At 48.1% G+C, this 68,414-nt stretch overlaps 4 protein-coding genes across 5 annotated transcripts in view; 3 read left to right on the forward strand and 1 right to left on the reverse strand.

Annotated features, from left to right (window-relative positions):
• The first annotated feature begins 381 nt into the window (after positions 1–381).
• Positions 382–22,366, forward strand: HSPA4 (heat shock protein family A (Hsp70) member 4). Its single transcript, XM_064161666.1, has 19 exons — positions 382–609; positions 4,918–4,975; positions 6,563–6,703; positions 7,977–8,099; positions 8,514–8,613; positions 9,002–9,135; positions 11,264–11,508; positions 12,543–12,619; positions 12,880–13,031; positions 13,937–14,043; positions 14,484–14,617; positions 15,000–15,181; positions 15,509–15,598; positions 16,540–16,692; positions 17,180–17,305; positions 19,455–19,562; positions 19,870–19,989; positions 20,297–20,458; positions 21,189–22,366. The coding sequence occupies exons 1-19, from the start codon at positions 503–505 to the stop codon at positions 21,393–21,395; spliced, it is 2,526 nt and encodes an 841-aa protein (XP_064017736.1). The 5' UTR covers positions 382–502; the 3' UTR covers positions 21,396–22,366.
• A 403-nt stretch (positions 22,367–22,769) lies between these two features.
• RNF14 (ring finger protein 14) lies at positions 22,770–32,315 on the forward strand. 2 transcript variants are annotated; one of them, XM_064161667.1, is made up of 9 exons: positions 22,770–22,878; positions 23,379–23,562; positions 24,181–24,343; positions 25,643–25,794; positions 26,557–27,078; positions 27,678–27,906; positions 28,599–28,771; positions 29,836–29,966; positions 30,790–32,315. In XM_064161667.1, the coding sequence occupies exons 3-9, from the start codon at positions 24,190–24,192 to the stop codon at positions 30,848–30,850; spliced, it is 1,422 nt and encodes a 473-aa protein (XP_064017737.1). In that variant the 5' UTR covers positions 22,770–22,878; positions 23,379–23,562; positions 24,181–24,189; the 3' UTR covers positions 30,851–32,315. The 2 variants fall into 2 exon arrangements, with proteins under 2 accessions (XP_064017737.1, XP_064017739.1); XM_064161669.1 differs by having other exon boundaries at positions 22,789–22,871.
• Positions 32,316–33,645: 1,330 nt separating this feature from the next.
• On the reverse strand, positions 33,646–39,076 carry GNPDA1 (glucosamine-6-phosphate deaminase 1). The gene is made up of 6 exons (XM_064161670.1): positions 38,741–39,076; positions 38,572–38,673; positions 37,259–37,441; positions 36,491–36,675; positions 35,738–35,912; positions 33,646–35,228 (listed from the first exon to the last, which is right to left on the reverse strand). The coding sequence occupies exons 1-6, from the start codon at positions 38,862–38,864 to the stop codon at positions 35,131–35,133; spliced, it is 867 nt and encodes a 288-aa protein (XP_064017740.1). The 5' UTR covers positions 38,865–39,076; the 3' UTR covers positions 33,646–35,130.
• Positions 39,077–48,308: 9,232 nt separating this feature from the next.
• The window catches only part of NDFIP1 (Nedd4 family interacting protein 1), a 25,773-nt gene continuing 5,667 nt past the window's right edge, over positions 48,309–68,414 (forward strand). Inside the window, exons 1-6 of the mRNA XM_064161671.1 lie at positions 48,309–48,393; positions 61,457–61,544; positions 63,663–63,793; positions 65,221–65,308; positions 65,614–65,738; positions 68,019–68,085. Coding sequence (XP_064017741.1) covers positions 48,349–48,393; positions 61,457–61,544; positions 63,663–63,793; positions 65,221–65,308; positions 65,614–65,738; positions 68,019–68,085 — 544 coding nt within the window. The 5' untranslated portion in view covers positions 48,309–48,348. The remainder of the gene's footprint in view (positions 48,394–61,456; positions 61,545–63,662; positions 63,794–65,220; positions 65,309–65,613; positions 65,739–68,018; positions 68,086–68,414) is intronic.

The following is a 68,414-nucleotide window of genomic DNA, read 5'->3' on the forward strand; positions in this document are numbered from 1 at the left end:
CATGAACCACGAACATTTCTTCATGGCAAGAGCTGCCTGCCCCTAGCCCAGGCTGCCCCCCGTCCCTGGGGCGGTTTCAAACAGCCAGAGATGTGGCGCTGCAGGCTACATTTTCCGGTGGTGGTGCCAGCCTCAGGTTAAGGGTTGGACGGGATGCTCCCGGACTTCCACTCCTAGCCCCACCGCGCCTGCCCCAAGGGACAGAGGCGGGAGCGGCCGCCGGGCCGGGGCAGACGTAACCGCGCCCCGGATACAGCATCAGCCGGGGGCACGCCCCCGCCCCGCCGCTGCGGCCCCGGCTCTGCCTCCCGCGCCTGCGCCCTGCCGCCGCCCGAGCTCTCGCGGCACTTCCCCTCCCGCTCCGCGCTGCGCTCGGCCGCGGCCCGCCGGGATCTTTCGAGAAGTCCCCCCCGCCCCGCGGAGGCAGCGCCCGCCGCGCCGCGCTTTTAAACGGCCCCAGCGCCGCTCCTCAGGCGTCTCAGCTCGCCAGCCGCTCGCAGCCATGTCGGTAGTGGGCATCGACTTGGGGTTCCAGAGCTGTTATGTGGCCGTGGCCCGTGCCGGCGGCATCGAGACCATCGCGAACGAGTACAGCGACCGCAGCACGCCGTGAGTGAGGCGCGGGGCGGGCCGAGCCGGGCAGTAGAGATGGGGCTGGCGGCCTCCCCACCGAGGGAGCGGAGCCTGCCGGCCCCGATCCTGTTCACCCGGTGTGGCGAAGAGGGTAGCGAGCTGGGGACGGGGGTTGTGCTGCGCGTCCCAATGCGTCGGGTTGGGAGAAAGGGAGCTGGAAGAAAGAGTGGCGATCCAGCGGTGAGCGTAGAGAGGCCGGGTGACCCTCTGTGCTCCTCCGCTTGCAGTGCGGCGCGATCAGTTTGTCCTCCCTGAGGCAGGACTGTGCTGGTTAAAAGGATAGAGCCCGTGAATGTAAGGAAAAGCCACCGTATCGTCGACTGCCGAAAGTAACAAAGCCTGATTTCCTCCTTGTCTCCGCGCCGTACCTCTTCGTTCCCCTGCAGCTTGGGCCGGCTTTGCCTCAGCGCACCCGGAGCGCGGAGGTGAAGGCTGAACCGAGTTCGGCTTAGCTCTGTGGGAGCTCGTTGGCTTTCCCTTGGATAAAACCTTAGCAAAGCTGCTTAGCAGCCTTCCCTTTTCTCCTTCATTCCTTTGTTCAGCAAAGGGTTTCACGAAGCTTACACCTAGCTTTGAGTGTTTCAGTGTAGTGAGCACTAAATGAGAGTCTTTTAAACTGTGCCTTGAAATCAGCCATCAGAATGACAAGTTAAAGGGATAGGAGTTTGGAATGTCAGTAGACAGTAAGGGGCACGATGTCCCCTTTTCTGGGAAGGGGGCTAACAGCACAATTCGCTGGTTATTTTGGGCCCGAAGTACGTTACACTTCACGATATATACTGTGCCTTCTATCTCTAACTAAACGAATAGTTTTCCCACACGTCTCTCCAGAATAAAATGCATTGACTAGTTTTAGTAAGGAACCTGGTAAGAAGGACAGAGAGAACACTAAGGTAAGGAGAACTCTTCTAAGGATAGATTATAAAATAAAGATGGAAAGAAGCTTCCAGTGCATCAGAACTGGAGAGAAGCTGTTTGGAAACCTGCCTTAAAAGTGTTTCTGCATGTCCTTGTAGTGTACAGTTTTATTTTAAGGAGGTACTGAAGCAAATAGCTGTCTTGGTCAGACAATTGAATCATCTTAGTTTTGGGGTTTTTTTTACACATCTGTTTTGAAAAGACCAGAGGCATAAAGTGACCTTGCTTCTAATTAGACAATACCTCAGCCTGTTCATGTCTCAAAGCAATGAATAGATGGAGGAAGAAATCTTTAATTGGGTGCATGTGGTAGAACGAAGACTAGTCTCTTAAATGTTCTCAAGAATATGGAAGTGTAAAGTTTAGGTATGCTAGGGAAATACTTCATCTGAAGTATTTCACTGCAGTCTTCTAGTACCTCTAAGAATCTGCCCTCGGGGTTGAAGTTCTGCTTGTATTTATTTGAGATATGGGCACAAATCTCACCCACTGAAGGAGATGAGCTATATAAGCTGCAATGCATCTTCCAGGAAAGAATTGAGTTATGAAAAAACTGAAGTGAAATTGGGAAAGAATTAGCATATGAAAGAGCACGAGTTTAACAAGTCTTAATGTCTCAATCCTGTTCTGAAGGAACACAGGAAACTATAAGCAATCTTATCAATTAAAAGATGTTCTTAATGATTTCTAAGTGGTGAGTTTGGAAACAAAGTCTGCTTCAAAAAGTGCTTAGCATCTTTGCAGAGTTTACCCTGGGAAGGGGATGTGAGGTACTGTGACAGGTTTCCTCATGGATCCAGACATGGTCAGGGTTAAACATGGTTTATGATGACTTTGAAGTTCTAGGAAGGACTAGTAGATGTGGGTTAATTGCAGTCATTAGTATTAAATCATACTGAATACTTTATACATGGTTCAAGTGGCACAGACACTTTTACCAAATCTGCTTTCAGCTCTGTACTTGAATTCTTCCAGAGTCCTCCACAGTTTGAAAGTGTGTATCCAAAAGCAGTGCAAAGCATGCTTGTCTTTGAATATGATGGTCTTGAATTATAGAGAAAGCTAGTGAAAAGTGAGAGAGAGGGAAAAGAAGGCTCGTTATCCCTGTGAGGGTGAAGGGACTTGGATTAAGTCAAGTAGCTGTAACTGCTCTCATGAAGCTGGAGCCGCTTTGCTGTGTGAAGGAAACGTGAAGGGGACAGGGAGTGGCCTCCATGGATGTGACAAGTGTGAGGGTGAAGCAGAGCCTGCAGGTATATTAAGGAAGCTTAAAGCTCTGCTGAAGTTGCTTTCTTAGACCTCTGGTGGCATTGACCATGATGGTTATTCTAATAAGTGCTACGGTTCTTCAGTTTTCAGTGAACAGCTCGTTAACGTAATTAGTGTTTAGCAAGTTAACCCTGATTCCTGTGGGCAGCTGATTAAACCAGACAGTCTGAGAGTTCCCCCTTACCTTTGTGTGGGGTCTCTGTGTGACTCCATGAGACTCACTTGGGAGCCAGGGTTAACTGGGAGGGTTGGGATGGGAAGGAGTGGAGTCAAGTAGAACCATTCTGTATGTCCAGCTGCACTCCTTGGAGAAGTTTGTCTGTTTATAAAGTCAAGCAGGGGCTTGTTTAAGAGCATAGACACTTAGGAGTTTTATTCACTGTCCTTTGTTCACTGTGCTGGATCATTCTGTCAATACAACCCTCTACCTTGAAATGTTAGTCTGGCAGGTTTAAAGAGGTCTGTAATTGAAATCAGTCTGTAATTGAAATCAGTTAATTTGTGGTGCAAAGGGGCTGATGGCTTGTGAATTTAGAAGTGAAGTAGCTGGATATTTCTTTGGTTGAGGTGAAAAGCACCAGTTCAGGTCTTAACTCCTTTCTGGAGAGCAGAGTAAATTAATAACCAGGCTTCCTGCTCAGGGCTCATTAGAATTTTGGCTGTGTGCTCTGTAGTTCCTCTTCTCTTAGTATATGCTTTAGGGTCTGCATAGCACAGAATTTGCTCTCTTTTTGTTAACTAATCTCTTGAACAGTTGTTTCAAATAATAACAGATTCATTTAAAACCGTGGGTTCTGTTGCAACATCTGCTTTAGGGTGGGCCTTGCTTAATTTGATACTAATAAATTGGAAGAAAATATAAAGCCAACACAATTACATCACTGAAGTCTTCAGCTCTGGTCCTGATGGTTTCTGTTTGGAAGACTAATTCTCACCCTCAGGCTGATCTGGGATTTGTTTCTTGTGGCAGCCTACGGCATAACCCTGCTGTGAAGCAGATTCTTGACCTGCTGCGTAGAGAACAGCTTGTTTATGCTGTTAGTGTGTTATGTGTGTAGTAAAGGTCTGAATGAATAATAGCAAATTTCTCTCCTCAGTAAGTTTACCTCAATGGTATGAGGCAGCTGGATTTACCACTGAGTCACAGAATGAGCTGAGTTGGAGGGGACCTTAAAGACCGTCTGGTTCCAGCCCTGCTGCCATAGTCAGGGACAGCTTCCACTAGACCAGGTTGATTAGAGCACCATCCAGCCTGACCTTGGGTAGTTCCAAGCTTGGAGTGTCTACAAATACTTTGGGCAATCTGTTCCAGTGTCTCACCTCCCTCATGGGGAAGAATTTCCTCTTAATGTCAGATCTAAATCCAGTTTCTTCCAGTCTGAAGCCATCACTCCTCCTCTCATCACTACATCTCTTTGCAAACATTCAATATTTTCAAGACTCCTACAGTTTTATTAGATATGGAAATCAAGAGGCTTTGTAGAGGAGGAGTTCCAGGAAGGAGGATTGACTTGTAGTTTTTCTCCTTGATCTCTCAACTGTCAAAGTAGTTTGGAGTAAAGTGATGTTTATTTGTAATCCACAGTGATGGAACTTGAGCATCAGCCTTTCTCTAAGGCTTTTCCTTTCTCTTCTTGAAGGGCTTGCTATAACCCTGGGAAGCTTAGTTAGCATTTGGTACAGACTTGTAGGAAGGATTTTTTCTTTTCATATCTGATTTGCTTCATGTATTTTTTTTAATCTGGACAGTTGAATACTTCCTGTGTTGTTAGTGAACAACTTTATCTTTGAGTGGCTTAGATCCTTGCATTATTGCTGAGATAAGGTGCCCGCCCAACTAGCTGCTACTTACATGTAAAGCTTGAAGCGGCTTAGTGCTGTCCTGCAGTGAGGAGCTTTGCTGCTCTGGCTGGTTCAGAGTGCCTGGTTCTTTCCAGAATTCCCAGAGCATTCCATGGGTGTGTTGCAGTGAGTGACGAACTTCCTTTATGGACCAAACACCATTTAAAACACCTCTAGTCCATGATGACCACCACAGAAAGATCTGCAGTGCAGTTCTACTGATGACTCACTAACTGCAAATCTTTCTTCTTCCAGATCATGTATAGCCTTTGGACCCAAGAACCGCTCCATTGGTGCTGCAGCTAAAAGCCAGGTGAGCTCTAGTTTGGGGGGAAAGTAGCTTCAGCAGAAATCAGATGAGCAGGATGTGGGTTTTGCCTCTGAAGATGACAAATGTCTCAGAGCTGCTGTCCCAGTGTCTCCATAAGTACAAGGAACAGCTGAGCTTCATTCAGCTGTTCACTCTGTAATGCTCCTTTGCCATCTTGGGCAGAAATTGATAGTTGCACACAGTGAAATGTACAAAACAGTCTTTGCCTCTTAAATTCTGATAAAAGCTGATTTATTTCTTTTTAGGTTGCAGATGTAAATTCTAAAGCTAAGCAGTGGTGTTTCATCCTGCCTTAGCTCATTCCAGTTCATGTGCATTGTGATGGCTTTTAATTATCTGGCTGCATTCTACAGAATTCCATTAAGTGCATAGTTTAGCAGAAAGGGATGTGCTTGAGTGTAAATATATCTCAGCTTTCTTGACTCTCCAGTTGAATTACAACCTAATTAACTGTCTTAGGCCTTCTGGCTCATACTTTGAGTTTCTGTTGGTATAAGTAGTAAATACAATTTAAGGACTGGGAAGTGAGGGTGATTTGTCCTCATGATATTTGGGTCTTGCTGTATGGTACCTTGTGTTGTGGAACTTCTATGAACCATGATTTTTCTTTGAGGTCCTCTACAGGAAGTGACTATTCAAATGCTTGGGTTTTCTTAGCCTAAAATACTTAGAGATATGTGAAGATGTATTGTCTAGAACTCAAAAATTATTGGACTGCAGTGATGTTGTTCAAGAACAGAAGATTCTGTGCTAGAATCAAATATGGATACTCTTGTTTTTCTGGAATTGAGTGTCTGCTTAGCTTAAAGAAATTGATTGACACAAATCCAATAGAGGTGAGGTATGTCCTGCAAAAATGAAAGGTACAGCAGATCCAGCCCAGGTTACGTAGGAAATAAACACTTGAAACTGAACCACAGGTAAATGTTCCATGGTACAGTGCTTGTCTGCTTTGTCAGTCACTGTGGCGGTTTTGGTATGTCTCTTGTTCGGATGGCAGTGAAGAATTCAGCTTTCTTTGCACACCCTGAAAACAAGCTAGAATGATTTTTCACTTCTCCACTTGCACTGATCTTTGTTCTTAATGAAAGACAATCTATCTTTTCTCAACTCGCTATCATCTTGGGGCCCTCCTGACTTTAAAGCTTCCTGATAAGGGCCTTGAACTGTTCTGTCAGAATCTGTCAGATGCATGTGATGAACCTCAACTGGAGTTGAGATCAACCTGCTTTTTGTGTTTGTGATCTTGATGGCTGTGGTGGTAGGACACAGGGAAATGGGAAGAACACTTTGCCAGTGTGTCCTATACATACACTAAGAGAATTCAGTCCTAATTGAATCAAATTTTGGTGGACTCTTGGCTCAGTTTTCCAGCACACATTGTATTTCACATCTCATTCCTGTAGGTTATCTCGGCAGCTGGCGGGAGGTTGCCTCCTAGTAACTCTCTTGATACTAAGATACAAACAACAAAAGTACTCTCTGGTGAGAGAAGCATGAGAAGAAAACTTCTGTTTGAAATTCACATGTTCCCCTGACACGCTGTATTAAAGATTTCTTTTCCTCTAGGTTATTTCAAATGCAAAGAATACAGTACAAAGTTTTAAAAGATTTCATGGTCGTGCATTCTCAGATCCCTTTGTTCAAGCTGAAAAAGCAAGCCTTGCCTATGAACTTGTCCAGCTGCCAACAGGCTCAACTGGCATCAAGGTGAGTCTGCTGTGCTTGGAAAAGAGCCAGGGGAGGAAACTGATAAAGTTCCCCTTTTATCTTATTATTTGAATCTGCTTACTGTAGTTTCTGTTCTTTTGTGAATGGAAAGTCTTAAATGAAGATGAAAAAAAGGATGCAGATGCTCTCTCCAGGTGTTATTTGAGACTGGTTTTAGCTGTAGAATTTCTCTGCCTTGCAAAACTTACTTTGCTTCATGCTGAATTTGGAAGACAAGCTACTAGACCAGTGTACTTATCTAGCTGCTGTACACATGCTCCAAGGGTGGAAGGTGTCAGCTTAGCACTTCAGGTAAAGTTGAGGGCTCTGAACCTACTGAGCATAGAACCATAGAATCAACCAGGTTCGAAGAGACCCCCAAGATCATCCAGTCCAACCTAGCACCCAGCCCTATCCATTTGACCATGGCACTAAGTGCCTCATCCAGGCTTTTCTTGAACACCTCGAGGGATGGTGACTCCACCCTGGGCAGCCCATTTCAATGCCAATCACACTCTCTGGGAAGAGCGTCTCATGCTTGAAGTATCTATGAGGAGGAAAGGCTGAGAGACCTGAGGCAGCTGAGCAGGACATCTGCTCAATGCTCAGTAAGAGCTAAAGGATCTGTGCGGGGACAAGAGGATGGGGCCAATCCCTTGTTAGTGATACCCAGTGACAGGACAAGGGGCAGTGGGCACAAACTGGCACCCAGGAGGTTCCACCTGCAGATGACAAACTTGTTTAGTGAGAGTGCTGGAGCCCTAGAGTAGGATCCCCGGCAAGGTTGTGGAGTCTCTGGAGATCTTCAGATCCACCTGGCCACTTTAATCTTGTGCAAGGTGGCTGTGGGTGCCCCTGCTTTATCAGGGAGGCTGGACTGCATCCTTTTCAACCATGCTGGGATTCTACACAATGGTGATATTTGGTTTTTTTTAACAGGATGAGCTTGCAGTTTGGGTCTTAGTGCTAACTAATTAGCTTACTCTGGACCAGCAGGGAGGGAGGCATTTCCAGGCACTGGCTAGCAGTCAGGAGGTAAAAAAATGCTGAAGACTGAGCAGCTTTGGCCATGTCACTTCTTGAGTGTTCATTCTAGTGTTGATTTGTTACCTCCTTTCAGCTGTTCTGCACAGGTCAGGCTTGGAGAAGCCTCTCAAGCTGCCTTGCTGAAGTTTGATTTTAGTAAAGATTGCTTCCTGCATATGTTCCTTATGTATTCAATGTGTGTGTTTTATTGTGGTATAATGTTTGTGTACACAATTTTTATTTGAAGGCCATGTATATGGAAGAAGAAAGAAACTTTACTATTGAACAGGTGACAGGAATGCTCCTTACCAAGTTAAAAGAGACTGCTGAGAATGCTCTTAAGAAGCCTGTAGTTGACTGTGTTGTTTCTGTAAGTATAGGATACTAAAGTTATTTGGTCATCTTAAAATGCAGCGACTACAGCATTAAATTGTCCTTTTAACTGGAATATTTAGCTATTTTCTGTTTAAAATTGAATCTTAGGCTGCTTAATTAAGGATAAAATGTCCTTATTTGCTGCTAATTAGCAAATGTTATTTATGCTGCTACCTGCTTCTGGCTCTTTGCTTCTTCAGTGAGTGTCTTGAGATACAAAGACAAAGTTACTTTGTGAATCTTGTCTTTCTCCCTTCATTTTTATGTGCTTTGCTTTTTCTTTTGTGACTGAAACACTAATAAATGTGAAGGCTATATCAGCTGTGCTCTGTACTGACTCTACACACACTTGTAACTCTCTGCTAAAGTTATATCTTCTAAATGATAATGTTGTCTGATCTTCTTGCAGGTTCCTTCTTTCTACACAGATGCAGAAAGGAGATCTGTGATGGATGCTACACAGATTGCTGGTCTCAACTGTCTGAGACTAATAAATGAAACAACTGCAGGTAACATTTTCCTTTCTCCCTCACTTAATATTGAAGTTGATTAGATAAAAGGGCTTTTAATCTGCCATGCCCTCTAGTTTTTTTAACTTAAAATAGATAAGTTAGTGAAGTTTCTTAAGATGTGGTCTGGTAGTTTTTATTGCTTTATAGAGTCATGAGGATATTTCTTGATTATCTGTTTTAATGCAGCTGCCAAGAGGGGATAATTCTCTTTAATGTCTTTCCATGCTCTCTTGGCACTGGGAATTGTATTTAATAAGAGATAATTTCGTGTGGCTGTACAAGTAAGCCAAAATGCTAATGCTGTTGACTGCTGTACCACTTTTGTCTTAAGGAATTGCAAAAGGGAATGTGCTAACTGTACTTTGTGATTCTTCTTCCTTTGTAGTTGCCCTTGCCTATGGAATCTATAAACAAGACCTGCCTTCCTTGGAGGAGAAGCCACGGAATGTTGTTTTTGTAGATATGGGGCATTCTGCATATCAAGTTTCTGTTTGTGCATTCAACAAAGGCAAACTGAAAGTAAACAATCGGTTACATGTACAGTTTAATTGTGGGTAGAAGTACTCATTGAGTACAGACATGGCCTCTGATGGATGGGCTTGCCTGGCTTCACCTGGGAGCCTCCAGACAGCTCAATTTATCTTCAGATTGCACTTTGAGTTTGAAATAGGGTAGGAACTGGAGAGCTTGAGTGATTTGTGGAGGAAGCAAATGAGCTTTAAACAACAGACTTTGGCAAAGAGTGAGAAACCTGCAGAGATTCTCATACCTGACTGGATGCTGCTCACAAAAAAATACTCCAGCTCAGCCTTGCGTTCTGATATTGAAACAGGGATTTCTAGGGTGAGGCAAGTGACCAATATTGAACACTCACTGTGCTGCTCAGGGAAGAATTAAAAGCTGCAAAAGTTGTGCATGGAAGCTAAGCAAGTTACAGCACACTTCAGAGTGTAGGTGGCAAGAGTTCTGAAATGAGTTCTGTATCTCGTTTACCTCTTGAGAGGTAACTAACTTTATCTCTCAGATTTGTCTTTTAAACTTGGAAACCATGGAAGTGTTGGAGATGCTTTTGAGTTTAGAACAGAGCTGGACAGCAATGCAGTTACTGCTGTGGAGACCAGCTCTGGTCTGAAAGAGTATTGAGGATTCTGTCAGACTTCGCTGGTTACTGTTGCTGAAAAACAATGATCACAATATGTTGGCTGGGTATAATCAGCTGAGGTGGCTGGCCTACAGATGTTCTTTGTAGATGATTCTCTCATCAGAAGTGGGCACCTGTTTGCAAGAGTTAACAAAATCTATTCTCTTCATGTTTTATTTTTAGCTTGCTATGAGCATGTTCCACCCTTGTGAGGCATCAAATATTAAACTGGGATGTGATTCAAATGGACAATAGCTAAGCAGAATTTGGAAACTCTACTTACAGCAGAAGTTACTGAACAGATTGTGTTGCTAAGCCTTGCCTTGTCTTTGTAAACCTTCTTTAAAAGCTGTCACCTCATTACAGGAGGGCTGGGTGCCCAAGGCTGCTCTTTAGCATTGAGCTGACAGATGGTTTTCTTCTTTGTGCTGCAATTCTGTGAATGGTGACTCTCACAAGAGGTCTAATTGTTGTGGAGCTGCCAGAATTTCAGTGATAATGATGGTTGTTTCTCCAACAGCATTTTGAATGTATCGGCTCCAGAAGGCTTTGGGTAATCATGGTTTAGGCTAGGCAGGCTTTAAGAGTCATCTTGGGATGTGTACAGCCATTACTGCAGTTGCCATCCATAGACTGTCAAATGTTAGTGGTGCAATTGCTGCTTGCTTGCACTGTATAAAGGGTTCAGAAAAAGTGTGACCAGCAGGTGAAGGGAAGTTCTTCTCCTCTACTCTGCCCTAGGAAGAGAGGCCACAGCTGCAGTATTTGGTCCAGTTCAACAGAGACAGCAAACTAGTGGAGCAAATTCAGTAGAGGCTACAAAGATGCTGAGGAGCCTGGAGCATCTCTGAGAGATGTAAAGGCTAAGAGACCTGGGGCTGCTGACCCTGGAGGAAAGAGCAGCCCGAGAGGGGATCTTATCAATGCTTAACAAGAGTGGAAGGGTCGGGGCAAGAGGATGTGGACAGTCTCTTGTCAGTGGTGCCCAGGGGCAGCACATGGGGCAATGAGCACAAACAAACTCAAGAGGTTCCATTTGAGGAGAAACTTGTTTGGTACGCAGGTGCTGGAGCCCTGAAGCAGGCTACCTAGAGAGATGGTGGGACTCACCTCTGGAGAGCTTCCAAACCCACCTGACAATTATGGTCCTGTGCAAGGTGATGTGGATGCCCCTGTGTGAGCAGGGGGGGGTTGGACTTGGTCTCCCTGCAGGAGTAAGAATAGCTTATCTGTTCCCAGCAGTGTCTATGAAATATGAATGTGGGACAGCTTTACTCTTTGGGATAGGTTAGATGTAAGGACAAAAGTGATGAAGATAAATCCCTTTCTGGCAGTGATGGGGTAAAGAACTTGTCTACATTTTACCATTGTGGTTTCACCAGTACAACTCTTCCACAGCAGTGCTGTTATAGTTCATTTGCTGTAAAGTTGGGCTGTATTTGAAACAAAGAAGTGCTTTGACAATAACTGCTGATAGTCTTCACTGACTGGTTTATTTTTTCTAAGGTTCTTGCTACAGCCTTTGATACCACACTTGGAGGCAGGAAGTTTGATGAGGTGTTAGTTGAGTACTTCTGTGAAGAATTTGGGAAGAAATACAAACTAGACATCAAGTCCAAGATCCGTGCCTTGTTGAGGCTATACCAGGAGTGTGAGAAACTGAAGAAACTGATGAGTGCTAATGCCTCTGATCTCCCCATGAACATAGAGTGCTTCATGAATGACATTGATGTCTCTGGCACCATGAACAGGTACACATGCTTGCAAAGATAGGCTTTAGAATGTCCTTCAGCAAAGAACAACTGAGCCTAAAAAAAAAAGTTCTTAGTACTGGATGGAGAGGGGAAATGCAAGAAAAACATGAGCAGGGTTGCTGCTCAAAATGATAATATTTAGAGACTGCTCAGTGGCCTTGAGTTAAAAGGGAAGACAAAGTGTTGGAAGTGTGCCTAGATTCCTACAACCACACTGTCCTGAGAAGAGCTTGTTAGTGCTGATGGGTAAAAAGCTGGGTGTGAGCTGGCACTGTGTGCTGCCAGCCCAGAGCCAGCTGTGTCCTGGGCTGATTCCCAGCAATGTGGGCCACTGGTGGAATGAAGGGATTTTACCTCTCTGTTCCACTCTGCTGAGAACCTGTCTTCAGTAGTGGAGCCAGCTCTGGAGTCCTTAGTGCAGCAGAGGCATGGACCTGTTGGAGCAGGGCCAGAGGAGGCCACAGAAATGATGGGAGAGTTGGAAGCAGTCTGCTGCAAGGTCCAGCTGAGAGAGTTGGGGATGTGCAGCCTAGAGAGGAGAAGGCTTCAGGCAGACCTTCCAGTATTTGAAGGGGGCTCCAGAAGAGCTGGAGAGTGAGTTTGAGAGATGGAGTGGCAGGAGAGGGGTGATGGCTTCAGACTGTAAGAAGCTGGATGCAGATCTGACATTAGGAAGAAATTCTTCCCCATGAGAGTGATGAGGCACTGGAGCAGGTTGCCCAGAGAAGCTGTGGAGGCTCAGAGCCTGCCATTGTTCAGAACTGGGTTGGATGTGGCTTTAAGCAGTCTGCTCTAGCAGTTGGTGTCTCTTCCTATGGCAGGGAAGGTTGAACTAGATGATCTTTAAGATCCTTTCTGACCCAAACCTGTTTGTCTGGGGAATATACTGGGTAAGTTTACCTACTGTGGAGGTTTATCTCTGCACAATCCTAGGTTTAAACAGGCATTTGGTCCACCTTGGTATCCTGTTGTATTTACACTATTAATCTCCCGTGCAGTAATCCTGCTTTACTGATGGCTTCTTCCAACAGGAGCAAGTTCCTGGAGATGTGTGAAGGGCTCCTTGCAAGAGTGGAACCACCCCTTCGCAGTGTGCTGGAGCAAGCCAGTAAGTGTAAAGGCATCTTGCCTTCTGCACAGAACAGAGGTGTTCATACTGCAGCCTTCCTCTGTGTGTCAGAGAAACTTGGGCAGAGAGGTTTTAGCACAATAACAATTTCTTAGCTTTTGAGAATTTTTAGGAAGCCAAAAATTGAAATTCTAATGGCTTAGAAACTTGGATAGCAAGATTAGAATAGTGCTTGGTGTAGTAGAGCTTTTAGTTCATCAGTGTATTCATACAAAAATCAATGTCTGACTCATTTCTAGAGTTAAAGAAGGAGGATATTTATGCAGTGGAGATCGTTGGTGGCACCACAAGAATCCCTGCTGTGAAAGAGAAGATCAGTAAATTTTTTGGCAAGGAAGTCAGTACAACTTTGAATGCAGATGAGGCTGTTGCACGAGGTTGTGCACTGCAGGTAAAAAGTGCTGGTTTGTAGCTGTGAGGAGTTTCACAGGAATCCATAAACGTTTGAGCATGTTCATTCTGTGATACTCAGGAAGTATTTGAATATGCTTGAGGGAAAGGATGGAAGAATGCAAATAGCATGTTTGAGTGATTCCTTTGTGCTGTTTGTCTAAGTCATATTAGTGGGTCAGTGTCCCTTGAAGTGAAACATTCTCTGCTTCTGCTATGTCTGAAAGCTGGGGGGCCAGTAAAGCTCCTATGATAATGTTTCCTTCTTCAAGCTCCTTTAGGTGCTTAGGTTAAACAGGGAAAAAATATGCAGTGCTACTTGTGATACAGCAATTGGTTAATAAGATGGGTGGAAGTGAAAGCTGAAGTCCTTTCTGATGGAAGCCTGTCCCCTGAGCTGAAATTGGTCACTATGGAACATCTTAAGCAGCAGTACATTATTACCAGTGCTAGTATCTCCTGAGTGCACCTTAATTTTGCTCTGTTCGCCCCTCTTCCCTCTTCAGATACTTAACATGTGTTTCCTGGCTCTGGAATCTGCTTGGAAAGTGTCTTGTGTCATGGTAATGCAATAAGCTTGGTTCTGTGCTGCTCTAAAGTGACTTTACTGGAGGTTTTCTGATTTTTTTATGTTGGCATGAAAAACAATTTGGTGGCCAAACCACAGCAAGTCAAACCTGATGCCTTCAAAAAGTGTATTTCCCTTTTTAGGGTGAACAGATTGTGACAGCTACCTGAAAAGGGAGGATACCTATAAGCTTCCAGAGCTTGTTATGCAGGTCCCAAGTCCAGCAGTGTTAGTGTCCCTTAACCTAGAGTAAATCTACATATTAAGCAGAGTAAACAGCTACTTGGTGAATTAAATGATGTTTGAGTGTTTGTAATAGAGTTCTTGTGCTCTTGCAGTGTGCTATTTTATCCCCGGCTTTCAAAGTGAGAGAATTTTCCATCACAGATTTGATCCCCTATCCCATTTCTTTACGGTGGAACTCACCAGCAGAGGAAGGGTCAAGGTAAAATAGTGTTTCACTCTTCTTGTGTGATTACATGAGCTGTCAGTTTTAAGCTGTGAGTAAAGAATGCTTCTAAAACAATCTCCACTGAACAGCCTGAGCTTTCTTGGTTTCTGCAGTTCATTACAGTAGAATAAGCCAGAGCTGGGTGATAGCTTACTGCTGCCTATGTGGCTATTGGCCTCAAATTGCTCCAGGGGAGGTTTATGTTAGACATTTTTGTTCCCAGAGGGGTTGTCAAGCCCTGGCCCTCTCTTTGCAGGGCAGTGGTGGAGCTCCCATCTCTGGAGGGGTTTCAAAGCTGTGGAGATGTGTTGCTGAGGGACTTGGTTTAGCAGCAGATGTGGTAGGGTTAGATTAATGGTTGGACTTGGTGGTCTTAAAGGTTTTGCCCAAACAAAATAACCTGTGATTCCAAGGTGCATGTTTTTCTCTTACAGTGACTGTGAGGTCTTCTTCAAGAACCATGCTGCTCCATTTTCCAAGGTCCTCACGTTCTACAGGAAGGAACCATTTACTCTTGAGGCATACTACAGCTCTCCCAAGGAGCTCCCTTACCCAGATCCTGCTATAGGTGAGACCATTCTATAGCTTCAGACTTTGTATGTTTTGGGGCCTCGTTGTCTTATAGTCTGGAAATGCTTCCAAAATCTGGCTTTACGGTAAAGAGAGTGGAGTGTATGGACAAATAGGCTAATACAAAACATGGTAATGAAAGAGGAATAGTTGGATCATACTAAGTGACTACACAACTCCAACTAACATGAGCTTTTACAGCATGCCACAGGAGATTTCTGATTGCTGTGTCCTAGCACTGCTGAGAAAAAAAAGTTTGTCTGAAGTAGGGTTTTCTACCCTCTGGAGTGTGGCAGTGATATGTTGTCAGCCACAGTCAAGTTTTGTGTTGTGATGAAGTTCACCAAATAGTTTGTGTTTTTCTCTCTGGTATTGTTTAGCTCACTTCTTGGTTCAGAAGGTCACTCCTCAAACAGATGGCTCCAGTTCAAAAGTGAAGGTCAAAGTTAGAGTGAATATCCATGGTATCTTCAGTGTTTCGAGTGCATCTTTAGTGGAGGTTCATAAATCAGATGAGAATGAAGAGCCTATGGAGACAGATCAGCATGCAAAAGAGGAAGAGGTAGGAGACTCTTAAGTTGCTCTTAGTGCAACAGTTGGCCAGATTCTGAGACGAAAGATTTAGTAGATAAAATACAAAGCTGTGATGAAGTGCCAGTGGAAGCATGTTATGTCAGTGCCTGGTCTCTTGGGAGATACACAAGTCAAGCACTGTGCTGGGAGTGTTGCTTACCTAAGTAAGGATTTATAATTAACGAGGCTCCATTTCAGTTCTCATTCTGTGTCTTTGGCCTTAGGAACATGTAAGTGACATCAGCAGCCTAAGCACTGAAGTGAAGATCTGTATGCCCACTGCTTAATGCATCACATTTGATCTCTGATTTTTCAGAAGATGCAAGTAGACCAGGAAGAGCAACAGAAGGCTGAAGAACAACAGCAGGCCCAACCTGAAAACAAGGCAGAGTCTGAAGAGATGGAGGTAGTGTGGATATCTGAGACTTTTGTTTTCCTATAGGTTATTTGTGGGAGATTGCTGAGAATATGTAGGGTGTAAGCATCTGCTGCCTTTAGCATATTTCTGGAAGCTGAGCTTCTCTTTGGATTTATAGAATCATAGAATTGTTTTGGGTGAAGAGACATTTGAAATCACTGAGTCCAACCATTAACCCAGTGCTGCTAGGTCCTCACTAAACCATGACTCTCAACAGTGCATCTCCATGGCTTTGAAACCTCTTCAGGGATGGAGACTCCACTGCCTTGTGCAGACTGGTCCAGGGCTTGAAAACCCTTTTGGGGAAGAAATTGGTCCTTGTGTCCAACCTAAACCTCTCTTGGTGCAGCTTGAAGCTGTTTCCTCTTGTCACCTCTTCACTGGGAGAGGGACTACTCTCAACCTTATTGCTCTCTACAACTCCCTGACAGAAGTTGCAGCCAGGTCTCACCTCAACCTCCTTTTTCTCCAGGCTGAACAACCCCAGTTCCCTCAGCTGCTCCTTACCAGGCCTGTTCTGCAGACCTTTCACCAGCTTTGTTACTCTTCCCTGGACTTACTCCAGCACCTCAATGTCCTCCTTGCCCAAAACTCACCCCAGTGTGACAGTCTGTGTTAGCAGTACATAAATGACATGGAGGACTGCAGACCTATTCCTAGTACTGACAAAATAGGTGACCTCTACTGCTCATGGGACAAATAATCATTTCATTTGAAATAGCAGAGCAATATTCTGCTGAAAGCATCACCATCCTTGGGGGTGTAGCCAGTGTGCCAGAAAAAAAGCAGTTAATGATCTCATTAATTATCTGACTAGCAACTGCAGTGTCAGAATGACAGGTACTGCTGATGTTCAGGTTCACTACCTCAGGGTCGCTTTTCCACTGACTGGTGATGCTGATTTTACTTTGATTATTTCTTTAATGCAGACTTCTCAGGCTGACTTGAAAGACAAAAAAGTGGATCAACCACCTCAAGCCAAGAAAGCTAAAGTGAAGACTACTACTGTTGACCTTCCCATTGAGAACCAGCTGGTGTGGCAGATTGGGAAAGATATGCTGAACTTATTCATTGAGAATGAGGTAAATTTGTGCTGCCCAAGCTAAATCTTTCATCAGCTGATATCCAGAAATGTTGATGTTCATTAAACATGGTTGAAGATGATCAAGGACAGATGAAATGGGGAGGGGGAAATACAGTAAGTTTTGAGGTGAACAAAGTGCCTTGTGGAGCCAAGAGTTACTCTTCCTGTGAAGTGAATGCAGTAACTCACTGGAGCTGTTCTGCTGGAGGGCTGCTTCACAGCGTGGTTACTTCCACCATTGCCTGCAGTTACAAGGTGCTTGATGGCTGCTGCCATCAGGGCAAAAGTTCCTCAGCTGGAGCAGCAGTGTTCTGTACCAAATGTCTCACCAAAACAAAGTAGCTTGTATTCTTGTGTAGAACAGTTCTGTGAACCAGAGTATTTTGGAAATCTTAGTCAAATATAAGCCTCTGCTAACCAGGCAACCTGGCAATAAATAGTAAATAAATGTTTTTTAGCTAATTAACTTGTTAATTCATTCACAGGGTAAGATGATAATGCAGGATAAACTAGAGAAGGAGAGGAATGATGCCAAGAATGCAGTGGAAGAGTATGTGTATGAGATGAGAGACAAACTCTGCGGGGTTTATGAGAAGTTTGTTAGTGAAGATGTAAGTATTGCCCCCTTCTGATCTGTTAACCATAGAATCAGGGAATGGGTTGGAAGTGACCTCCAAAGGCCATCTAGTTCTGATACCCCTGCAGTCAGCAGGGACCTCCTCCACCAGATCAAGCTGCTCTCAGAGCCTTGTCCAGCCCGACCTTGAATACCTCCAGGGATGGGGCCTTAACTACCTCCCTGGGCAATGTGTTGCAGTGTTTCAGCACACTCATGGGAAAGAACTTGTTCCTGACATACAATCTGAATCTGCTCTTCTCTAATTTGAAATCATTGCCCCTGATCCTATCACTACAGGCCTTTGTTAACAGTCCCTCTGCAGTCATCTTGTAGGTCCCTTCAGGTACTGCAAGGCTGCTCTAAGGTCTCCCCAGAGCTTCCTCCAAGATGAAAAGCTGCAGCTCCATCAGCCTGCACTTGTAGTCAGAGGTGTTCCAGCTCCCTAGACTGCTTTTGTGCTCCTCTTCTGAGCATGTTCCATGAGGTCCATGTCCTTTCCTGACCTCTGGCCTGTATCAGAAGCTATGTTTACTTAGATCATATTTTCAATCTTGAAATACAGAGAAGTTGCTTTAACTTCCTTGGCACTGAAGTTGCCTTTTAAATGTGACCCAAGTGCTAGCAGATGGTACCCTGGGTGTTCTTTACCAAAATGGTTGCAGCAATTAAGATCCTACCAGAATGTGTCTGCAGGCTGAAGCAGACTAGAAACACTTGCACTATTATTTTAAGGCAACCAAATCTGTTTTGTTTCTTTGTCAATATTTAGGGTTAGTTTAAAAAGAAAAATACTCCAATGGCTCTATTTTGGAACATGGGCCTTTAGGATATTTTCAAGATAAGCCACTTGGGCTGGGGCAATCCATGTTGTCAGTCCAAGCTGAGGGGTGAGGAAATGGAGAGCAGCCCTGTGGAGGAGGACTTTGTGGTGGGTGAAAAGCTGGACATGAGCTGGCACTGTGCACTGCCAGCCCAGCCCCAGCAGTGTCCTGGGCTGATCCCCAGCAACATGAGCAGCTGGTGGGGAGAGGAGATTCTGATCATTTGCTCAGGTATGCAATGCTGGGGCCAGCTCTGGAGTCCTCAACACAGCAGAAGCATGGACCTATTGGAGCAGGGCAAGGGAGGCCATAACAGTAATGGGAGAGTTGGAAGCCCTCTGCTGTGAGGCCAGGCTGAGAGAATTGGGGTTGTTCAGCCTGGAGAAGAGAAGGCTCCAGTGGCTTAAAGGGGCCAAGCAGAAAGCTGGAGACAGGCTTTAGAGCAGGGTCTGCTGGGACAGTACAGGGAGTGATGTTTTGAATTAGAAGTGGAAGATTCAGACCAGAGAGAAGGAAAACTGTATGCACACTGAGTGTGGTGAGACCCTGTCACAGATTGCACAGAGAGGTGGGAGGTGCTGCACCCTGGAACCATTGCAGGTATGGTTGTTTGGGGCTCTGAACAACCTGTTCTAGTTGCAGGTGTCCCTGCTGACTGCAGGGAGATTGCAGTGGGTAAGCTTGAAAGGTCCCTTCCAGCCCAACCAGTCCAGAATTCTCTGATTCTGCAGTAGGTAGGATTAATCTGACTTCTGTATCTGACCAGGTTGCCTGAAATCTCTTGGTGTTACTAATTAGCTTTCCCTGGTGTGCTGAAGGAGCCTGCTGTGTGATTACTGTAATTGTAGGTGAGATGATGACATGAGTCAGATGAATTGCTCTGAAGTCTTGGCTAGACCCCCACTGACTGTAATGGGCATTTTGCCAGCAGGGCCTCTGCAAAGCCAAGATACCTACAGCAGAGCTGAAATTAGGGCAAGTCAAGTCAGATTCATCACACCTTTGCTGAAGATGACTTCCACTCTGTTCACAGACTGGATCTTACTGTGATGGAGAAAATGTGAAAAGGCAAAAATATGCTTTTCTGTGTCAGTGTTGATCTAAACTGGAGGTGTCCTAGAGATGGTTCTTCCTTAGATTTGATCATTGCCATGAAACCCTACTGAAGACTGTTTCCTATTTATCACTGAAGTAGATTCAGGATTTTCAGATAGTTCTTTACATTCTAAACCTGTAACTCTTCAGAGAGGTTACAAGGATAATCTACTATCATCTGCTAGCTGATGGAATTCTCACCTATCTTTGTATGCTCTGCTTCAGGATCGGAATAGTTTCACACTGAAGCTGGAGGATACAGAAAATTGGCTTTATGAAGATGGGGAAGATCAACCCAAACAAATCTATATTGATAAATTGACAGAATTGAAGGTGAGTGGCTCTTGCAGTCCCACTGGAACTGAATCCACAGGGTGTTGTTTTGGATCTCCTGAGTTGTAGCTTGGCACTGGTGACAGCCTCCTTACGTTTGCTTATTAAACACCTGAAGAGCAGATTTCCTATGAACCTGTAACAATGTGGGGTCGAGAGAGACTCAATCCCTTCTGCAAGTGGAGGGAAGAGTAAAAGTTCCAAGGAGCGTGTTGATGCACTGTGTCAGATCTTGCAGGGCCACATTGTAATGCCATGTGAAGGTTGGGGTTTTGTTGTTTTTGATACCTGTTGTTCTTTATTTCAGACTCTGGGTCAGCCTATTCAAGCAAGATTTCAAGAATCAGAGGAAAGACCAAAAGCATTTGAGGACTTAGGGAAGCAAATTCAACATTACATGAAAATCGTTCATGCATTCAAAGCAAAGGTATCTCCATTCTTAACTTGTGGTCTGAGTTTGAAGAAAGAACCTTTAAACAAAGCTGGCCCTACACCCACTTTTCAGAAGTGGGTGTTAGCTTGAAAACCTGACAGCCTTCTTTTAATTAGGTGTTGGTTTCCTCAGGGAGGGGACAATGCCAGCAGCAGAACTTCAGTTCTCTGGTTACAGAGCTGTGGGTCATCATCTTAATTGCTCTGCTAACTAGAACAGCTTGCTGACTTAAGAATTAAGCATGCAGCTCACATGTTCAACATAAACATTTCCATGGCTACAGTGAATTTGGTTGTTTCAGGATGAACAGTATGACCATCTAGATGAAGCTGATGTAGGAAAAGTGGAGAAGAGTGCAAACGAAGCCATGGAGTGGATGAACAATAAACTTAATCTTCAGAACAAGAGAAGTCTTTGCTTGGACCCAGTTATAAAAGCAAAAGAGATACAAGCTAAAACTAAAGTAAGTACTTTCATAGAATCAGAATGATTTGGGTGGGAACAAACCTTGCAAGGTGATCCAGTTTAACCCCCCTGCAGTCAGCAGGGATGTCTGCAACTAGAGCAGGTTGCTCAGAGCTCCAAACAACCTGAGCTGGAATGGTTCAAGGGCCTGGGCATCTGCAGCTCCTAAACAACCTGGCCTAAGGTCTCACCACCCTCAGTGGAAATTCTTGTCTTGTATCTAGTCTCAATCTCCCTTTTAGTTTAAACCCATCACCTTAATTGTGAATTATGCAGAATGTTTGTACACAGAGGGAAACTGAGGTGAGAAGCCTGTAATAAGAAGGGTGGTGGTTGAGGAATAATCTGTATGGGAAACACCAGCCCTCAACTGGAGTATCCACCTGGTGTGGTCAACAGTTGATTAGAGCAACAGCTTGAAGTACAGCTTGGTAGATAAAAGCATTAGAATGAGAGGAAATGGCCTGAAATTGTGCTGGGGAGGTTTAGGCTAGACATGAGGGAAAAACTCCCTACTGAAAATGGTCAGGCATTGGAACAGGCTGCCTAGGAAGGTGGTGTGGTCACCATCCCTGGAGGTGTTCAAGAAATGTGTGGGCATGGCACTTGGACATGGTTTGATGGCCATGGAGGTGCTTGGACTGGATCTTAGAGGTCTTTTCCAACCAAAGTGATTTTTGTGGCTCTCTGATTTTATGATTTCTAACAGTGTTTTATTTGCTTTCTAGGAACTGACAAGCATTTGTAATCCCATAGTCACCAAACCAAAACCTAAAGTTGAACTCCCCAAGGAGGAGCAGAAACCAACTGAACCCAATGGACCAGTAGAAGGGCAAGGGGATGCCAGTAGTGGGTCCCCAACTGCTGAGCCAAGCGCTGCTGCCACTGCCCCCACAGCCTCTGAGAAGAAGCTTCCAGAAATGGACATTGACTGAACTGCAGCACTTGTTTATATTATTGCAAACTACAATAAAGCTTTAAGTTGTCAACTTTGTACCTTCTGAATCCAGACTGAAGCAAGTGAGGGAGGCCTGCTCAGTGCACAGGGGCTGCAGTAGCTCACTACTCCTCTAAGCAGTATGATTGTGTAGAAGTGTTGGTGTCTTGGCTAGACCTCCAGGCACACAGCACTAAGCTGAGTCTCCATTTTTTTTTTTAACATTCAAGCAAGTCCATCTGATGTTGATGCAGAGAAGCATCACCCCCTGGGCCTTGTCTTGGCATTGCTGCTGTTGTCTTCCCCTGAGGATTGCAGCAGCCTTGAAATGCCCCTTACTACAGGACTGCAAGAAGATCATGGAGGGGAGGGGGATGCCTAGTCCTTGTTTCAGTGTTAACCAATTACTCTAGGCTTACTCTGATGTGCTGTTCATAGCTACACCAGGCTTGCAGAGCTTCAGTATGGTTCTTCCCTCACCTCATGGATGACTCAGATTCATTTATCTAAAATCAATACTAAAAGTTGCAGCTGTACACTCCTGGATCTGCTCTTAGGTACCACAGTTTATCCCTGGCTCATCAGATCATGTACATTTTTTGCCCCTAGTTTAAATTAGCTGCTTGTAGAAGAAGAGTGAACACTTTTGTATTTCAGCTGCCTACAGCAGCAGTTACTTCTGACTTGTTTCTGACTTTCCAAAGGGGGTTTGCTTGCTTCCGTGAGGCCTTCATATGGAATGCTTGGGTGTTTTGTTTTCCCAGGAATAAGAAAAAAGATCTGACTGATTTGGCTTTTGGGTTTTGTGTTTTGTTTTGGTTTTTTTTTTTTTTCTATAAGCTTTCTACAATGATTTGCTTTAACACTGATTGTCATTGAACTTGCAACCATGAATTTGTCTGTTAAAATCCAAAGCTGAACCCACCCATTCAGATATTGCAAGAAATAAATGCACTGGATTTTACTGGATCAGCATCTCTAGCCGTTGTTTGCAGTCTGGAGGAGAAAAGGGGGTTGGGTGGCTTGAGGGCTTCGGCTGTGACCTTCCTTACTCAAGGGCTGTGAAGAACAAGACTGAACGCTTCAGTTGCCGAGCAGTGTGAAGCTGTGCTTTGCAGACATCAGTGCGTGGTGGGGAGGAGGGGCGCTTGGTGATGGTAGGGCTCAGGGAAGGCGGGGAGGGTGCCCCTGAGCTTGTCGCCCTTTGTGGAGCAGCTCCTCGGACCCCATCTAACTGCCGGGCTCTGCGGAGCTGCGGCCGCTCCGAGCTGCCTCAGGCCGGGCGCCTTCGCTCCTCCCGCCCGCTGGGGGCGCTGTAGCGGCGGGGGCGAGGCCGGCGCCGGGCTGGAGCCTCCGCCCCGCAGGCGCTTCCCACTTCCCTCTGCCCTCCTCTTCCCTCAGGGCCGTGCGGGGCTGGGCCGCGCCGGTGTGTGCCCCGCCTCAGCGGCCCCGGTCCGCACGCGGGCGCCTGCGGGTAACCGGTGAGGCGCGGCAGGCCGTGGCGGGCCGGGCGGAGGAGCGGGAGCAGGCCGTGCTCGGGGGAAGGGCCGCGGGGTGGTGGGCGGCGGCGCTGAGGCCGGGGGAGCGTGGGGCGGCCGGAGCGGGCGGGCCCCAGAGCTCTGAGGAGCCGCGGTGGGGCTGCTGCTGTGTTTCTCCTTTGCTCCAACGCAGCTGCCAGCGAAAGGAGGAGAGTGTTGAAACCGAAATAATCGTTGTACAGCTTCTTGTTGGGGGAAACTTGACCCGAAAACGTGGGCTTGTTTTTGTGACTCCACCACCGAGGCCTTCTCAGGCTCCTGAGTTAGTCCCGAGAGCGATCGGGACTGCAGACATCGCAGCTTACACACGGAAACGTGTTGCTGCTGTTGGAGAAAGAAGAAACCTGCCTTAATCTGAGTTACTGAGTGGAATGTTCGCTAGTGTTCGCGACGAGAACGCCGAGAGGACTTTATTCCTTCTGAGTGTATGTTTGTTTGTTTAGCTACAGGCAGGTCAGAGGTACCCCTGCTGTTAGCCACAAGAGAAGTGAACCTTTTTCCTGCCTTCTGTGAGCAAAGCTTTCTGACCTCCAGTTGTGCCAGAGGAATGCTCAGGGAATCTGTTCTGGTCTTTCCAGCTCTTGGCCAGTAATCAGTCCCTGCAGCTGTTCAGTTTTGAGTAAAAAGGTAATCCATTACATCTGTTTCCCCCACACCAAACCTAGACCTATGAGTGCATCTGCAAGATGTCTGTGTAGGAGTTGAAGCTTTTACTGGTACCTTTAACAACTTTAATCATAAATAGGATTGTTTGTTTGCTTGCTTGTCTGAGAACAGGGACAAGAACGGCTAATTCTTTTTTCTTGGTGGGTTTTTTTTTTGGGGGGTGGAGGGGATGGTGGTTTGGTTTTTGGTTTGATTGCTTGGTTGCTTGGTTTGGGTCTAGCTTCCCTTTCAAACGTTAGTGGAATGTCCTTGTGTCACTTTTGCCATCATGTATTGCGTTTTTCCTCTAACAGTTTCTTTTGACTCTTCAAGGTTCTGTTAAAGTGTTTTGGTTCTGGTTTGGGTTGGTTGGTTGTTTTTTTTTTTCATTAGCTTTTCAGCCCATTTCCACCGTGTTTTCTGTCCTGTTTTCAATGGCTTTTTTTCAACCTATAATAAAAGCTTGCTTATATTTGACGTTGTTTTACCGCAGTTCCTTTGAGTTCTAAATCTTACAGTAGTATAAACTGTACACCTCAAGTTAATTAGAAGAAGATGCATTAACTCAGTTGATCTTGTAGAGTGCTCTTAACTCCACAGGATATTTAAATGTCTTCAGAAGATAAAGAAGCTCAGGAGGATGAGCTGCTGGCTCTGGCTAGCATTTATGATGAAGATGAGTTCAAGAGAGCGGAGTCTGCCCAAGGAGGAGAAACAAGAATTTGTCTGGAATTGCCACAAAACTTCAAAATTTTTGTGAGTGGTGAGTTGAGATGTTTTGTGCTTATCTGGATGGGGTTGGACTAGATGAACTTTGAAAGTTCCTTACAACACAAAACATTCTATCACAAAATTACCTTTAACCAAGCTAATTTTCTGGTGCATGCTTAGATGGTTGCTGCTTTAGTGACTTGTAGGAATACTGAACAGAAAGCCATAGCTGACTCTGCTCAGGGTGTTGTTTGAGTTTATCTCCTGGCAGTTTTCATCCTCCTACGTCAAACCTCTTTAGAATTAGAAGCATTTCTTTGCAATAATTGAGTTCCTTTATTATTTTGTTTTTTCCTTAAGAATATCACAGAACCCCCGAATCCCAGCATGGTGGAGTTGGAAAAGACCTCTGGAGATCATCCAGTCCAACCCCCTTGCTAAAGGAGGGGCACTGACAGCAGTTTGCCCAGTATCATAATGGCCAGGTGGAGTTGGAAGCTCTCTGAAGAAGGAGACTCCACAGCTGCTCTGGGCAGCCTGCTCCAGGGCTCCAGCACCCTCACAGCAATGGATTTTCTTCTCTTGTTCAGATGAAACCTCCTCGTGTCCAGTTTGTGCCCATTGCCCCTTGTCTTGTCCCTGGGCACCACTGACAAGAGTCTGGCCCCATCCACTTGCTCACCCACAGGTCCTTTAGCTCTTGCTGAGCATTGATAAGATCCCCTCTGGGGATGCTCTTCTGCAGGCTCAGCAGTCCCAGGGCTCTCAGCCTTTCCTCACAGAGATGCTCCAGGTACCTCAGCATCTTTGTAGCCTCCACTGGATTCTCTCCAGTAGTTTCTTGTCTTTCTTGAGCTGGAGAGCCCAGAACTGGACCCAGTATTGCAGCTGTGGCCTCATCAGGGCAGAGCAGAGGTGGAAGAGAACCTCCGCAACCCGCTGGTCACACTCTTCTTTATGCACCCCAGGACACCATTAATGTCCTTGGCCATGAGGGCCCATTGCTGTCTCACGGTGACTTTATCCACCAGCACTTTCAGGTCCTTCTCTGCAGAGCTGTTCTCCAACAGGTCAGCCCCTTAACCTGTACTGGATGGGTGTCATTCTGGGTTTGTGCAGTAGGGGATGTTTCACAGTACAGGGGATGTTTTGCAGTGGTGGTTGCTGATTTAACTGCATCCATACAAGCCCAGGAAGTTTTGCTGTACTGAGAAGTTCTGCTATTTACAGTTGAATAAATACTTTTAAAGCTAGATGTTTATCAAACAAGGAGAGATGTCTGCCATAAACCAGTTCTGGATCTTTAGTTTTCATCCTGTTTCTCAGACTGTCTCAATTATCTCTGTTCCAGGTAGTTCCACGGAGAGCCTTCAGATCAGCAGGTTCGAATACACCGTTTGCTTCCTGCCTCCCCTTGTGCTGAACTTTGAGCTCCCACCAGACTACCCATCAGTCTCCCCACCCGTGTTCACCCTTAGTGGGAAATGGCTCTCACAAGCCCAGGTCTGCAAAACACTAACATTTTAACAGAGCTTTTGTGATTCTGGGTCTGTCACTAACAGTTCACAACGTACTGGGGGATGTTCATGTAATAGGTGACAGTGAAATTAAGATGTAATTATATCACTCTTGCAGCTGGCTCCTTGGTTTCCTCTCTGTTTATACCTGATCGCTATTCTGAGGATTGAGAGCTCACCTCTCTGAGCCTGTGTCACAGGTCTCTCATGACATCCTTCTCTGTAGATTGGTATAGGGATTTGCTAAGTGGACTGTTCAGTGAATGAGGAATTGATTGGATGGTTGCATCCAGAGGGTGGTGTCCAGGTGAAGATCAGTGACAAGTGATGTTCTTCAGGGATCCCTACTGGGACCAGTGCTGTTAAATGTCTTCATCAGTGACATGGGTGGTGGGACTGAGTGAACCCTCAGCAAGTTTGCAGATGAGACCAAGCTGAATGGTGCAGGTAACAGGCCAGAGGGACCTTGACCAACTGGAGAGGTGGGCCTATATGAATGTCTTGGCTGGGGGTCAAAGGGCTTGGAAAGCAGCCCAGTGAAGAAGGACTTAAGGGTGCTGGTGGGTGAAAAGCTGGACCTTCCCACCCAAGTCGGTCTGTGATTCTCTGATTGTTTTTACATCTATTTTATGGATACATAAAATGTCCAGAATCTGAAATCTGAGTATGGACTAAGGGACCATGGGAGAAGAAAACAGTACAAATTGTCCAGTCCTGCTGACTCCTGGAATTGTTTCTTCTTTCCTAGCTCAGTGCCCTTTGCAAACACTTGGACAATGTATGGGAAGAGAATCGAGGCTGCGTGGTCTTGTTCGCTTGGATGCAGTTTCTGAAGGAGGAAACCTTGAGTTACTTGAATATTTCCTCCCCTTATGAGCTAAAAATGTGCCATCAAGGGAGTGGGCAGAGTAGGACACCTTTGGTTGGCCCTGAGGAGGACAGTGGTGGAGCAGCAGGCTCTGCTGCAGCTGAAGGAGAACTCATTGATGCAAGAGCCATACAGGATGTAGAGTCCTTGTCAAGCCTGATTAGGGAGATCTTGGACTTTGACCAGGCTCAGAGGAGAAAGTGCTTTAACAGCAAAATGTACCTGTGCAATATCTGCTTCTGTGAGAAGCTGGGCAGCGAGTGCATGTACTTCAGTGAGTGCAGCCATGTCTACTGCAAAGCCTGCCTGAAGGACTACTTTGAAATACAGATCAGAGATGGGCAGGTCCACTGCCTCAACTGTCCAGAGCCGAAGTGTTCTTCTGTTGCTACTCCTGGCCAGGTAATAAATGGTGTGAGAAGTAATCACAGAATCAGAGAACTGGTTCAGGCTGGAGACCTGGAAGATCAAATTAACCCAGCATTGCCAGGTCACCTCTAAACTATGTCCCTCAGCACCACATCTCCACAGCTTTGAAACGCCTTCAGGGATGGGGACTTCACCACTGCCCTGGGCAGCTTGGGCCAGGCCTTCACAAGCTTTTGAGGGGAGAAATTGTTCCTCATGTCCAATCTAAATCTCTCCTGTGGTAACTTGAAGCCACTTCCTCTTGTCCTGTCACTTGTTTCTTGGGAGAGGAGACCAACCCTCACCTCACTGCAACTTCTTTTCAGGGAGTTGTAGAGAGCACGGAGGTTTCCCCTCAGCCTCCTCCAGACTAAATAACCCCAGTTGCCTCAGCTACTCCTCACCATCCCTGTTGTCCAGATCCTTCTCTGGATATGCTTCAGCACCTCAGTGTCCTTGTGTGAGGGGCCTGAAACTGACCCTGTACTCAAGCTGTGGCCTCAGAGCTGAGCCCAGGGCAAGCACTACCCTGCTGTTCTGAGTGCAGCAGGCTCAGAGTTTCAGACCTGTCTGATCTTCCTGTGTTTGTGTAGGTGAAGGAGCTGGTTGGGGAGGAGCTGTTTGTACGCTATGACCGCCTGCTGCTGCAGTCCAGCCTGGACCTGATGGCAGACGTTGTCTACTGCCCTCGCCCCGGCTGCCAGACACCGGTCATGCAAGAACCAGGCTGTACCATGGGCATCTGCTCCTGCTGCAACTATGCTTTCTGTACTCTTTGCAGAATGACCTATCACGGGGTCTCTCCCTGCAAAGTTACTGCAGGTGAGTCATCCTGGTTCAGAAATGGATCAAGAAGCTATTAAGTTTCATGTGGAAAAAGGCTGGAAGTCAGGAGTTGAGCAAGGAACTTATCACCACATGAGCTTGCTGAAAGATTAAACATTCATCTGGGGCAGCTCTGGTGCTCACAATTAAAAAGTGTTCCTTTGAGGACACTCATAGCTTAGGAAATCCCCAAACTGCTGATTGTTGAATGCTGAGAGGCTGTAGCAAGAGAAGAATTTTGAACATCCCTTTCTTTACCTTTTCCTGTCAATCCACTTATTTTTGTTGGCAGAGTTGATAGTGGGATCAGGTGGGTGCTTCTCTAGAGTCACAGAACGCATCAATTTGGAAGGGACCCTCAAAGGTCCTCTTGGCTAACCTTGCAGAAAGCAGGGATGTAGTGAGCAGGATTTGGGCCTGAAAAATCTGTGACAAAGTTTAATTGAACATATGTTCAGAAAAAATAGTACATTTTAGATCTGCTCTGATTCCATCAACTGGTCTCTTTTAGAATGAAACTATGAAAAAAAAAGTTGAGGTAGAGGTGTTCTAATATCCATTTTTATATGTTTTAATACTTTTTAATTAATGATGTTAATTTCCTTTATTGTGTTATTAGTTGGACTTCATATAATCTATTCTTAAAGCTTATGATTTGGGCTCGGGTTTTGTTTTGTTTTATTCCTCAGAGAAATTAATGGATTTACGAAATGAGTATTTAGAAGCAGATGAAGCAACCAAAAGATTTTTGGAACAACGTTATGGTAAACGAGTGATTCAGAAAGCCTTGGAGGAAATGGAAAGTAAAGAGTGGCTGGAGAAGAACTCCAAGTCCTGTCCTTGCTGTGGTACTCCAATAGAGGTGAGCAAGGAAGGGAAAGGCTGAAAAATCAGAGAAAGAACTCTTGAGAGAAAGTAGTGTAAATTGAGTTCTGCATGTGAGCTGGGACAGAGATTTTATAGGATCCAAGTTCACCAGAGAAGGAAAAAGCCCTGGAGATGTTCAAGGCCATGCTGGATGGGATCTGGAGCAACGTGGTGTAGCTCACTACTTTGTCAGTGCCCAGGGAGTTGGAACAAGATGATCTTCAAGATCCCTTCCAACCCAAACCATTCTCTGACATTCTAAGGAAGAGTAGGAGGACTTCCTATTTCTGACTGTGTTACATGGTCAGGTGTTGGAAGAGGCTGCCCAGGGAGGTGGTGGAGTAACCATCCCTGAAAGTGTTCAGTGGGCATAGTGGTGTTGGGTTGATGATTGGTCTTTTCCAACTCAAACAATTCTGTGACTCTATGGTGTTTCTAGAGATTATATTTACTTGAGCAAACAGAGTAGCTGCTGCTGTTCAGATCTTTGTCTGAACATCGTTCCAGTACCTGAAGGGGTACTGGAGAGGGCTTTTTTACAAGGGCTTGTAGTGACGGGGTGAGGAGTAATGGCTTTGAGCTGGAAGAGGGGAGATTTAGACTGGAGATCAGGAAGAGATTCTTTCCAGTGAGGATGGTGAGACACTGGAACAGGTTGCCCAGGGAGGTTGTGGATGTCCCCATCCTGGAGGTGTTCAAGGCCTGGTTGGAGGAGCAGGCTGGTCTAGTGGAAGATGTCCCTGCCCATAGCAGGGGGTTCGGAGCTGTATGATCTTTAAGCTCTCTTCTAACCTAAACCATTCCATGAATCCACTTTGATTAATCCCTTTATTGTCCATGTGTCCCAGACTACAGTCAGGCAATGCCACTAGCTTCAGCAAGACACCATTTTCCAGTGTTATTTGCAGTTCTGTGATTCTAGGTCTTCCTTCATTTGAACAATAACAAAATCCCAGTCTGAGTAAAACATGGATGAGCTGATGTGGGTTTTGGGGGCTAGACCTGAGGGCTGACCTGGTAAGATTTTCTTACTGCTCTTTCTTGTTTCCTTCCCTTCAGAAGCTAGATGGCTGTAACAAGATGACATGCACTGGCTGCAGGCAGTACTTCTGCTGGCTTTGTATGGGCTCCCTGTCAAGGGTGAACCCCTACAGGCACTTCCATGACCCATCTTCCCCATGCTTTAACAGGTCTGTATTTATGTGTGCTGCTTTCTAGAGACAAGGAGGCTGAGGGGAGACCTTCTCACTCTCTACTACTCCCTGAAAGGAGGTTGGAGCAAGGTGGGGGTTGGACTCTTCTCCCTATTAGCAGGTGACAGGAAAAGAGCTCTGTATTGTCTGATTAGATTGTGAGCTAGAGCAGGCTGCTGCTGCTACCCTGCCTAAAGAGCAGCTAGGAGGGGCAGCATGCCAGGTAATTCTACTACATTTTGGATTATTGAGATTTTCAGAGATTTTTTGAGGAGGGCCTACAAGAAGGCTGGGTAGGAACTGTTTACAGAGGCCTGGAGTGACAGGATGAGAGGCAATGATTTAAAATTAGAGAAGAGCAGATTTAGATTGGGTGTTAGGAACAAGTTATTTACTGTGAGGGTGATGTAAAACTGCAACAGGTTGACCAGGGAGGTGGTTGAGGCCCCATCCCTGCAGATATTTGAGGTCAGGCTCAACAAGCCTTTATCTAGTGGATAATGTCCCTGCTTAGTGCAGAGGAGTTGCAACTGGATGATTTTTAAGGTCCCTTCCAACCCACCCCCTTCTATGAATCATGTCTGTAAGATGCTGTAAAACCTTTTGCTGTGAGGTGCTGTACAAGTGCAGAGTCATTTTAATTGACCCTGAGGCCTGCAGTGAGTGGTTTGTGATACTAAAACCAAGCAAAACTTGTACTGACACAAGTGCAACTTGCTGCTTTTGTGGGTTTGGTCACAGACTGATTTTTTTATTTTTGTACATACTGTAATTTGGGTGTTTTTTTACATCCTGATGTCAGTTTTTGGCTGCCTTGCAGGTTGTTTCAGGCCATGCACACTGATGGTGAGTTCTGGGAAGACGAAGATGAAGATGAGTAGCTTCCTCTAGCAACAAAAGCTGAACAAACCAGAGATGCTTCCCATTTGTGTCAAGTTTGTTTGCTTCTCACTTCCATTGTGTGACAGAAGAATTGATAACTACCTTGCACTGCAGGATACCACCCTTTAGAGGCTGTTACCAAAACCAAAGGAGACCATTTTACCCATCCTGTGCTCAGGGTCACGGTGGAAGGCCCTAATCATCATCTCAAGAGATGCAACCAGTCACAAGTTGGGAAATTACTGGAAAAATACATACTAAGAAATGTCCCTTTTTCAAAAGCAAACAAAACTGAAGGCCCACATCACAGACGTTTTGGGGAGGTAAGGGTCCTTCAGGGAGACTGCTCACCTTCCCAGGATCTAGTCTGGCATCCCTGGTGGGGTTTAATGCAGTTGTGTCATAGCTGTGTTGCTCTCTCTAGAGCTGTTGCTGATGCTGCTTGCACAGGGAAGTTTTCTGATACAGAAAATTCCTCCTATGTTCAGCAACTCATTTTGTTGCTTTTGTGGCATTTCATGCCTCATTGCTCTGGACAGCAGGTTCTTGCTCTGTCACTGATACCTTGTGGAGGTGTTAACATCCCTAGCTCCCATCTTGCTGGCTGTAGTGTCTGGGTCTTTGCTTTGCTGACTGTGAGAGCAGAAGTGACCAGCAGTCGTCTCCAGGATCAGTTTGAGGACTCATCTCAGTATTGCTGTTGTGTTCTCACCTTATTCTAACAATGATGAGTGCTAAGGCCATGAGCAGAGCATTTGCCCAGCAAGAGGGTGAGGGATACCAGATCTTGAAAGACATATTTATATTGAGGTTGACTTGGATTCTTCAAGATACTGAGAGCTACCTTCTCAGATGATGAAGTAATTTATTTTCTACTAACTCTTCATAGATTAAATCTGATAGTTCTAGGAAAAGTTGGTAGCTTTGTTTCTGAACTAGATCCTTTTATTTTCAGTGTCCTTGCAACTCAAAATATTTGAAGGGCCAAATTGTTCTCCCACTAAAAGCTCAGTATTTTTGTGAGCATTAAGTAACTATTGGAGGGAACCACTCATTTTTTAAAGTTTTTTCCACTTGCAGAACCATGGAAAAAAAAGGCATTTTAAAATGAAATCTGCATATACCATGCTCAGAATAAAGAATGGAGATGGGGTAGCTCAGGAACTGGAAGGCTTTTCAGAAACTCAAGGTGATCATCTTTCATTCAGTTTTGATTGACACTAAATAAATTTGATACTAAACTTGGCTCTGGCCAAAATCAGCTGATTGAGCTCCTTTCACAGACAATCAGAGCCTGTGCTGTTAGACATGGCAGTGATTGCAAAGAGAAGAGCTGGTGAAGGTGGATCTCTTGGCTTGCTGTAGGCTGTAGGACAGCATGTAGGGAAAGTTTACATTTGTGTATAACTCAAATTGTGTTTCCTGCACCTTTCACATGCACTAAATTCACTTTACGACAGTGAACAGTCTCCCTACTTGTCTTCATTGTGGCATGGGTAGAGCAGTGTCTGGGTAGAGCTTGTGCACCATGAGGCATCTCTTGAGTGACGTGGAGCAGCACTGGGCTTGCACAAAGCTCTTGAGTGAAGCTGGTGCAGGATGTGATGGACATTTGAAGGTTCATGTGTGTGAAGTGTCCTTACACCCAAAAGAGAGCCCTGGTTTTCCCTAGGAGACAGTGCAAGCCCCTGACTGATAGGTGGTGGCTATTGTGACATGACTCTGGGATTGCTGTATTGCATGGAGCCAGCTTTGAGCTGCATTCCCCTTGGGAATCTCTGTTGGATAGAACCAGATTTGAGCTGCAGTCCCCACAAGGGTTTCCACTGGCCACCGTATGTTTCTCCAGCCTGACTCCCGCAGCTGCCTGCTTTTGGAAGAGGCTTTCTTGCTAAGATGCCCATGTGGGCAGTGTTTGTGAGGAGAAGCCTGTGCTTCAATTCTGCTTTCCTGCCTGCATGGAGGATCTCCTAAACCTACAGGAAGCTGGGAAGATCCTTTCTGCCAGGCCAGAAATGGGCTGAGGGCAGGGTCTGGACACTAAAGGGTGTTACTAGGGTGACAAGGCTGGAGATGTCTGCCAGAGCTAGCAGAGTACCAGTGCTGTAGTAAAGTATTTGAAGAGGTTGTAGTGAACTACCTCTGCTTCCAGGAGCTTTGTGTGGAGAGAGGGATGGTGATGTAGAAACTCCTCTGTCTATGAATTCTGGGCACTTAGGTCTGGAGCTCCTGTATTCTCCAATGAGGTGGACAGACCCTCCTGGGAGGGGACAGGAGGACTCAGGACAATTGGCAGGTGGAACAGCTAAAACTAGAGCCTGTCTTTGCCAGCAGAGAGCATGGCAGGCAAATCTAGTAACGTGGAGCAGTTTCTTCCTCATCTTTTTCTTCCCTTGCTCCTTTTCTGTCTGCACACAGAGCATTGGATTGCTTGCAGACATTCTGTGATACAATCTCTGTGACCTCCCTTTGCCTTTAAAAATCCCCACGTGTTTAATGGGAAAAGGCTGCTGCCTGGCAGGCCAGAACTGGAGCAGGTGTTTGGTGGAAACCTGCCAGCAGACACTGGACCAGGCAGGGAGCTCCTGAAGCAGAAGCAGCAGCAGCTCTTCCTACTAAACTGCTAACAGAGCTTTGGTTCTAGGTGAGAGAGCTGGTGCAGAGGAACAACTCTTTGGCATGCTTTCACGGTTTTGTGCTGTTCAGAGGTGGCATTGGGAGTCCTGTTCAGCCTCAAACTGTTCCATGTTTCACCAGCAGAGAGAGACTGAGCCCAGATGCAGCAGTGAGACCATTTAGTAAAAATTAAGACATTTACTCTAGAAAGTTCCATTAAGAGATAAAAGGTTTATAAAATCTGTGTACTGAAATCAGTGCTGCCCAGTTTGTCCTGCCTCTCACTTGATAACATTTGATAAGAAGGCAACTGTCCCAGTAAGGCCACAGCTGCAGTACTGGGTCCAGTTCTGGGCTCCTCAGTTCAAGACAGGGAACAATAGGTGAGAGTGCAGTAGAGGCTACAGAGATGCTGAGGGGCCTGGAACATCTCTGAGGAAAGGCTCAGAGTCCTAGAGCTGTTTAGCCTGGAGAAGAGCAGCCTGAGAGGGAATCTGCTCAATGATCAGAGAAGAAGGTGGGGAGGGGGCAAGAGGATGGGGCTAGGCTTGTCAGTGGTGTCTAGTGACAGGAGAAGAGGCAATGGACACAAACTGGAATCCAGGAGGAGAAATTTCTTTGGTGTGAGGGTGCTGGAGTCCTAAAGCAGGCTGCCCAGAGAGGTTGTAAAGCCTCCTCTGGAGAGCTTCCAAACCCACCCAGTAAGTACAGCTTCTTGTGTGATACCAACTGAAATCACACAGGTGTAAATGAAACCATTAACTGGATTAATGGTGCCATGTCACACTATGGCATCACCTCCCCTTTGCTTAAATGGTCTCAAGTCCAATCATCTGGCTCAAAGCAGAGCTTGGCAAGGGGCTTTGACATGGATGCCTCCTCCCTGGAGGTGTTCAAGGACAGGCTGCATGAGGCCTTCCTTGAGCAACCTGGTCTAGTGGAATGTGTCCCTGCCCATGGCAGGGGGTTTGGGAGTAGATGATCTTTAGGGTCCCTGTTTCAACACAAACAGAGCCTGCACAACCTCTCTGCAGCCTGCCCCATAGCCAGACGGTCCTCAGGGGCAGGTTTTGTGCTTGTATCCAGTTTGGAGCTCCACTGTCTCTTCTAATCTTTCAATGCACAGTGCCCAGGAGAGCCTGCTTCATTTTCCTGCTGGTCTAGCAGCTGTGCTGCACACTGCTCTTAGGTGATGCTGGAGCTTTCTCTTCTCCAGGCTGAACAAGCTCAGTTCCCAGTTTAAATGGCACAATGGAGGGGTGTATTGTGGAGGGGGTGACACACGAGGGACTCGTCCAAACTGTGAGGAACACATCCCAACGTGATTCCCATTTGGCTTCTGTGGCATTGTAATTTCACATCTCTTATGTTTTGGGGCCTTCAGTCCACAGCATTACAGCTGTGTCAGAGATGAAATTTACTCTCCGCTAACTTCACCTGCAGGAGGATCAGCCACTGGTGGTGCTTTGTAGGACACAGCTACTGGAGCCCATTTCCCTTGGTTAATCAAGACAGGTGTTGAATCTCTTTAGTGGAGAGAAACAAGCACAGAATCATGCTGATCATTTAAGAACAAAGAGCAGAGGAGTTTCTGCAGTGATTCCCTTTCTTCCCAGCTGGTTTTCTGCAGAAAGCTGGCTCAGAAGCCTCGAAACATGCTGGGTTAATCACTGTATGGGCCCTTGGACTGGCTGCTTTCTGCTCCCATCTCCTTCATGCTGTATAAGGGTTCCACCAGTTTGTTGTGAACCAGCATTAAACCTGATAGAACAAGACAAAAAGAGCTGAAGTAGACAAAGTAGAGCAAAATTCTCATTGATTGGATGCTAATGAAACAAAGCATTACCAATCCTTGCTCCTTGTTTCCCACACCCACATTAAGCTTGAGGAGGGCAGATTTAGACTGGAGATTAGGAAGAAATTCTTTTCAGTGAGGGTGGTGAGACACTGGAACAGGTTGCCCAGAAAGGTTGTGGATGCCCCCTCCCTGGAGGTGTTCAAGGCCAGGCTAGATGAGGCCTTAAGCAACCTGGTCTAGTGGAAGGTGTCCCTGCCCATGGCAGTGGGGGTTGGAACTGGATCACAATTTCTGAGGTTCCCTCCAAACCAACCCATTCTGTGAATCCATGAATCGACCATTCCCACTGCACTCCTGTGATCACTGTACATCTCAGCTGTTACATGTAAGGAATGCAGACCTCTGGGAGCTGATTTAACAGACACCTCTGAAAAACAGCTACAGCAACAAGTTGGCCTGCTCCAACACTCACCTTTGAAGTACTTCACTGTCTTCACCTTGAGTTCCAGTGTGGCATCCTCATCACACACAAACACAGTGTTGGGGTGCTGCTGGAAGGCAGACACTGTCCACATGTGGTTGACACCTTCCTCAATGGCTTTGTACAATGCAAAGGCTTTGTGGGCTCCTGTGATCAGAATCATCACCTGGACTCCAAGACAAAGAATGTATCATTGAGGGTCTAGAAGAAGTCTTCAGATACCCACACCCTCTCAACCCAAAGAGAGCTGCCCTGGTCCCTAAGAGGGCACATCTACCACTCTCCCCAGAGGCACTTCACTCTGTCAGTTTGCTCTGCATGTGTTTCATTTGTCAACTCACAGCTTGGTGGGTGCCTGTTACTATTTGGACACTTTGGGGTGCCAGACACCTGTATGCTGAAACTTCATTAGTACAAATCAAGGCAGACTCAAAAGCCAACCTACTTGGCTTTCATGATCTGCTGGTTTAACATCAAGCCAACCAGTGATTCTTGCAGGTATTTCCCCAGGTGAGACTCTCAAGCAAAGCCACTCAAACCTATCAGCTCCCTGTGGATCACAACTGTGCTGCAGGGCTACACAATGCAGTGTTAGTAAAGCAAACAAGGAGACAGAGCAAGAGTCAGGAGCTGCCTGTGAGAGGAGCAGCATCAGCTGCCCTGGGCCAGCAGGGTGTAATGCTGCTCCAGGAAGCCCTGCTCAGGAGGTGCTGTACAATCAGAAGTCACTGCTTTCCTCCTAACCTCTCTGGCATCCATGACAGTGCCTACTCCAACTGTCAAAGCCATCGTGGGGACTTTGGAGAGGTCACCATCAAAGAACCTGGCGTTAGCCAGTATGGTGTCCATAGCCAAGGTCTTCACTCGTGTCCTGGATACCAAACTTGATCCAGGCTCGTTGAAGGCAATGTGACCATCAGGGCCAATACCTGTGACAGAGACCATAGGAGAGGAGAGTCAGTGGCTGGAACAGCTCATGTCAGAAGCAAACTCCTATTAGAAGGGCATTCAGTGCCTCGGGAACAGCTACAGAGCCGAGAAAAACACTTGTTCTGCTCAAGCTCAAATTTGCTTCTAGAGGGAATGACAGCAAAAGCCTTCTCTGAAGCCAGCAGACTCCAAGCAAACAAAGCTGACAGCAGAATCCTGAGGTAAAGTGATGGGAGAAGCTTGCCTGGAGCTCCTGTTGGCTCACAGGACTCTTGACTGCTCCTAGGGGTTTCCTGTTAGCCTTGGCAGCTGTACTATGGTTTGTATTTGGTACAGTTCTAGCACTGCCTGGTTCTTCTGCTAATTGATTCCTGAACAATTCACCTACTGGGCTGAAATACCTAAAACTAGGGGAGCAGACAAGGCTGCCAGCATATCTGAGTGCCCAGGCTGTAGGAGAACAGGGGGCCTTTCACTGCAAACCCACTAACTGCACTGCAAATGAAATCTCCTGAGCAGAAATGAGCTAGTGGAGGAAAGGCAGCACTTCCTGCCAGTGGTGACAGACCTTCAGCTTCTCACCTCCAACAAAGAGTTCAATTCCTCCAGCTGCTTTGATTTTGTCCTCAAAGGCCTCGCACTCTGCCTGGAGATCAGCTGCATTCCCATCCAGAATGTGAACGTTCTCTGGTGAGATGTCGATGTGCTTGAAGAAGTTGTTCCACATGAAGGAGTGGTAACTTTCTGGGTGGTCCCTTGGCAGACCTGGCAACACAGCATGACTAAGGACACCTGAAAGTGTCACCCCATGACATAAAGCACTTTCAGCGGCATTAGTACCAGAGCACTGCCTGCGCTGTTTCATTTATGACTCTCTCAACCTCAATTCAGTTCTCAGCATCATGTCTTTTAGCAAACATTTAGCCTGTATGTTTTTCACCTTTGGAGATTTAGGTTTGCCCACTAATCTCTCCACTTTTTTTTTAATGAAGAGGCTGTTTCTTCACAGCTTCACAAAGGAAACAGCCCTGCTCTGCTATCTCATCAGGAGTGCAGAGGGATTAGGGAAGGGCAGCTGGACAAGTAACACATTGGTCCTTGCAAGAGGCTTGGAGCTAGTGACCTTTATAAGTCCTGAGCAAAGGTGGCAGTAAATACTGCACACTATCTCAGCTTGCAATGACAGAACCATGGAATCATTTAGAATGGAAAAGACCTTTAAAATCATCAAGTCCAACCATTAACCCAGCACTGTCAGGTCACCACTAAACCATGTCCCTCAGCACCACATCTACACAGTTTGGAAACCCCTCCAGGGACAGAGGCTCCACCATTGCCCTGGGCCAGGCCTTGACAACCCTCAAGGGAAAGAAATTGTTGCTCATGTCCAACCTAAATCTCCCCTAGGGCAATCTGAGGCCATTTCCTCTTGTCCTGTTGCTTGCTCCTTGGGAGAAGAGACCAACCCCCATCTGGCTCCTTTCAGGGAGTTGGAGAGAGCCAGGAGGTCTCCCCTCAGCCAGAACATCCTCAGTTGATGAGATGGGTCCTTACCTGCTCCACACCTATCTATTTATTCATTTCTAAGGGTCTGCTGTGATAGGACAAAGGTTTTCAAACAGAGAAGACTGAGACTGGACATTAAGAAGTTCTTTAGTATGAGGATGGTGAGACTCTGGAACAGGTTGCCCAGGTAAGTTGTGGACACTTCAAGGTGCTCAAGGCCATGTTACATGGAGCCTTCAGCAACCTGGGCTAGTGGAAGGCATCCCTGCCCATGGCAGGCAGCTGGAGCTGTCTTGAAGGTCCCTGCCAACCCAAACCATTCTATGGTTTCACGACAGACAGCAACACAGACAAGGAATGCCACATGCCTCACGCCTGCGGGCACTCACCCACGTACTCGTCCATGTTGAAGGTTTTCACGTACTTGAAGGAGAGGTCCCCGTTCCTGCAGTACTCCACCAGCTTCCCGTAGCAGCCCAGCGGTGTGCTGCCTGCGGGGAACGGCCGCTTCAGCGCCGGGAAGGGCCCCCCGGCCCCGCTCCCGACCCCGGCACCCACCTGTGGGCAGCCCCAGCGTGAAAAACCTGCCGGGGCCGGGCCCGAAGTGCACGATCCGGTTGCGGATGTACTTGGCTGCCCACTCGCTGGCCTCCGCGTACGTCTCCTGGATGATCAGCTTCATGGCGGCCGAGGGCGGGCTGCGAGCGGGGGGAGCCGCTACGCCGCCATCTTACCGGCTCCTCTCGTCCGTCCGTCCGACCGACCGGACCGCCTGCTCGCCGGACAGGAGCCCGGCGCGACCCCGCCGAGACACCAGCCCCGCCGCCCGGGCCTCCCTCCGCGCCCGCCCCGCCGGTGGGCGGTGAGAGCCCAGCCCGGCCCCTCAGGGCGGCAGCTGCCAGCGCGGCCCGGGCCCGGCAGCGCCGCGGGAAGGAAGCAGTGGGCTCTGCCGAGCCTGCCAGGGAGGGTGCCGCGGGCGGAGTTCAGGCTTAGGACTCGGGTAAACGGTTCAGTGCACCCACTGAAGCGCTTGGGCTGCTAAACGAGTCCAAGTGGGGACGGCTGGCGTGTGCTGCATGCCGGGGCTGCGCTCCTGGAGCAGGCGTTTCCCACCAACGCCTTAACAGAGCCCCCACGGCGGCGGGCTGCAAGGGACACCCACCGCAACAGGATCTGCCGGAGGGTAGGGGAGCCCTGCAGGGAGACCTTGCCAGGCTGGATGGGTGGGCAGAGGCCAGTGGCATGAGATTGAACAAGGCCAAGTGCAGGGTTCTACACTTCGGCCACAATAACCCCAAGCAGCTCTGCAGGCTGGGGACTGAGTGGCTGAGAGCAGCCAGGAAGAAAGGGACCTGGGGGTGCTGGTAGAGAGTAGCTGAACATGAGCCAGCAGTGTGGCCAGGAGAGCCAATGGCATCCTGGCCTGGCTCAGGAACAGTGTGACCAGCAGGACAAGGGAGGTTATTCTGCCCCTGTGCTCAGCACTGCTCAGGCCACACCTTGAGTGCTGTGTCCAGTTCTGGGCTCCTCAATTCAGTAGAGCTGTTGAGGTGCTGGAAGGTGTCCACAGGAGGGCGCCAAAGCTGATGAGGGGCCTGGAGCACAGCCCTGTGAGGAGAGGCTGAGGGAGCTGGGGGGGTGCAGCCTGCAGCAGAGGAGGCTCAGGGCAGAGCTCATTGCTGTCTGCAGCTCCCTGAAGGGAGGCTGTAGCCAGGTGGGGTTGGTCTCTTCTGCCAGGCAACCAGCAACAGAACAAGGGGACACAGACTCAAGCTGTGCCAGGGGAGGTCTAGGCTGGATGTTAGGAGGAAGTTGTTGTCAGAGAGAGTGATTGGCATTGGAATGGGCTGCCCAGGGAGGTGGTGGAGTCACTGTCTCTGGAGGTGTTCAAGACAAGCCTGGATGAGGCACTTAGTGCCATGGTCTGGTTGACTGGATAGGGCTGGGTGCTAGGATGGACTGGATGAGCTTGGAGGTCTCTTCCAACCTGGTTGATTCTATGATTCTATGATCACAATGCCACAGGGTGTTTGGAATCTCCAGAGGAGACTCCACAACCTCTCTGGGCAGCCTGCTCCAGGGCTCCAGCACCCTCAAAGTTGTTTTGGTTGGGTGTTGTTGTTTTTTGTTTGTTTGATTGTTTGTTTTTAACTAGTCTTCATGTGTCCTTCACTGTGATTATTTGAATCTTCTCACCTCTAATTGGCTGTCCCAGCCACCAGAGGGATTCTCCATCTCAGTCCTTCAGCTGCTCTTGGTGTCTCAGAGTGATCCATGATAGCTAAAAGCAAAACCACAAGCCATGCCTCAGGCAACAACAAGCATCTCTAGCACCTGAAAACAGTTTGTAGGAACCTGCTTCAGGGTATGTTGGGGCCATTCTAGACCTTCAGCTGCAGGGCAGACCATGACTTGTAGCTGTTTGTGCTGCTCCTGGCAGCAGTGGTATTCCCAAAAGACCTTTCTGCTCTTGCTCTGGCTGCATTCAAGCTGTGATGGAAACATTCTCAACCCTTCCTTGCAAAGCCTTGGTTTGTTGTTGAGATGCAAAGCTCTTAGTTCAAAATTAGACAGCTTTTCACTTTCATTACAGGAATGAAATTCACACAAATTGCTTTGCTAGGAAACAACAACCTGCTATGAAACAAACATCCTGAACTGGGGAGTTTCCAGGGAAGGGGCATCTCCCATCTCTCTGGGCAACCTGGGCCAGGCTCTCACCGCCATCAGTGTCAAACACTTCTCCTTTGTCTCCAGTCCAAATCTCCCTCTTTTAGTTCTGATCATCAACCCCTGTCCTGTCACAACAGGCCCTGCTCAGAAGTCTGTCCCCAGCTTTCTGTTTATAAAATCATAGAATGCTAGGAGTTGGAAGGGACCTCCAGAGACCATGGAGTCCAACCCTCCTGCAAGGACAGATCAGAGAGGGACACTGGATGATCTCTAGAGGAAACTCCACAACCTCTCTGGGCAGCCTGCTTCAGTTCTGTTGGGCCCTTTAGGCGCTGAAAGGCCACCAGAAGGTCTCCCTGGAACTTCCTCTTCTCCAGGCTGAGCAAGCCCAACTCTCAGCCTGGCCTCACAGCAGAGGGCTTCCAGCCTCCTCTGGCCCTGCTCCAGCAGGTCCATGTCTCTCCTGTGCTGAAGGCTCTGAAGGTGGATGCAGTACTTCAGGTAAGGTCTTATCTCCTGCTGTGCACAACCAGATCTGCTGCAGGGCTCAGGATGAGTGCTCAGCACCTCATCACTGCAGACGACCCACGTCGTATCGCATCACTCGGCGTTACCATGGAAATGCAGCCAGGGCTCAAGAGATTCCAGCACAGCAAACACTGGAGGCACAGGCCATGCAGCAGTTCACTGTAAGAGACACCTGCACTTCCCACTGTGGTGAGCCACAGGGCAACAACCACAGCCCCCTGTGGGGTGACCTGCAGGCTGTGGGGTTTGTCTGCTATCAGAGTAGCCTGTGGAGAGCCATCACCCCATCCCACACCCCCTGCTTTGCCTTCTTCACTGTTCTTGTGCCTTTGGAGGTATGGGGAGTTGCTGCCGTTGAGAATCATAGAATCATTAAGGTTGGAAAATACCTTCAAGATCATCAAGTTCAACTATCAACCTTTGACTTCAGTAGACCATGTCCCAAAGTGCCACATATACTCTTTTCTTGAACACTTTCAGGGATGTCAACTCCATATGCAAAGAAATTCTTCCTAATCTCCAACCTAAATCTCCCCTGGTGCGGCTTGAGGCCATTTTCTCTTGTCCTATCACTAGTTGCTTGGGAGAAGGGGCCAACACCAGCCTCACTCCACCACTTTTCAGGTAGCTGTAGAGATCACTGAGGTCTCCTCTCTGCATCCTCTTCTCCAGGCTGAACAACCCCAGCTCCCTCAGCCTGTCCTTATAAGACCTGCCCTTCAAACCCCTCACCAGCTTTGCTGCCCTTCTCTGAAGGATCAGTCTTCCAGCATCCCACCACACTGCTGGATGTGGCAGGATGGGTTTGGTTTAAATTCCAGCGTTCTGGGCTTGTCACAGAATCAGAGAATGGCAGGGGTTGGAAGAGACCTCTGCAGACGCCTGAGTCGCTGTCAGTTGTGAAGGATCCATCTCCTGCTTTAGCCTCCTTGTGTGAGTGACTTTTTACAGGGCACAAAGGCGTAGGAGGCAGCCAGCAGCCAAACATGTTTTGCTGAGGGGGAAAAAACAACAGCGGTGCAGGAGAAGGCAGGCAGGTGCACCTGCCCGCACAGCTGCTGCCCTGCTCTGCCCACATTCCAGCTCTCCACACGTTTTACACAGCCTTACTTCAGGCAGGAACTGCTCCAGGGCTGGCTGCTGTGTGGGCCTAGCGGGCAGGGTATTTTTAGGTATGCTAATTGCTGTGTGTTATTGTTCCTGCCTTTGCAGCTCGCTCTGCAAATGGTGAAGAACTTCCTGGTATCTGAACGGGCTGATTTTCCTTCCTTGCAAAGGCAGCAGATGGAAGGAAACAAACACTTCTCTGCAGAAGAAGCTGAAGTTTAACCAGGGAGTTCTAACAAGCACAGCATTTTCTTTTTCTCCTTGCTGAAGTGCTTAGCTCTCCCAGTGGCACCCAGATCCCAGATAGTTTGCTGGGGCAGGGTGGGTGGAGGCATCACAGCAAGCTGATATGATCAAGCAAGCAGCTCTGGACACCACGCTGGCCAGGTCCTTCCCTCTCCCATGGGAAAGCTGTCAGAGCTTCCCTTCTTGCCAGTTTATAAACCATTAGTCTGTGTAGAGATTTAATCACAGAATCTCAGATTGATTTTGCTTGGAAGGGACCTGAAAGATCGTCTAGTTCCAGCTGTCTGCCACGGGCAGGGACACCTTCTGTTAGAGCAGGTTGCTCAAGGCCCCATCCAACCTGGCCTTGAACACTTAGCCTTGGAGCCTCCACAGCTTCGCTGGGCATCCGCTGCAGCAGGGAGGTTGGACTGGATGATCTCCAGAGGTCCTTTCCAAGCCCCTCCATTCTGTGACTCTGTGTTACTCTGTAGCACTCGTGGGTTATGGGGCATAATTGTGTGCCCCAGTATAGCAGGTGCTGCTAATGAGCAGCTCGCTGCTGCTGCTGGAGTGTGGGTGGCTCTGCTCGCTGTTGTAGGTGCTCTTGTTTGTAGGAGACCTGACGTGACCCAGCAGCTTTTGTTGTCACAACAGCCAGTCACAGAGAACTGCAGCTGCGTGTTCAGAACTGCCTGCAGTGATCCATGTCTACGTTTGCCATGCTGGGGAACCTGCACTCTGCTGAAGGTTTGGACAAGGTGTGGTGCAGCTTGCTCAGACAAGGCTTGTCAGAGGGCTTTGGGCCAAGGTCCTTGCAGATGAGGTGGGTTAGAACTGACCTCTGCAGATCATCCAGTCCGACCTCCCTGCTACAGCAGTGGCACCCACAGCAGCTTGCCCACCATCACAATGACCAGGTGGATTTGGAATCTCTCTGGAGGAGACTGCAACCTCTATGGGCAGTCTGCTCCAGGGCTCCAACACCCTCAAAGTAAAGAAGTTCTTCCTGATGTTTAGATGGAACTTCTTATGTTCAAGTTTGTGCCCATTACTCTTATCTGGTTGCTGGGCACCACTGACAAAGGCCTGGTCCCATCCTCCTGACACCTACCCTTTAAGTGTTGGTTAGCATTGATGAGATCTCCCCTCAGTCTTCTCCAGGCTAAAAAGGCTCAAGTCCCTGAGCCTTTCTTTATAAGAGAGATGTTCTACCCCCCAGTTCTTCTTTGTAGCCCTTTGTTGTACCCTTGCAAGCAGTCCCCTGTCTCTCTTGGACTGGGGAGCTCAGAACTGGACCCAGTGCTGCAGATGTGGGCTCAGTGGAGCAGAGTCAAGGGGGACGAGAACCTCCCTTGACCTGCTAGCCACACTCTTTTTGATGTACCCCAGGATGCCATTGCTGTCTAGCAGGACTCTCAGGTCTCTTTCCACAAAGCTTTTAGAGCTTTCTCCTCATTGCTTTTAGAGGCCACGTCAGAGCACGTTTGACCAGGCAGCATAAAGGTCTGTGAAACAGATGGAATTTAGATTTGCACAGACTGTGGTCATCACTGAGTTTATTTCTCTGAAGAGGCAGCAAAGCCAGAAAGTCCTAGTTAGGCCCTGACCTACTGTAGATACATCAATCACAGGGCTTCAAACTAGCTGGAGGTGAGAGTACTCCCTACTCTGCCAACAAAGCTTTGAAACAGCCAAAAGCTAAAAGATGGTTCAAACAGTGAGGGGCCCAAAACTGAACCCAGTATGTGAAGTGTGGCCTTATCAGAGGCACAATCCCTGCCCTGGTCCAGATGGTCACACTATTGCTGATCCAAGCCAGGATGCTGGTGGCCTTTTTGGTCACCTGGGCACCCACTGACTCATGTTCATCTGCTGTCAACCAACACTCCCAGATCCTTTTCCACCAGGCAGCTTTCCAGCCACAAATAGACCTGTGGGCATGGCACTCTGGTGATCTTAGGCTGGGAGTTGGACTCAATGATCTTAAAGGTATTTTCCAACCCAAACAATTCTATGATTCTGTGAAATACTTTCAGAGCACAGCTCATGCAGAAGCCACTAAAGAGCAATCATAGAATCAACCAGGTTGGAAGAGACCTCCAAGATCAGCCAGTCCAACCTAGCACCCAGCCCTATCCAGTCAACCAGACCATGGCACGAAGTGCCTCATCCAGTCTTGTCTTGAACACCTCCAGGGACGGTGACTCCACCACCTCCCTGGGCAGCCCATTCCAATGCCAATCACTCTCTCTAACAACAACTTCCTCCTAACATCCAGCCTAGACCTCCCCTGGCACAACTTGAGACTGTGTCCCCTTGTTCTGTTGCTGCTTGCCTGGGAGAAGAGACCAACCCCACCTGGCTACAACCTCTCTTCACGTAGTTGCAGACAGCAATGAGCTCTGCCCTGAGCCTCCTCTGCTGCAGGCTGCACCCCCCCAGCTCCCTCAGCCTCTCCTCACAGGGCTGTGCTCCAGGCCCCTCCCCAGCTTTGGCGCCCTCCTGTGGACACATTCCAGCACCTCAACATCTCTACTGAATTAAAGGGCTCAGAACTGGACACAGCACTCAATGAACTCAAGCTTTGGAACATCTCCTGAGAGAAAACACATTTAGTACCAGAGGAAAAATCAAACACACAGGCATGAAGTGGTTTACCTAAAACCAAGTGGGAAATGAAAGCAGAAACAGTCATGTGCTGCAACCACAGCATCATCCTTCCACACAGCTTCCCCATCTAAGAAAACTGAAGAAATTCACAGGAAGCAGCTGGGAGAAATTGTCATCACCCCTCCTGAAGAAGTCTTGCTTGTACTAATTGGCCTAATGAGGGTGCAGTTTACCTCCAGATGGCCCCAATATGGCTTCAAGACAAACTTTCACCATTTTTTCAGGACACATTCCAGCACCTTTTCTGAGGACATGTCCAGGTTGCTTATATTAGTCTCTGTAATGTCCAAGTCAATCAGTGTACAGCTAATTACCACTGAGGCTATAGCCTTACTTAGGGCTATAATCCCACCTCAACAGCAAGCAAATCCAGGCATGGCATCAGGGCAGCTTCTTACTCTGGAGACATTCTTAGTGCAAATGGGGAAGCTTGTGCAGAGCTGAAACCAGTCAGTGCCTGGGGCTCTCATTCCAGCTCCTTCAAAGGTGTTTGTGTGCAAGAAACCCTGCATTCTCTTTGCACCTCCAACTGGACTAGAGAAGTGATGGTCCCCCTGTACTCAGCACTGGCGAGGTCACCCCTTCAACACTGAGTTCAGTTTTGGGCCTCTCCAGGAAGGACACTGAGGTGCTGGAGTGGCTCAAGAGAAGGGCAGTGAAGCTGGTAAAGGGTCTGGAGAACAGGTCTGGTGAGGAGCAGCTGAGGGCACTGGGGTTGTTTAGTCTGGAGAAGAGGAGGCTAGGGAAGACCTCGTGGTTCTCTACAACTCCCTGAAAGGAGGTTGGAGCCAGGTGGAGGACATTTTCTTCTCCCATGGAACAAGTGATAGGACAAGAGGAAATGTGCTCAAGTTACATAAGGAGAGGTTTAGGTTGGATATTAGAAGAAATTTCTTCACTGAAAGGGTTCTAAACCACTGGGACAGGCTGCCCAGTGAGGTGGCAGAGTCCCCATCCCTGGAGGTGTTTCAAAGCCATGGAGATGTGGTGCTGAGGAACATGGTTTAGTGGCGACCTGGCAGTGTTGGGTCAATGATCTTAAAGGCCTTTGCTTTACTAAACAATGCTATGATTTCAGGAGTCAGTCTTTTAGGTTATTGCTGGCTAAACTGTTTTAGGAGTCCTGCTGCTCCTTCAACATGAGAACTGTGATGTTCATGCATCTCAGTAAGTCATGGGTAAACTGTCTACTCCTGCAAGAACAGACTACTGCAGAAATCTGCAGGCTGATGAGGGTGCAGACCAATGAACACCAAGGCGTGCATTTATGACTGAGTATGCAGTTCAAACCATGCCCTTGGGTTTAAACGCTTGCAACACTCTGAATTTGCTGATTCAGCTTTTCTTATCCTCAAGCTGATCTGTTTAAGTCTCATCAACCTCAGGGATTGATGTGGGCAGTTTGGTACAAGCCTGAACTGCACCATTAGAAAATAAAGATTGCATGAGCTGGAGAGTCTCTTCAGCAATGGCAACATTCAGCTCCAAGCCTCCTCTGAATAAACAAATACCTATCTCTGCGTGGCTTCCTACGCCTGCTTCTCTTGGAACAAGCTTTCAGATCTGCGAAGCCATCTGCTTTATGTGGATGTGAAAGATCTGCCTGTGCTTTTGGAGGAGCTGGCCAGCATCTTGTGTTTGCTTCAGCTGCAGTGCAGCTCGGCGCCGGCCTCTTCTCTGCCCGGGGAGTGGCAGAGCTGGCACATCTTGGCACAAGATGTTGGCGATGGGTATATAGAGAAGCATAGCATTGTTCAGGTTGGAAAAGACCTTTGAGATCATCAAGTCAACTCCGAAACTAGCGTGGTTAGCTTAGGTTAAGTAGGTTAATGTGGCTCACGATTCGTAGAATCACAGAATGGTTTGAGTTGGGTGGGACCTTCAAAACCATCTACTTCCACCCCCCTGCCCACCTTCCACTGAAGCAGGTTGCTCAAGGCCTTATCCAACCTGGCCTTGAACACCTCCAGGGAGGGGGCATCCATGACCTCCCCTGTTCCAATTGCCTCGCCACCCTCACTGTAAAGAACATAAAGGCTGTTGCTGGTTTATGTGTGTGCTGGCCCTGGTGGTTCCTCTCTTAGGTGGCTGTGGTTTTTCACCATGGGTTTACATCTGCTCTCTGATTTCTCGAGGTTCTTTAACACTTCATGTGGAAGCTTTGAGACTGAAAAACTTCTTTGGTGTGAGGGTGCTGGAGCCCTGGAGCAGGCTGCCCACAGGTTGTGAAGTCTCCTTCTCTGGAGAGGTTCCACAACCCCCTGACAACTGTGGTCCTGTGCAAACTGCTGTGGGTGCCCCCGCTTTAGCAGGGGGGGTGTGTGGATGACCTGCGGTGGTCCCTTTCAATCCCACCGCGCTGCAATCCTGTGAGTAAGTATACACGAAGCTTCGTAGCATCTAGTGTGTCTAGTACAGAGTCTGTGGGCCCTGGAGCAAGCTCGTCTGGCGGGAGGTGTCCTTAGCCGTGGCAGGGGTTAGGACTAGAAGGTCCCTTCCAACACAGACTAGTTTATGATTCTACGGTTCTGTGTTTTTTCTGCGGCTCTCACAAACTCCCGGGGAATGTGCTGCCGGCCCACAGCATCCACCCGTGCCCTGCTCCGCTTCTCGCTCCGGAGCGGGGCACGCTTGGCTGTCTTTGTGGCTCCGGGGTAGCTTTGGTCGCTCCAGGGTCACCCAGCGAAGCCGTGCCGGGGATCCTCCGCCGCCGAGCGCAGCCTCCAGCCCCGGGCCGTCCCCCACTGCCGGCAAGGCCGGTCCCCGCGGGGCGGGCGGGGCGAGAGGCGGGAGCGACCGAGTGTGACGGGCGGAGGGAGGGAGCGGAGCCCGCAGCGACGACGAGCGATTCGGTTGCCGTCGCCTCCGCAGCGCCCGTCGGGAGGCGGCCGGGCAGCGCCGCCGTCGAGCCTCGCCGTCCCGGTCCCCGCCGTCCGTTTGCTCCAGCCCCATCGCACGCCATGGCGGCCGCGGCCGCCGAGCCCAGCAGCGGCCGCTACCAGCAGGTGAGGGAGGGGAAGGGCGGGTACGCGAGCGCCGCGGCGCCGCAGGCCGCGCCGGAGAGGACGGAGCTCGGGGCCGGCTGGGGACCTGCCGCCGTGCCACGGCAGGCGAGCGGCGCCTCCGCCCCGGCCCCGGGCCGCGCGTCTCCCGAGGCGGCCGGGCCTGGGCCTGGGCCTGTGCCGGGCGGACCCGCTGCGGGGAAGGGGGGAGCAGGGCGGTGACCGGGCCTGCGGCCTCGGGGGCGGTGGCAGTGCCCGGGGCGGAAGCCTCGGCTGCCCGCTGAGGCGCGGTGGGCCCCACCGAGCCCGGCTCGGGCCTCTGGGCGTGCCCGCTGCCGGGGCCAGGCTCGGCCTGGAGGCGCCGGAGCGACCTTGTCCGCGGGCAGGGTGCTGTCCCCGCCGGGCGTGTGCCTCCCCGGGCCCCAGCTGTGCTGCAGGCTCCGCCGTCTCGCATCCAGCCCGCAGGTCAGCGAATTCGGCGTGGACGCTCCGGTGGGGCGGGCTTGTTCTGCCTTCGCTTGGCATTACCGTTAGTTTTTATTTGTCCTCTGGCTCGGATTGAGATCCCTGTAGGCCGCAGACTGCCCTGGAAGAGCTGCCTCGTACACTTCGGGCCGTTCTTCCTTCGCTGCCTCCCGAAGGAGAGGATGTTTATCCAGGAATACTGACATCACAGAAGGGGTTTGGGGTCAGTTGAGTCCCACTGCATGACCTGGCTCCTGCTGATGTGTGTTCCTGACTTGCAGACGTGGTGACTTCATTACTGAAATAAGGGAGAATCCCTCAAAAAGTCTCTTAGTTCCGCCTCAGCCTGGTTCCAAAGACTGTTTCTCATTCTCATGATAGGCACTTGACAAATATATGTGTGTGTGTGTGTGCATAAAGAACTCTGTCCTGATTAAATTAGGTTCTGAGAAGAAATCGCTGTTACGGATTTGCCTTGGTAGCATTTTCAGTGTAGATAAGCTCCGTGTCTTCAGAATATGAGGTGCACCTTCCTGGGATAGAATGTTAGTCTCATCCTGACAGCTGGCAGTCTGCTTTTCACATGCTAGAAATATCGAAGTTAAACAAATCAGGCTTTGTTGCTGTTCTGTGTGAAGCAGATGTGTTCACTTACGAGAACAAATCTCTTTGTTGTCATTCTTGGAAATGCTCGGTAGGGATAACCAGATCTCCTCACTAATCACCTTTCCTGGCAGAGTCCTGCTGCTGCTGGTGACCCCAGCAAACAGACTCATAGCTTGAGAAAATGGGTTGGGTTGGAAGGGACTGTCAAGATCATCTAGTTCCAACCCCCCTGCCATGGGCAGAGACACCTTCCAGGTTGCTCAAGGCTCCCATTCAGCCTGGTCTTGAACTGCTCCACGGAGGGGGCATTAACAGCCTCCCTGGACAACCTGGTCCAGTGTCTCACCACCCTCAATGTAAAGAATTTCTTCCAAATCTCCAGGCTAAATCTACCCTTCTGAAGCTTCAATCCATTCCCTCTCATCCTAGTGCTACAAAGGTTGCTAAAGTCCTTCCCAGCTCTCCTATGGCCCTCCTCGAGTACTGGAAGGCTGCTCTGGGGTGTCCCCAGAGCCTTCTCCAGACTGAACAGACCCAGTTCTCTCAGCCTGTCCCCACAGCATCACAGGATATTAGGGGTTGGAAGGCCCCCAAAGAGATCATTGAATCCACCCCCCCGGCAGATCAGGACCATACAGTTTATTTCAGGGGAGCTTCTGAAGCCCTCTGATCATCTTCATGGCCTCCTCTGGACCCACTCCAGTAGTCCATCACCTTCACCAGTGGCTTTCACAAAGGGATCTATTTTCATGTCCCGTCACCATGAGACTGTGGAGTGAGGTGGCAGAATGTGCTGTAAGACGCTTGCCTTGCTCTCCAGGGTCTGCACCTGACCGATAAGCACTGTCCTGCTTTCCTTAAAAGAGAAGCTGGCTGAAGCTGTGGTGTGCCCAGGTGGTGCTGGCACATCCCCCAGACGCACAGCCGACGCCACGCTCGCCACAGAGCACGGCCCTGCCTGGTGCTGCCCTGATGAGGGATCAGGCTGTGCCCCGAAGGATTTACACTGCTCGAGACAAACAGGCAATGGAGGCCCAGTGAAATGGCTGGTGTAACTGGAGTGTGGAATTGGAGACCCACATGTAAATGGAGTTCCTTTGGTGTAGCTGTTTAGACATGGCTTTTTTCCCCTCGGCCTCTGCCAGAACCCTGGGGTTCACAAAGTATGTTATTGCTGAGCTGTGCCTAGCGCTTGTTTAGCCTGCAGAAAAGGAGGCTGAGGGGAGACCTGGCTCTCTACAACTTCCTGAAAGCAGGTGGGAGCCAGCTGGAGATGGGGCTCTTCTCCCAAGGAGCAAGCAATAGGACTAGAAGAAATGGATTCAAGTTGCCCTAGGGCAAGTTTAGGTTGGATATGAGGAACAGTTTCTTCCCCAAAAGGGATGTGAAGGCCTGGTCCAGGCGGCCCAGGGCAGTGATGGAGTCTCCGTCCCTGGAGAGGTTTCAGAGCTGTGGAAGTGCAATGCTGAGGTTCACAGTTCAGTGGTGGCTTGGGTTAATAGTTAGACTTGTTCCTTTCCAACTTGGTCTTTTCTGACCAAAATGACTCTGTGATTCTAGTGTCTGTGTTGCTCCCAAACCCCCAGCAAGCTGTGAGGCTAAAGATGCAGAGCTGGGGTTTTGAGAAAGAGATGAGAGGATGGGAGAGGCTTTCTGGCACTGAGTGTGTCAGTTTTTTTCCCATACACTGAGACATCATGTCTGTGAGTGTACAATTAACTGACAGCCCACGTGCCAAAGAGGAAAGGCTTGTAAGGAGCTGGTAACTAAGGGCTGGAGCTAAATACAGGATCCGGCAAGCAGAGGTTAGCCTGTAGAAATTCACAGCAAGCTCCTTGAATCTTTAAGTTACTGGATTGTGAGGCAGTGGAGGAGAAGGGAAAACTCCAGAGCTTGATCATACTTTTTTTTTTTCCAGAGAGATAATGTGGTAGTGGAGTTTGTCACATAATTGGGCTGTTACTGCACAGCTGAAGGTGACACAATCCAAGCATGTCAGGGGTGTGTAAGCCTTGCTTCAGGAAGGGTTATTGGTGTGTAGGAGCACCACTACTGTGGTGGGAACACTCCTGTGGTGTGAAATGTTTATATGATTCCCTGAGCACATTTTGAGAAGAAAAGCTGGTCCACAAGAAAGCTGGGGAGGGACTTCTTACAAGGGCTTGTAGTGGTGGGATGAGTGGCTATGGATTGAAGCTTGAGGGGAGATTTAGACTGGAGATTAGGAAGAAATTCCTTACAGTGAGGGTGGTGAGACACTGGAACAGGTTGCCCAGGGAGGCTGTGGGTGGAAGACCTCCTTCCTGGAGGTGTTCAAGGCCAGGCTGGATGAGGCCTTGAGCACCCTGGTCTCGTGGGAGATGTCCTTGCCCATGGCAGGGGGTTGGAACTAGATGGCCTTCAAGGTCCCTTCCAATCCAAACCATTCCATGAGTCTATGAATTGTTACTGAGGATGAACCCAAACAACAGAAATTTTAACAGAATTTGAAACCTGTGTGTTTCTTACCCAATCCTGCTCCTCAGCCATGTTGCCCTGGAGAAGGGGGGTGAGCTTTGCACCCCAGCAGCCCTCTTTACAGCATGCTCTCAGCCTGAGTCCCTTCCCTGGTACCTGCTGTGTTAAAGGGTGTTAAGCAGCGAATTTCTTCTTTAAAGCCAAGTTTCTGGCCCTCGTGCTTTGTTCCAGCATTAGCTAATCTGATAAAAAATAGCCTGTGCTGACACCTCGGGATGATGTGGCAGTTTGATACACTGAGGAAGTGCAGCTCCATGGAGAAAAAAGCTGAAACTCCAGAGGAAGGATTTCACCTTCTCCCAGACCCTTTCCACTGGGAGCAGTGACTGGAGCAGCAAGCAGGAGTTGGGCAAGGTGACTGGCATCCACACAGTGTGACCAGGGCAGAACTCTGGGTTTGGTTCCTCCTCTGTGAGGGAGCTGTACTTGTTGAAGATGGGCATGGGAGATTTCAGAGGTGCTTCAGAGGACTGGAGCACCTCTCCTGTGAAGACAGGACGGGAGAGTTTGAGCTTTTGAGCCTGAGGAGCCTTCTGAGGTCTCCTCCAGGGAAACTTTAGCGATGCATTTCAATATCTGAAAGGAACCTACAAGGAGGCTGGGAAGGCACTGTTTAGAAGGGCTTCTGGTGACAGGACAAGAGGCAATGTTTTGAAGTTGGAGCAGGGCAAATTTAGGTTGTACATTAGGAGGAAGCTCCACAGTGAGGGTGGTGAGATGCTGGAACAAGTTGTCCAGGGATGTGGTTGAGGCCCCATCCCTGGAAGCATTCAAGGGCAGACTTGAGGTGGCCCTGGGCAGCCTGATCTAGTTATGTCCCTGCTGACTGCAGCGGGGTTGGACAGGATGACCTTTGAGGGTCCCTTCCAACGTGATGCAGTCTGTGACTGTCTGGGAGGAAGGAAGGCTGCAGCAAGCCCTGATGTCATCATCCTGGGCAGTGCTGTTGTCCTTTAGAGCTGCCTTTGGGAAAGTTACCCAGGGATGCTGTTAGGACGAGATGGCTTAAAGCCTTTAGAGCTAACCCCTGGGTTGTGAGTTCAATGGCAGAACTGTCACTTGGAATAGGAACTGACCTCCATTCTGCATCAAAAAACTAAGCATGCTTTTAATAGATTTATTTACACTATGTTAACTGAGGCATGCTTTTTACTTGAGGCATTTGCAGATCTCTGTGATAGAGATGAGTAATGTAAACCCACCTAGAAAATGGTGGGTGTGTTAAAGAATGGAGACATATTCCTTCTGAAGTGCTGTTTCTTCCTGTTGCATTTGTTGAAGGCCCTCCATGGATCATGAATCATTTAGCAAGGGGAGGTGGCTACGGGTAACATAAGGAAAAAAATAGATTTTTCCATTTGTTTGGGTTTCTTTCAGTCAAACTCTGGAAATATGACACCAAGCTGTATGGCCCACGCTGGAGGGAAGGGATCTAGCCAGAGGGACTTGGACAGGCTGGAGAGGTGGGCCCGTGCCAACCTCATGAAGTTCAGCAAGACCAAGTGCAAGGTCCTACATGTGGGTCAGGGCAATCCCAAGCACAAATCCAGACTGGGCAAGGAGTGGCTCGAGAGTGGTCTTGAGGAGTGTCAGTTGATGGTAAACTCACCATGAGCCAGCAGTGGTCACTGGCAGCCCAGAAGGCAGCTGTATGCTGGGCTGCATCCAAAGCAGGGAGAGCAGCAGGACAGGGAGGGAATTCTGCCCCTCTGCACTGGTGAGATCCCGCCTGAAGCACTGCATCCTGTTCTGGTGCCCTCAATGCAAGGACATGGAACTGCTGGAGTGGGTCCAGAAGAGGCCACAAAGATGATCAGAGGGAGAAGGTTGGAGAACCTTCCCTACAGGGACAGACTGAGAGAGCTGAGGCTGTTCAGCTTTGAGGAGGCTCTGGGGAGAGCTAGAGCAGTCTTCCAGTACCTGAAGGGGGCTATAGGGGAGTATCTTGTAGTGACAGGATGAGAGACAGTGGGTTTGAGCTGGAAGAGGGAAGATTTAGACTGGAAATTAGGAAGAAATTCCTCAAAGTGGAGGTGGAACTGGAACAGGTTGCCCAGGGAGGTTGTGGATGCCCCATCCCTGAAGGTACTCAGAGGCCAGGCTGGATGAGGCCTTGAGCAGCCTGGTCTAGTGGGAGGTGTCCCTGCCCATAGCAGTGGGGTTGGAACTAGATGATGTTGAAGGTCCCTTCCAACCCAAACCATTCTATCAAACTGTGAAACTATTGCTGAAGATAGAATGTGACTACACTTTAAATCCACAAAGGACCACAGAGTTTAGTATGAATGAAAAACAGGGAGGCTGATGGCAGCTGTCACCTTGTGCTTACCCTAAGCTTGTCTTTGTTTTTTTTTTCAGCTAAAATGGGCAGGTGGAAACTGAAAGATGAGAATCTGCCAAACCTTTTCATGTCAGCAATTAGAATTAGTCATGGCACTACTTGTTTCCATGCTGAGGTGCTGTTAGCATGCACATGTGCTTGATAGCAATCCAGGCAGCTGATAAGAATGATAGGGAAATTTCCAGGGAAATTTTGGGCTGCATTTTTTTTTCAGTCTGGAAATTTCCCTGCTTTGTCTGTAGCTACCCAATGGCCAGCTCAGTCTTTGTTCAGGTAGTTCAGATCCTACTGCTCCATTCTGAAATGCCCACTTCTGGAGGCACCAGGTGAGTTTGCAAGGTTTTAGTGATTCTGTGTGAAAAAGCAATTCTGGAATTAAAATAAATTCCATCTCTGGAACTCAAAGGCTTTGGAAAAGGCAGTGAAACAGTAGGAGTGTGGTTTCATCTCCTAGCTTCTGTAACAGGAGAGCAGAGCCTCACATACAGGCTTTTAAATAAAATATTAGCAGGCATATCAGGGTTGTGCTGGAATCTTAGCTGGGCTTCTTTGGTGACTTCTCTCTCATCACTAAAATTCAGTGAGGCTCTGAAACCTCACCAGGAAAGCAGGTGAAGGAACAGTCCCTCAGGCCTTTGGGTTGTTAAGTGACTTGGAGGAGAAGCTGTACCTTTTTGTGTGGGCTTGGCATTGCCTTTTAAAAGTAGCCATAGATTCATAGAATGGTTTGTGCTGGAAGGGACCTTGAAGATTGTCTAGTTCCAACCCCCTGCCATGGGCAGGGACACCTACCACTAAACCAGGTTGCTCAAGCCATATGAAAACCAAGAAGTAGAAGTTCTGTATGGGTGTGAATTCTGATTCTTCATTACTGGGACTAAGAAGAAGTGTTCAATATTCAGGTCATCCATGTCTGTCTCCTGTAAAATATCCCAGTTTGACTGATGGTGCCACAATGGGGTTTTTTTTCACTTGAGAGATTTTCTTCGTACGCAGGAAGGAGACAGTGATATTTAAAAATACTTCAAAGATCCAGAATTCTATATATGGTGTTCTGGCATCCAGAGAAAAATGTTAATCTCGTTCTGAATATTACAGTGAGGCTTTCTGATTTAAGTGTGTGAAGAGAAGGCTCTGGGGAGACCTAGTAGGAACCTTCCAGTAACTGAAGGAAGCCACAGGAAGGCTGCAGAGGAACTGTTTCTAAAGGTCTGCAGCAATAGGACAAGGGGCAAGAGTTTGAAATTAGAGGAGATTTAGATTGGATGTTAGGAACAAGTTCTGCACCGTGAGGGTGCTGAAACACTGTGACAGGTTTCCAGAGGAGGTAGCTGAGGCCTGTCTGTGGAGACATTCAAGGTCAGGCTGGACAAGACTCTGAGCAACCTGATCTAGTGGAGGATGTCCCTGCTGACTTCAAGGGACCTGGACTAGATAACCTTTGGAGGTCCCTTCCAGCCCAAACCATTCTATGATTCTATCCAAGATTAAATCCTCTTTCTTCTGTATTAGACTCTGGAACATTCAAACCTAAGGATGGTCTGTAGGCACAGGTTGATACTGGCCCAAGTTCTTGTTTACAGCCAAGCCAGACCAGGTGATTCCCAGTTTGAACAGAGGTGAGGGAATTAGCTCAGCCTGTTTCCCAGGGCTGAGGTGTATTTACATGTTGTCAGGCTGTTAACTGCTGTGACTCAGTGAAGAACATCATCCTTGTGAGCATAGATTGTGTTTTGATGGATGTGAAGTACATTTTGGGCTGTGTTTTCAGCTTGGAAGCTGGAAGGACTGGTGCAGATGTGCCCTTCCGGGAAGTGTTCCTGCTGGTTCCTCATCCTTGCCATCTTGCTTTGTGGGTGCAGCTGGGTGCTCACTGCATGATCTGACTGGCAATCAGGGAGGCATTTTGGGGCAGGGGGAGTGCAGGCAGGGTTTTCAGTCCTTTATTACAAGGGAGGAGTATCTCACATTGGTGGAGACCTCAGGATGCTGCTCCCAAGAGTTAGCCAGGGCTCAGGGCCCTGGGGAGAATCCCACTGGACAAAGGGAGGGGATTCTGCCCCTCTGCTCCACTCTGCTGAGAATCCACCTGCAGTGCTGGGGCCAGCTCTGGAGTCTTCTGCACAGCAGAGACATAGACCTGTTGGAATGGGACCGGGGAGGCCACAGCAGTAATGGGAGGGCTGCAAGCCCTGTGCTGTGAAGCCAAGCTGAAAGAGTTGGGCTTGTTCAGTCTGGAGAAGGGAAGGCTCCAGAGAGACCTTCAAGTGGCCTTGCAGTGCTTAAAGGGGTCAAGCAGAAAGCTGGGGACAGACTTTTGAGCTGGGCCTGTTGTGGCAGGACAAGGGGTGATGGTTTGAAACTAAAAGAGGATAGATTCACATGGGAGAGAAGGGACAGATGGAGATGGTTGACAGTGAGGATGGTGAGACCCTGGCCCAGGTTGCCCAGTGAGGTGGACATGCCCCATCCCTGACACTGTTTCAGATGAGGTTGTTTAGAGCTGTGACCAACCTGCTGTGGTTGTAGCTGTCCCTGATGACTGCAGGAGAGATGGACTGGGTGACCTTGAAAGGTCCCTTTCCAGCCAAACCAGTCTGGGATTCCGTGATCCCCTGGGGAAGGGAGAAGCCAGGGAGGGTTTGCATAGCCAAGGTGACTGCCAAGCCTGTCACACTGGAGCCACACCACAGTGTGGTGGGCACAGGTAGCTGGACCAGAGATGGTATTTGGGGCGTCCCTCACCTCATTTCAGTGATCTGGAGGGAGAAAACAGTTATTTGCTCATCAAGGAGAGGGCTGGTGCATGTGGGTTGTCTTATCAGCTAGCTTATTGTTACTCCTGCTGGTTAATAAGGTTCTGGAGACCTGGGCAAAAGGCAGGATTTCAAATCAGGGTCTGGTTAAAGGGTAGCTGAAGTCAATAAAAATAGTTCTTCAGAGTTGGCAGCAACTTTGATTTGCTTTTAGAAGGCCAGAGATAGGGAAGGAGAAACGCGAGGGGAGCTGTAATGGGCATGAAGTGGAAGCTTTTTGTGGGCAGGCTGGAGAACTCTCAAATGTAGTGGTGACACATGGTTTTTATTTCTCTATTTAAGCATTTGCCTTGCACAGGTTATGATTTCATCCTTCTGAAAAAGCAAATCAATCCTGTCACCTTTAGAAAAATACAGATTGTGTCAGGAGCATAAACATCTGCCTTTGGAAGGCTCAGAGAAACCATAGAAACAGCGAAAATGGGACGTGCTGAGGGTTAGCTTCATCCTACAGTGCCTCTGGGGAGTTTCTCTGCAGCTCTACCTTGCATGCCAGAACATCCAGAACTGAAATGCACTCAACACTGATGAGCTGTGGCTGAGTTAATACCTACTGCTGATGATAAATTGCTTAGGTGAGGCTTGTAGTAATCCCAATGTAGTATAAAGAATATTTGCATGCAGCCCTAAGGGTTTAAGGCAAAGGGAAATTATAAAGATTCAAAACTGTGCCAAGTTGGGGAAATTTGGAAGAATGAACAACTCTCTTTGGTGGAAATGCTTTTTGCAAAGTGTAGGTGGAAACACTTGGAAACAGCTTGTACCTTTTGTGCTTCACCACTGCTGTGCTGTGTTTACGTGAGAAGCTGACCAAGAGCTGGCTGTGTGCTGGTGCTGCCCAGAAGGCAACTGTGTCCTGAGCTGCATCTAGAGGAGGGTGGCAGCAGGGCAAGAGAGGGGATTCTGCCCCTTTGCTCTGCTCCTGAGGCCCCACCTGCAGCACTGTGTCCAGCTCTGCTGTCCCAGTTGTAGGAGAGGCACAGAACTGTTGGAGTGAGTTCACAGGAAGACCACAAAGATGATCCAGAGATTCAAGCTCCTCTGCTGTGAGGATAAGCTGAGGAAGCTGAGGTTGTTCTGTCTAGAGAAGAGGAGACTTCAGGGGGACCTTAGAGCTTCCTTCCAGTACCTGAAGGGATCCCACAGGAAGTCTGGAGAGGGACTTCTCATAAAGGTGTCTAGCAACAGGACAAGGGGGAATGGTTTTAAGCTGAGGGAGAGCAGGGCTAGACTGGGTCTTAAGTAAAACTTCTTCAGTACAAGGCTGATGAGACTCTGGAATAGATTTCCCAGAGTGGTTGTGGATGCCCCTTCCATGGAGGTGTTCAAGGACAGGGTGGATGAAGCCTTGGGTAACCTGGTCTCTCACAGCAGAGAGGTTGGAGGAGATGATCTCTGTGGTCTCTTCCAGCCTGAGCCATTCTATGATTCTATGTCTCACACAGAGAAGGTGGTAGAGAGGCAGTGTCTTGCTCAGAGCCAAGCTTCTGAGGGTGTTTTTTGGCAAATCAGTGTCCCTGTGTTTTGCCCACTGCTGCCAGGCAGCTCTTGGTGACTGAACCACAGTCAAACATCTGTTGTAATAACTGTGGCACTGTCTTAGTGCTGCAGGTGCAAGAGTCAGAGTGCTTTAAAAGCTCAAATCCATCAGTGACTGTAAGAACGCTCCACAGCCTCAGCAAGGCAGACTGGGACTAAACATTCTTTTAATCAACTTCTAGAGGCTCCAGAGGCCCCTGGCTGAGCCCCAGGATGGGATTGCCCACAGTCCCCAGCAGTGCAGCCTCCACGTGTGGTGTGTGCCTGGTGCTGCGCAGGGCAGGTGAAACAGGAGGGGAGAGCTGGCCCTGTGGGGCCTAGTGACTCATTCTTCCTGTCACATGAAGCCTTTCTGCCCTGCTAATAAACACTTAGTTGAGTTTTAGCTGCCTGGACTCATTACAAAGGCTGGAAGGCATTTGTGTACCTTGTCCATGAGAAGAAAAATCTGTTTTCTGTGACCATACACCTTCCAGAGCCTGCAGCTCAGCTTGAAAAAGGAGCTGCTGCTTTTCTTTGGTCTCCTTACCTGAATTGTGATGCTCTGCAGGCAGCAGTAAGTTCAGCTGCTTTCTTCTACACATTTTTACACGTGGTAAAAGTATCTGTAGACTCACAGAATCGTTTGGAAGGGACCCTCGAGGTCATCCAGTTCCAACTGCCCTGCCATGGGCAGAGACATCCTCCACTAGAGTAGGCTGCTCAAGGCTTCATCTAGCCTGACTTTGAGCACCTCCAGGGAGAGGGCATCCACAGCCTCCCTGGGCAGCCCCTTCCAGTGTCTCACCACTCTCACTGTAAAGAATCAGCAGACTCAGAAGGTTGTTTATGTGGGTTTTTTTCTGCAACCAGAAGGGGTTTAGTTCCTGCCACACCCTCTCCAGGAGAGCAGATAATGCTGGGAATGTCTTACCCAGAGAGTGCCTCAAGTGTCAGAGCCTTTCCTCCTTCATTAGCAGACTGGGTCCTGCATAGGCTGAAGCAAAAAAGGGGCAAGGGATTGAATTGTTGTAGATAGACTGAAAATAGGCCTGGTGGAGCATTTTCTGAGAACACACAGAATCCCAGCAGGGTGGGGTTGGAAGTGGCCTCTGGAGATCATCCAGTCCAACCCCCCTGCTGAAGCAGGGGCAGCCACAGCAACTTGCCCATGATCACAATGGCCAGGTGGGGTTGGAAGCTCTCCAGAGGAAGGAGACTCCACATCCTCTCTGGGCAGCCTGCTCCAGAGCTCCAGCACCCTCACAGCAAAGAAATCTTCCCTTTCTGGGGAGAGGATGGGGGCTGCTGTTGCATTATGGAGTTATAGAATCACAGACAGGTCTGGCTTGGAAGGGACCTTTAAAAGTCATTTATTTAGTCCAACTCCAGAGGAGTTGTGGAGGCTCCGGTGCTGGAAGTGTTCAAAGCCAGTCTGGAGGGGCCCATGAGCAACCTGATCTAGTGGAAGGTGTCTCTGCCCATTACAGGGTGTTTGGAACTAGATGACCTTTAAGGTCACTTCCAACCCAAACCATTCTGTGATTCTGTGGTTCCAAAACCAACTTCTGCCTCTCTGTCCAGGCACAGGGTTCAGTCCTGAGGTGCTTTTTTGGAAATGTCTTTCTACATCAAAACTCTTTTTTTTTTGTTGATGAGATGATGAAAAACGAGAAGAAGACAAAAATGAGATGACAGATGCTTTGTAAATCCCTTTCTAGTGCATTCTGTGTGGAACACTTGTGGCCTGGTCTTGCTTCTCTGAGCGGAGCCTGTGTCCGTGTAGCTGCTTCACGGTGGGACACTGTGGGTTGGAGAAGCTGTGCAGTTATTTATACAGAGCCTGTGGGAAGCACAGTGCACAAAATCAACTCCTCCTCAGTCACACAGTGTGAAAGGTTGAAGGGAAATGGCAAGATTCAGATTTATATGGATCCTTATGTAATGTATCTATGAAAAAAATCTTCCTTGGCAAAGCTGCAGGCAGCACTGGAGGCTTTTGTTGGGTATCCTGCTATTTCCTCAACTAAACCAGATGCTGCTAAGCCATGTGAGCTGAGGAGGCTGAGGAAGTGCCAGGGCAGTGGAAAGATACTGAGAAGGTTTGTGCTATGCCTTGCTGAAGTCCAGGTGTGTGAGGATGCCAGTACCTGAAAGGGGCCTGCAAGATAGCCAGGGAGGGACTTTTGAGAAGGCTTATAGTGACAGGATGAAGGGCATTGGCTTTGAGCTGAAAGAGTGGACACTGAGACTGGAGATTAGGGAGAAGTTCTTGACGGTGAAGGTGGTGAGACACTGGGAAGTTGTTGATGCCCCACCCTGGAGGTGTCCAAGGCCAGATTGGATGAAGCCTTGAGCAACCTGGTCTAGTGAGAGGTGTCCCTGACCATGACAGGAGGTTGGAACTAGATGATTTTGAAGGTCCTTTCCAAGCCAAATCCATGAGAACCACTTCTCACCTGAGATGGCACATGGATCATTTCCAGTGGGAGCTTGTTGATGTGGAGCAGGGCAACTGCTCATATGCCCCATGGTGCTGGAGAACAGTCTTAGAATCACAGAATTGTTTGGGTTGGAAGAGACCTATAAGATCGTCCAGTCCAACCATCAACCCAACACCACCATGGCCGTGAAACCACATCCCCAAGTACCATGTGCACACATTTCTTGAACACCTGCAGGGATGGTGACTCCACCACCTCCCTGGGCAACCAGTGTGCCATGGACCATTAAAACTCCAGAGGTATTTTCAGAGAAGTTGAGGAGTCTTCTAAACTCTGTTGTTTGTGGTTGGTCTGCTCAGTTGCAGAATGAAGAGGAGCCAGGTGAGACTGCGCCGGTGGTGAACGATGCTCCTCCACCTTACAGCAGCATCTCTGCGGACAGCACAGGTAAAAACGAGCTGGAAGGAGACAGCTTGGGGTGCTCTCTGTTCTTCCTTACCTCCCTACATCTCCTTATTGATGGATGGCATGGCAGCATCCTTCCCAAGGCTGCAAAGCATTGGGATTGATCCAGAGAAACCATGGTTACTTGTGGTTTAGAAGATGCATTTTGGCTGTCTTCATCTGATGTCATCCCATCAAGTGGTATTCAGGTTACATCTCAGAGCATGCTTGGTAGATTGCAGACAGTTCAAGTGCTGTGAGGATTTGTGTGGTTCTCCTCTCATTGTTTGGCCCTTGCATGATGCTGTGCTTCTTCCAAACAGGATTTGTTACTTAAGAGGGATTAAAGAGTTCACTCTTTCTGCAGTTTGCAGTAGCTGGGGACTTGTTCATGAGGGTTAATCTTCTCATGAAGCATCACACTGTGCTGGCACTGATGGCATTTAGTGGAAGAGCTTGGTTTGTGTGGTATCAGAATATTCTGGCTTAGCGAAAGCTTCATTTTTTCTCTCTCCAGAGCTTTCAGTCATTCACAGAATGGTGGGGATTGGAAGGGACCTCTGGAGATCATCCAGTCCAATCCACCTGCTACAGCAGGATCACCTAGAAAAGATCACGCAAGGAACATGTCCAGGCAGGTTTGGAATCTCTGCAGAGATGGAGACAGTTGTTCATACAGCCCTATCAACCAAAGAGCTTTGGAGAGAGGTTGAAATATTCACAGAATCCCATAATGCCAGGTTGGAAAGGACCCCAAGGATCCTCTGGCCCAACCTTCCTAGGTAGCAGGAATGTTGACATGAGCTGTCTCAGCACCCTGTCAACTGAGCCTTAAAACTGTGCAGTGTAGGGCACTCTGCCACTTCCCTTGGGAGGTGGCTCCAGTGTCCAGCTGTTCTCATGGGGAAACATTTTCTGCTGGAGTCGAATGGGGATCTCCCCAGCAGTAACTTGTCCCCACCCCCCCTTGTCTTTTCCATGGCACTTCTTGTACAAAGGAAGTCTCCATTCTCCTTGTAGCCACCCTTTATGTGCTGGTCCATGGAAAGTCTCCTCTAAGCCTTCTCTTCTGAAGGCTGAACAAAGTATCCTGTATATGGGAATCCATTGCTTCCCTTAGAGTGTGCTCCTCAAGCTGCCTGTTGAATGTTCTGCCTTGGACAGGACACTGTTCTTAAAGACATCCCCTTAGTTTTGGTCCCTTAGCTTGTCTCAGTGACTGGAGCTGAGAAATGTTTGATTTTTTGTTCCAAACCCTTTCCCCTCCATCACAAAACAATTTGCAGTCTCTCTCTGGAATAAGTAGTCACCAGTGCCTGCTAAGGCTTGCAGTTCTTTGGTCACCAGTGGCCTACTAAGGCTTGCAGTGATGGTTCTTTGACTCACTGAAACCATTTGGACTGGACAATCTGACCATTTCTGTTGTGGTAAGGAGAGGCACAGCATGTGCCATGGGATTAAAAACCAGCCCAGGCAGGTGTGGGAGAGCATTGCTCTGTGTCTCACTCTGTTATATGAGTGCTCCCTTGGCTTTCACTTTCTGTTTTGGAGGCTGGAGGGCCAGAGGGGAGAGGACAGAAGGGACAAGCTGCAATGCTCTAGGTTGTTGGGATGTTTTGAGGTCACCTGAAAGTTTTTTCCTTCCCGGTGTGAGGAGGACCATGAAATGATCAGGAGGCTGGAACACTTCTCCTGTGGGGACAGGCTGAGTGAGCTGGGCTTGTTTAGTCTGAAGAAGGCTCAAGTACCTGAAGAGGGCCTACAAGAAGGCTGCAGAGGAACTGTTTCCAAAGGCCTGTAGTGATAGAACAATAGGCAGTGGTTTGAAATGAGAGAAGAGGAGATTTAAATTGGATGTCAGGAAGAAGTTTTTTACCGTGCAGGTGCTGGAACACCAACAGGTTGCCCGGGTAGGTAGCTGAGGTCCCATCCTTGGAGATACTCAATGTTAGGCTGGACAAGGCTCTGAGCAACCTGATCTAGTAGAGGATGTTCCTGCTAACTGCAGGGGGATTGGACTAAATACTGGACCTTTGGAGCTCCCTTCCTAGCCCACTGGTTCTATAGTGATGTTCAGGAGCTGGCAGGTTACCTTCTCTATAACGTTTTGGTTTTTTCCAGCTTATTTTGACTACAAGGATGAGTCAGCATTTCCTAAGCCTCCATCTTACAACGTGGCCACGACACTGCCGAGTTACGATGAGGCAGAGAGAACCAAGGCTGAGGCCACAATTCCCTTGGTTCCTGGAAGGGTGAGTTCGCTAAGCTGCCCTCTGTCCTTCACATAGCTTCTTTAACCCCTGCTATGACTTTTTTTTTCCTTTGAACCTTTTTTTTCAGCTAGGCTGAAGATACTACACACTCCCGAGAGTTCTGGGGTTAATTTTTGTTCTGTGCTTCTCCTCTGGGCAGCTCTGCTGATGCCAGAGATGCCTCAGTAACACCAGCATGTGCTGTGCAAGCTAGCCTGGCAGGCTGACAGGAGCACTGCTCTGTGGCCGTGTGCCCTGGCACTGCTGTTTGGGCTATTTTAAAAAAGATTTGGGATGAGTTCTTCTGCCACTTACCATATCTAACCTTCAGATTCCTGCTGCTTACTCAGTTGACTTTGAGAGGTCCTTGTAGCTGATACAAGGAGGAGAAAATAATTCTGTCAGAATGTATTTATTGTTGCCCTTTTTCTTCCCCAGCCTCATCAGCCTCTTCCTCCACCATTAGATACCCACTGCCCATTATACTTCCTCACACAAGCCAAATTCCTTGCTGAGTTAAGTTTTGTTTTTCTGCTGAGTAAGGGAATTTTTTACAGTGAAAACAAGAACATGCTGGCTCTTGACTATTTCAGAAGTGTTTCATATTATCTACATAATGCTTCATGCTCTGCATCATCTCAGCATGAGAAGCTGCAGTTTTTCCTGCTTATATTCATAGCCTTATGGAATCTAGGCTTGCACCTCTCTGCCCCATGGAGGATGCTCCTTAAGTGCCACAATCCCAGCATGGAGGGATTGAAAAGGACCTCTGGAGGTCATCCAGTCCAACCCCCCTGCTAAAGCAGAGACACCCACAGCAGCTTGCCCAGGATCACAATGACCACGGGGGTCTAGAAGCTCTCCTGAGAAGATTCCACAACCTCTCTGGACAGCCTGCTCCAGAGCTCCAGCACCCTCACAGTGAAGTATCTCTTCCTGTTCAGATAGAACCTCCTGAGTTCCAGTTTGTGCCCATTGCCACTGACAGGAGTCTGGCCCCATCCTGTTGCCCCTGACATGTCCTTTAGCTCTTCCAGAGCATTGAGCAGATCTCCTCTTAGGCTGCTCTTCTCCAGGCTCAACAGCTCCAGGGCTCTCAGCCTTTCCTCCTCACAGAGATGCTCCAACCCCCTCAGGATCTTTGTAGCCTTCACTGAACTCTCTCCAATAGTTCCCCATCTCTTGCACTGGAGATCCCAGAATTGGACCTAGTACTGCAGCTCTGGCCTCACTAGGGCAGAGTAGAGAGGGAGGAGAACCCCTCTGGACCTTACATCTAAACATAAATGAAGCATTTTGATTCCCTCTGTTATATATAGTGGTTTTTTTGAGTGCTGTTCCATTTGCTGGCCACATGCAGAGCTGGGATTCCACGTGGACAGGCCGGATTCAAGTCCACCTAAGTCTTGTCTGCCTTTGGTTTTCAGGATGATGACTTTGTGACCCGGGATGACTTCGACGACACCGACCAGCTGAGGATAGGAAACGATGGCATCTTCATGCTGACTTTCTTCAGTAAGTACCTGCTGGAACATGCCTTTTTTCAGGCATCAACCCACCTAGAGCTGACAACACTTTCTAAACCAAACACCCTTCCCCAAATTCCTTCTTCCCTAGCCCCTGGCAGAAAGCTGGTTTGGATTCCCACTACCACAACCTGGAGTAGTTTGACCTCAATCCTTTAAAACTGTGAAGACTACCTTGGCCCCAACTGGAATTTATTTTCACACCAGGAAGAACCTGTGTGTAAGGGGTTTTTAGGTTCTTATTTTTCTGTGGATATAAAGAGGACTTGACCTGCTATTTCTCTCCTTTCTTAGTGGCATTCCTCTTCAACTGGATTGGATTTTTCCTGTCTTTCTGTCTGACTACTTCAGCTGCAGGACGATATGGGGCCATCTCTGGCTTTGGTCTGTCTCTTATTAAGTGGATCCTTATTGTCAGGGTAAGTCAGCTCATGCTAAAGTACAGACTCACAGATTGCATTGGGTTGGAAGGGACCTCCAAAGGTTATCCTGTCCAACCCCCATGTGGTCAGCAGGGACACCTCCAACTAGAGCAGGCTGCCCAGCGCCACATTGAGTCTGACCTTGAATGCCTCCAGGGCTGGGGCCTCAACCAGACCCCTGGGCATTGTGTTCCAGTATTTCACCACCCTCATTGGGAAGAACTTCCTTCTGATGTCCAACCTAAATCTACTCCGCTCCAGTTTCAAACCTACCTAGGCAATGACACTGGGATTTTGTTTCCTTAGCTTTTTATCTCACTTAGGCTGAAGTTAGTTACCAGTTCAGCTTTTTGTAACAAAATGGACATTGAGCCCCTTCTTCACAGAGAACATTTCAATCATTCTGCCCTGTTCATGTTCATAGAATGGTTTGGGTTGGAGGGGAAACTAAAGATCATCTAGTTCCAACCCCCTGCCATGGGCAGGAACATCTACTAGACCAGGCTGCTCGAGGCCCCATTCAACCTAGAATGGTTGAAATTATATGCTGGAATTACTGTTGCAATAAAAGAGAGTAAAAACTGCACAGCCAAGGGTGGCTCCCTTTGATGTTCTGGGTGAAAATGTGTTTATGTGTTGAGCAGCAGCAATAATCAGATGTTTGTGAAGCATTTGTTTGGCCAGGGGAGGCCAGCCCCGGGATGTCTCTCCCAGTTAACGTGCTCCTTAGGTGCTCCTCTGAGAAAATCATTTTCTAAAATGTGCCTTAGCTGATGAGAAGACAGAAATAAGGATTAAAAAAATAGCAAGTGTGAGGTTTGCTTTTTGCTGGAAGAGGAGGAGGCAGCCACCAGTTTGTGGTAGGGATGGGAGAAGCCCGCTGGTGCCCTCTGGTGCAGCATCCCTGAGGCGCACGCAGGAGGGGATCGGCAGGAAGCAGCATTTCCTGTTCTCTTTTATTGCCCTCTAAACTCTGGGCATATCCAGGCTGTTAAAACATCCACTGTGCTGCTTCCCACCAGATGCCACTGACACTACAGGCAGAGCAAGGGGATGTCTGGTCAGAATGGGAGCCTCCATGAACAGATAGGGCTCAGCTGGAGAGTGACCTACAGAGGCCAGAAAGTCTGATGTAGTGTTAATCAAACTTGGAGGGACAGAAAGAGAAACCTTTCTGGAACAAAAGAAAAGTAGTTGTATAGATGTGTTGGCTCTGGAAGGAATGGGAATAAAATCAAACTCGTTTGGTTGAGGGACTGAGAGAAAATAGCAGAAGAACTATCTGGAGCCCTTGAGAAGAATGTGTCTGAAAATGGTGTGCAGCCATCCCAGGTGAAATCCTGAATTGAAAGCAAAAACATCTCACAAGTAAAGGGCAGTAATATCAGGGCTGTCACTTTGTGATGCTTTGGGTAGCTAGCTTCAAACTAGCACACACTTTGTACCTACTCTTTTCTGAGGGGTTAGGAGCTGTCATTTGTAAATGTTTGTAATACCTCTATGAAAGGAAGGTTCTGGGGGTCGTAGTCAGTGGTGTGAAGATCTGTTTGCTGGATTAAGATGTGTGACAGAAACAGGTGGATTTGACTTAAACTTTGGGAATAAATTTATCTTTAAATAGATTTTTAAACTTGGATATAATGAAATCAAGCAATCAAAACCAGATAAACTGTATTTAGAATCATAGAATGGTTTGTGTTGGAAGGGACCTCCAAAGGTCATCCAGTCTGACCCCCTTGTAGTCAGCAGGGACATCCTCCACTAGATCAGGTTACTCAGAACCTTTTTGAGCCTGACCTTGTATGTCTCCAGGGATGGGACCTCAGCCATCTCCCTGGAGGTAGCTGAGGCACTGACAAAGTGACCTTCAGTGCTCTGATAGTGTTGGAACTTTTCATTCAATGGGCAGTGATTTTCTCAGAAGAAGGCCTTGTCAGAAGGTTTCACAGATTTGGGATTTCAGATCTGGAATTTGCTCTGCTACCCAGCCTTACAAACCTGCAGCAGACCTGGTCTTCTCCTTCAGAAACTGCAGCTATGCTTTGTAAGCCATCAAAAAAATGAGAGGGAAAATTAGGAGTGTTTGCCCCGTAGAGTCTTTGTGCTGCAGTGATTGAAGGGTTTGTGGTTGGGTACTGGAGTTGTTCTGTCCATGGTGAAAGTTGATCTGGTGTATGGAGAAATACCTTACATGAAACCTACTGCTGGAATGGTGGGAATAGACTTGACTTTAGAAACTTCCATGTGTTCTAACCTGTATCTTTGGGTTTTTTTCAGTTCTCCACCTATTTCCCTGGTTACTTTGATGGCCAGTATTGGCTTTGGTGGGTCTTCCTTGTATTAGGTGAGTGTCTGCTCAAGGGAGAACAGCTAAAGCATGCTTAAAAACTGTCGAATGCGCTCAGAGTGTAGCTTTGTTGGCTGCTAAAATGTGTGCATAGAGGTATAAAGCTGAAATGGAACCCTCATAGTACTGCTTCTCTCACTGAATGCCTTCCAGTTAAAAAGGCACATGTTAACCCCATCCTTCTGTGGTCGCTTCTTGGGGGCAGCACCCTAATACCCAGAAGCAGAGAACAGTGCTTGTCTTCATCATAAATTATGTTACATCTGTTCTCATATCCTACATGGAAGGGTGGACTGGAGCCCCTTCCCATTCCTTTACCCCCTTCC

This window comes from Pogoniulus pusillus, chromosome 22, assembly GCF_015220805.1.
Source record: "Pogoniulus pusillus isolate bPogPus1 chromosome 22, bPogPus1.pri, whole genome shotgun sequence".
Classification (NCBI taxonomy): Eukaryota; Metazoa; Chordata; class Aves; order Piciformes; family Lybiidae; genus Pogoniulus; species Pogoniulus pusillus.

What these genes read in the sequence shown, in the direction of transcription:
- HSPA4 (XM_064161666.1), top strand. Translation starts at nt 503, where the DNA reads ATGTCGGTAGTGGGCATCGACTTGGGGTTCCAGAGCTGTTATGTGGCC. An exon ending in GTCTCTGGCACCATGAACAG is followed by an intron (nt 11,509 to 12,542) that starts GTACACATGCTT and finishes TTCTTCCAACAG; the next exon opens with GAGCAAGTTCCTGGAGATGT. An exon ending in CAGAGTCTGAAGAGATGGAG is followed by an intron (nt 15,599 to 16,539) that starts GTAGTGTGGATA and finishes TCTTTAATGCAG; the next exon opens with ACTTCTCAGGCTGACTTGAA.
- GNPDA1 (XM_064161670.1), bottom strand. Translation starts at nt 38,864, where the DNA reads ATGAAGCTGATCATCCAGGAGACGTACGCGGAGGCCAGCGAGTGGGCA. An exon ending in CAACATGGACGAGTACGTGG is followed by an intron (nt 37,442 to 38,571) that starts GTGAGTGCCCGC and finishes CTGTGTTGCCAG; the next exon opens with GTCTGCCAAGGGACCACCCA. An exon ending in AATTGAACTCTTTGTTGGAG is followed by an intron (nt 36,676 to 37,258) that starts GTGAGAAGCTGA and finishes TCTCTGTCACAG; the next exon opens with GTATTGGCCCTGATGGTCAC.
- RNF14 (XM_064161667.1), top strand. Translation starts at nt 24,190, where the DNA reads ATGTCTTCAGAAGATAAAGAAGCTCAGGAGGATGAGCTGCTGGCTCTG. An exon ending in CTTCAAAATTTTTGTGAGTG is followed by an intron (nt 24,344 to 25,642) that starts GTGAGTTGAGAT and finishes TCTCTGTTCCAG; the next exon opens with GTAGTTCCACGGAGAGCCTT. An exon ending in GCTGTGGTACTCCAATAGAG is followed by an intron (nt 28,772 to 29,835) that starts GTGAGCAAGGAA and finishes CCTTCCCTTCAG; the next exon opens with AAGCTAGATGGCTGTAACAA.